Source organism: Nycticebus coucang, chromosome 22, assembly GCF_027406575.1.
Source record: "Nycticebus coucang isolate mNycCou1 chromosome 22, mNycCou1.pri, whole genome shotgun sequence".
Taxonomy (NCBI): Eukaryota; Metazoa; Chordata; class Mammalia; order Primates; family Lorisidae; genus Nycticebus; species Nycticebus coucang.
Window position 1 is genome coordinate 36751595 of NC_069801.1, and position 71337 is coordinate 36822931.

A 71337-nucleotide genomic window follows, 5' to 3' on the forward strand; every position below is an offset into this window, starting at 1 on the left:
ATTACATTATGTGCTTCCTGATGTGATGTAATGGAAAGTACACAGTATCGCAAATGTAGTACTTTTGCCAAAAATTATTAACCTTAATCTAATTGTGGAGAAGAATGAGATAAATCTAGATTGCAGGACATTAAACATCCCTGGACTCCTTACAAATATTAGTGTCATAAAAGACTGTGTGTGTATATACCTGCACACATGCATTTGTGTCTGTGTACTGTTCTAGATGAAGAAGGCCTGACAACCGGGCAAAGTGGCTTATACCTGTAATCCTAACATTCTGGGAGGCTGAGGTGGGTGGCTTGCCTGAGCTCAGGAGTTCAGAGATCAGCCTGAGCAAAGCAAGACCCCATCTCTACTAAAAATAGAAAAACTAGCTGGGTGTTGTAGTAGGCGCCTGTAGTCCTAGCTACTTGGGAGGCTGAGATAGAGGATTGCTTGAGCCCAACAGTTTCAGGTTGGCTGAGTGGATGACTCACACCTGTAATCCTAGCACTCTGGGAGGCTGAGGTGGGTAGATTGTCTGAGCTCGTGGGTTTCAGAACAGCCTGAGCCAGAGCAAGACCCCATCTCTAAAACTAGCCAGGCCTTGTGGCAGGCGCCTGTAATTCCAGCTACTTGAGAGGCTGAGACTAGAAAATCACTTGAGCTCAAGAGTTTGAGGTTGCTGTGAGCTATGACGCTACGGCACTCAACCCTAGGGTGACTGAATGAGAATCTGTCTCAAGAAAAATAATAGGCTCAGTGCCCATAACTCAGTGAGTAGGGCGCCAGCCACATACACTGAAAGTGGCAGGTTCAAGCCCGGCCTGGGCCTGCTAAATGACAATGACTATTGCAAACAAACAAACAAACAAAAAAATGGCTGGGGGTTGTGGCGGGCACCTGTGGTCCTAGCTACTTGGGAGGTTGAGGCAAGAGAATCGCTTAAGCCTAGAGTTCGAGGTTGCTATGAACTGTGACGCCACGGCACTCTACTGAGGGCACCATAGTGAAGCTCTGTCTCAAAAAAAAGGAAAAATAATAAAGGCTGGGCACCTATAGCTCAATGGTTAGGGCACCAGCCACATGCTCCAGGGCTGGTAGGTTTGAACCCAGCCCGGGCCTGCTAAACAACAACAAAAAATAGCTGGGCATTGCGGCAGGTGCCTGTAGTCCTAGCTACTAGGGAGGCTGAGGCAAGAGAATTGCTTGAGCCAAGAGTTTGAGGTTGCTGTGAGCTATGATGCTGCCGTACTCTACCGAGGGTGACAAAAATCAGCCTCTGTCTCATTAAAAATAAATAAATAAAAATAAGAAACTGACTGCAACATGGAATCTTACTTGGATCCTAGATCAAATAATAAAAAAAGTTATAAAGGAAACTTTGGGGACAATTGAGGAAATTTTAATGTGTATTCTATTTAGACATAATTATATTAATGTTAAATTTGTGTGGTGTGAGGATGGTATCATGGATATGTCAGAGAATGTTCTTGTTCTTAAAGAGATGCATGGAGAAGTATTTATGCATAAAATATGATGTCTTCAACTTTCAAATGGTTCATCAAAAAAAGGAAAAATTATGTATTAAAAATGGCAAAATGTTCACAGTTGAATTTAGGTGATAAACTATTATGCTATAATTTCATCTTTTCAGAGTTTTTTTTAAAAATTGGGAAAAACTAAAATATGTATCTTACTTGAATTGGGAAGAGCAAGAGCTGTAAGCAATAGATCATGTGCAGTGCAATCATTTCTGAGACTTTAATCCTGTTTGGTTAATTACCCACTGTATTCTTGAAACCCTCACACCGCAGGTCACAAGCATGAAAACATTTCATAACTTTGGCTTGTTTCTCTCTTCTCTGTTCATAAAATCAGGCTGATCTGTATTGTTTCTCCTGAATTTGCTGACTTAACTGATTTTATTTCTTCTAGTTAAACTTGATGCCTTTCCCTCTTCTTTTATGATAAATTCCCCTTCTCAGAAACTCCCTTTGATCCACGATGGCTTTTCAATGGATGGAATTCACTTGACTAGATCAAAGGAGAAAAACTGTGATCATCTCCCTTGTCACAAGAAAAGCAAGCAATAAAGCTCAGTATCTCTTAAAAAATAAGAACTCCCTTACTATGAAAAAGATGTGTATAGCAAAACCTCTATCAAACCTCATACTTTATTGTGTAAGGTATACGTCTAACCCTTAGAAGCATTTCCTTCAACATTGGTAACTAAACAAGCCAAAAAGATGGGGCACTTCTGTCATCATTAATGCTCAGCACAAGCAGCCTGAGCAAGAGTGAGACCCTGTCTCTACCCCAAAATTGAAAAACTAGCCAGGTGTTGAGGTGGGTGCCTATGATCCTAGCATTCTGGGAGACTGAGGCAAGAGGATCACTGAGCCCAAGAGTTTGAGGTTGCTGTGATCTATGATGACACCACTGCACTCTACCCCAGGTGACAGAGTAAAACTCTATCTCAAAAAACAAACAAACAAAAAACTCAATATAATATTGGAGGTCCTGAATAATACAAACAGATCAGGAAAAAAAAGAGCAAGCACAAGGATTGGAAAAGAAGAGATTTATTCACAGAGTATAGGACAATTTGCATAGAAAATCATAAGAATAGCTAAAATTTATTGAGCACTGAATACATGCAGGCATTGTTTAGTAAACATTATATGTATAATGCCATTTCATTCTACTTTTAAAAAATCTTAGAACATAGGAACCAATTATTATCCCCATCTTACCAGTAGTGACAATAAGACCCAGAGAAGTTAAGAAATTCACTCAAGGCTTGGTGTCCATAGCACAGTGGTTACAGTGCCAGCCACATACACCGAGGGTGGCAGGTTTGAACCTGGGCCAGCTGAACAACTACAACAAAAAAATAGCTGGGCATCGTGGCGGGCGCCTATAGTCCCAGCTACTAGGGAGGCTGAGGCAAGAGAATCGCTTATGCCCCAGAGTTTAAGGTTGCTGTGAGCTGTGACGCCACGACACTCTACCGAAAGCAACATAGTAAGACTCTGTCTTAAAAAAAAAAAAAAAGCACTCAAAATCAAACCTGAGGAATCTAATTCTAGGGCCTAAAATTTTAACCACTATTCTGTATGGTAACTTACAATTTCAACACAATTAAGCCCCAAAGAAAAGTATGAGAAATATTCAAGATCTGATGGAATAAAGATTATTATTTTTATTGTGGGATGGAATAAAAATTATTTTAAAAATAATTTTAGAGCCAGTAGAGAAAGCATAATAACCTTGGCTGCATATTAGAATAATTAGAAGCTTTGAAAAATCCTTATTCCTAGGCTGCACCCAGACTAATTATACCAGAATTCTGGAGACGGGTGGAAAGGGCTTAGTAGTTTTTAAATAACACCTACATTAAGATATCTTAACAGGCTCAAGAATCCACTCAAAATTGTGATGGAAGTTTCTGTTCTTGCACCCTGGGTGAGGTTGCAAACTTCAATCAGATAAATTATAGAAGGGTGTAATTTGAATCTAGGAGGAGGATATGGACTGGAAGTCCTTTGTTGTCATGGTCACTACAGAAAGGGCTCTCTATACCCACATGTGGCTCAGGTAGAATTATCCTGGAAGCTTGCAAGGCTTAAGTCCTGCTCCCGTGTGTCAGATTTCTGACTGATAATAATTTTACTGTATTAATAAGTTGTCTACTCAATAGCCTCAGCTTGTTTAAGATATTAACCTCAGCCTTCCTGCAAAGGTAACTATATCATAGCCATGAATTGTTGAGCCAGTCACCTCAGTGTGGCCAGCCTGAGATGGTAACTCTATCATGGGTGTGAATTGTTGACCCAGTAATATGAACTTGCTGGAGATGCTAGAACTTCTTTCTTAGTGAGCAAATGGCTTTTCAAACCCAGAATGGCTTAGAGTTAAATACAGAGGTGATAAAAATAACAAACCTATCATGTGAATAAGTTTATGTTTAAAATAAGTTCATGAATATGTGCGTGTGTGTGTATTGGTACTTAAAGTGTAATTTTAAAATAATTTGGCATATTGAGGAACTTAGTAGATTAGCCTAATTTGATAAATTAGATCTGTGGAGTGTATGGAAATTTAAGTTTATAAGTAGTATTGGAATATTTGACAACTAGACCTAATAGATTTATATGCTTAATATATATAACAACTAATAATTTTTTGCTGTACTTAGGAAGGTTTTGCGTATCAGGATGGAAATTTGGTCAGGCATAAGAAAGGGTGAAAAATAAAAAAAGAATATATGAAACTTACAAATTTATTTACAATGCTGATAGAATTACATTTTATAAGTGTATAAATAACAGAGTTGGGGTTTTTGAATTTTTTTTTAGACAGAGTCTCAGTATGTCGCCCTGAGTAGAGTCCTGGGGCATCACAGCTCACAGCAAACTCAAACTCTTAAGCTTAAGCGATTCTCTTGCCTCAGCCTCCCAAGTAGTTGGGACTGCAGGTGCCTGCCACAATGCCCGACTATTGTTTGGTTGTAGTTGTCATTGTTGTTTGGAAGGCCCAGGCTGGGTTCAAACTTGCCAGCTCCAGTGTATGTGACTGGTGTCCTAGCCCCTGAGCTACAGGCACTGAGCCTATAACAGAGTTTTTATTTTATTTTTTTGAGACAGAGTCTCATTTTGTCACCCTCGATAGAGTGCTGTGGTATCATAGTTCACAGCAACCTCGAACTCTTGGACTCAAGCTATTCTCTTGCCTCAGCCTCCTGAGTAGCTGGTGCCTGCCACAATACCCAGCTGCTTTTAGAGATGGGGTCTCGCTCTTGCTCAGACTGGTCTCAAACCTGTCAGCTCAGGCAATCTACCCACCTTGGCCTCCCAGAGAGTTAGGATTACAAGTGAAAGACATCTCACCTGGCCTTATAATAGAATTTATATCATTCTACCTGAGTTACTTGAACAATAATAAAAGATCCTCTTAAACCTCATTATTATTTTTATATAACCATAATAGATTTATTAAAAGAATAATATAAATTGAACTTCTATAGCTTAAATAAAACCAAGGTTTATACAGAGTGGCTAGAGCTACGCTTTGGGCCCAAGTACAGCTAAAAATGTGACAGCCTTTCTCCCAGTTGTTCCCCCAAAAGAATCATTTATCTGATTTGGTCATGTGTTCATTCTGAAGCTAATCACTGTGGCCAAGGGAAAGTGATGCTTTAATAGCTGTGTCTGGGCTCAGAGGTTGAGCCCTCAAGTTCAAGGTGGAGCCATACCACAAATGTATGGACTGAGAGTAGGGCAGAAGTGTCCTTATTGAAAAGGATATTGGATGGCAGGCAGCAAAAATAGATGTCTATTACAATGGGCAAGCTTACCTCTCTTACTCCAAAGTTCTTGGGAATACCTTACCATATAATTCAAATTTACTGCTGACATAGACTCTTCCTTTTGACCACAATACTATACAATAACTTAATTGCATGTCCTTTATTTCACCCACGACTGCATTTTATTTATTTATTTTATTACTATTACTATTATTATTATTATTATTATTTTTGAGGAGAAGGAAAGAGAAATTTATTACTTTGCTGACAAAGGAGGGAAATGGTTGACTATCAACGTTACAGAATTTTGAAGGCAGGGATATCTGTCTTGCTTTTCTACCTAAAAGTTTTTTGGGGTATTTTTCTAAAATGAAACCTAGATTATAGGAGCCTGGTTTTGTTATTTCAAGGAAGAAATAATGGGAAAGTATTTTTAGGGTATCGTAGGTGGTAGCTATGTAGTTTAAGGAAGGAAAGTGAAATGTATAAAACACTTAACTGATGCCTTCTTTGTGTTAGGCTGACCCCTTCTGGGGACAGTGTTCCAGTGGTCTTCAGAGAGCAACCCATCTATACCAAGAGACTGAGTGGAGGGTATTGGTGACTATAATTTTGTTTTGGCCCAGATCCAGGTTATTACAGATCACCACAGAACCCTTAGTGATAGATTGAGTCCTGTGGGGGTGGCCATATATGGTGTTGATTTGGTTTAGGGAATTTATTTATTATGAGACACAGCCTCATTCTGTTGCCCGGGATAGAGTGTCATGGCCTCAGACTAGCTCACAGCAACCACAACCTCCTGGGGTCAAGCAGTCTTTCCTGCCTTAGCTTCCTGGGTAGCTAGGACTACAGGCGCCCACCATAACGCCTAACTAATTTTTTCTATTTTTAGTAGAGATGGAATCTCACTTTTGCTCAGGCTGTTCTCAAACTCTTGACTTCAACGGATCCTCCCACCTCAACTTCCCAGAGTGCTAGGATTATAGTTATGAGCTACCATACCCAGCCAAGGTTTTTATTTTTCATCTCTTGAGCATCTCTGTCAAGTTCTGGACACCTAAGGCCTGCAGATCAGAAGACTCCAGAAAAGGCCCAAGTCCTGGCTTAGAGTCACACCCATTACTCTGTGAACAGTGTGAGGAACCTAGCCACAAATAGACATTGAGATAGATGTCTCAATGAGATAGACATTATCAAGCCATAGGCATGGGGGCAAACTAGACAAGGCAGAGATGTATGCTGCCAGGCGCTCAGTGAAAGAGAACATTGTTCCAGAGGTAGCAGGCACCAAACCCAGAAAAGTTACTGCTCAATTCCAGAGGGAGGATTTGTAGGATACCTAGGTTTAAGACTGTTTAATACAGTCTCTCACCCATGCTTTTTCACTTTGGCCATGCAGAGGAAAGGCATCTTTAACAAACTGCACTTACTCTGAGAATCTGACTGTGGTCATTCATAAGCCAAGGCTTGCTTAGGAGGTGTGGGACAACAGGAGCAGAGTTGGAAGAGGAGCCATGCAGACCCCAAGGGAGAATAGTTCACATTCCCTTTTCTGTCTGCCTCCCTGTAGGGAGTGGCTAATGAGAGAAGACAGCCACCATGATACTCCTTTCTCACTGTACGTGGGTCTGAGATAAAGGTGTGGGGCATCTTTTAAGGGCAAAGAGGGAAGAACTGACCCTTCTGGCCAAAACCAAACCTTGATGCTACTATATATGGGCTCAGAACAGCTTCCTATCCTTCATCACTTGTATTATGTTTCTTCAGAGAAACAGAACAAATAGGATATATAGATAGACAGATAGATAAAAGGAGTTTTATTATAGAAATTGGTTCCTGTGATTGTGAAGGCCCAGATATCCAACAATATGTTATTTGCAAGCTGAAGGCCCAGAAGAGCCAGTAATGTAATTCAGGCCTTGTAGCCTTAAGAATCAGAACAGCAAATAGTAAAATTCCAATCCAAGGCTGAATGACTTAGAGCCAGAGGTGGGTATGGGTGGTAGAATGCAGGTATAAGTCCTTGAGTCTGAAGGCCTAAGAATCAGGACCTTTAATGCCCAAAGGAAGAGAAGATGGATGTTCTAACTCAAGAAAGAGAGAGGGGATTGTCTTCTGCCTTTTCCTCTGCATTCTGGTGGCCCTCAACAGACTGGACAAGGTCTTTCACACATATACTACTTCTATGTGATGACAGCATTGCTGTGCATGCCCAACTTAAAGGCTTGATAACACCTAGTTCATGATATGGGCAGTTCAGGTCACATGGTAACTTGGTGGCAAGCATTTGCTTTCTACTAAGGCCCATTAGAAGCCCAAGAGCTGTCTCTCGTTTTGTTTTTGAGGAGTTAATGAGCAGGAGAAAGAGCTGTCTCTCAAGAGGAGAATACACTCATGTGCTGTATAACGTTTGGTCAGTGATGAACTGTGTAAACTGCAGCCCATAAAATTATAATACTATATTTTACTGGACCTTTTCTATGTTTAGGTATGTTTAGATACACAAATACTTACCATTGCATCACAATTGCAATTTTAGTTGGATTTATTTCTCAACATCTGACATGCAAATATCTTACCATCTTACCAATAAGTCTCAAATAGTTGATACTTCTTGCTTGATAGGTCCAATCAGCGTAAGTCATCAATGTAATGGACCATTAAGATATCTTATAGAAGGGAAACATGATCAAGATCCCAGAGAAATGAATTATGGCATAGGGCTAGTGAGCTGATACACCTCTGAGGTAGGACAGTGAAGGTGTATTACTGACCTTGCCAGCTGAAAAAACAAACAAACAAATCAAACTATTTCTGGTAGGCTTTAAGGACAGGAAGGAGAAAAGGCACTTCTTAGACCAGTAAATGCATACAAAGCTGTGCTAATTTTCTTAAGCAGTGAAACCACATCTGGCACAACAGTTACAAATGGAGTCACTACTTGGCTAAGCTTATGATAATCCACATATAATTCTCTAATGCCCATTTGTCTTCTGTACAGGCCAGATAGGAGAGTTGAACTAGGATGTGGTGGAAATAACTTCCCCTGCATCTTTCAAGTTCTTTTTTCTTTTTTTTTTTGAGACAGAGTCTCACTATATCGCCCTTGGTAGAATGCCTTGACATCACAGCTCACAGCATCCTCAAACTCTTGGGCTTAAGTGATTCTCTTGCTTCAGCCTCCCAAGTAGCTGGGACTGCAGGTGCCTGCCACAATGCCCATCTATTTTTGTTGTTGTTGTTGCAGTTGTTATTGTTGTTTAGCAGGCCCAGGCCAGTTTCGAACTATGCAGCGTTGATGTATGTGGCAGGCTCCCTAACCACTGAGCGATGGGCACTGAGCCATCTTTCAAGTTCTTGGTGGTATCACTGATCTCTGCATTGAAAATGCAGTATTGTTTGTTATTTACTATTTTCCTAAATAGAGGCAGTTCTAATGCTTTTATTTGGCCTCCCCCACCAAAATAGTCCTCATTCCACATGCCAGGGAACACATGTGGAGATTCTACTAGCTACTAAGTATGTCTGTTGCAGTTACATATTCTGAAACTGGGGAAATAAGCACAGGATAGGTATTTGGAGATGTGCTGGATCCCCTGAGATACAGACCTAAATTGATTACCTGATTTCCACAAGCCCCTACTCTGACTGGAGAGCCATAGTGATGTTTTGGGTCTCCTGGAATTGATGTCAGTTCAGATAGTGTCAGCCTGTGTCCAATAGTCTCCAAAAGGTCTGATTATTTACTTTTCCTCAATGCACAGTAACCCTGGTAAAAGGCTATTGGTCCCTTTGGAGAAGTCTGGGAGAAAGACTAACAATGTGAATTTTTGGTGGTGTATGTAAGTCCTTCCTCAAGGAGGCCTGGATTTCCCTTCATTCAAGGGGTTCTGAGTCTATAAACTAGATCAATGCTGTGAATACATTGTTCACTTGATCTGGAAATTTTCTACTTATACAGAATAAGTAAGGATTTAGTAGGTTTCTTGTCTGTTTCCTTTCTAAGAACACTATGATTAACTAGCCATTGCCATAGGTCTCCAGATGTTGAACTATTCTGATTGCTGCTTTGACTCTGCTGCCCTTTCTGGTAATGATGCTCACCATGTCTCTGGCAATTCAGTGCTGCAACTTGGCTCCTACCACCATGGGATCTAATTACTCCCATTGGATTTAAGTTTTGCAACTGGGTGGTTGTGGTTCCCACTGCAACTGTAAGTTCTGGCTTACAGAGAAGAGTCATCATGGAGCTCTTCAAGGATGTTGGGGATCCCCTCATAAATTTATTTAAGTATTGGTGAAGTATATGTCTTCTGGATCCTCCAAAATGTGGGTTAGTAGAAATGTCACAATGATAAATTCATTGCAATATCTCAATCTCCCTAAGCCTTTGAATACCTTCCTCTACATTAAATCAGGGAGAGTGGGCATTTCCATCTGGCTCATGATGGGCCATCTTTTGGTCCATGTTTCATCCTCAAACCCAGTGAACGATTAGAGCCTTTACTAACTCCCCAAGATGCAATATTAAATGCAGAATCTCTACTTAATGGGCTCATATCAACAAATTAGGCCTGATTCAACTTTATGTTCCTTACACTATTATTGCATACCATTAGCATTCATTCCCACATGTTCCCCATATTTCTACTTGTATAAATTAGAAAACCCAAATAATCCTTTTGGATTATAGCATGCCTTTTCATTCACACTTTGTACCTCATTTTTAGGAGCCTGCTGAGACTTGAGTCTAGTTATAGGTGTAGGAAGCAGAGAGGACTGGTGGGTGTAGGTCCTGAGGAGTTCAGTATTGTTTTGCATGGCGGCTACCTCAGGGGAGGCCACTTTCATTTCCTCTGTTAATGTAGAGTTAATCCTATCAGACAAATGTGGAAAAACCATTAGCGCTAGGGGTAGGAAGGCCACTTCTGATAGGAGTGGGGAGTCCTCTTCTGATTAGAAGACTAATCGGAATTTAGGTATTCAATATCCTCAGCTTCATCAGTGTCTTCTCCCAAGTCCCTATCCCAACATGCAGGAACCACTTTATTCCCAGTCCATACTTTCATTTCAACTTAAGCATCTTGTGAAGTTGGGAGTTCAATTTGCATTATAATTCAGCCAATCATATAATGAGGGCCTCTGTTTCATTTTCAGTGATTTCAGCCCTGTGGTTATAGGAAATAAGGCTCTCTCTTAGGACATTTAGGCTCTGAGGTCATTTATATAGTACTTGAGCTGGAAATTTGAATCCCTGAACTCATTCTTTTCTTTTACCATTTTTTCCAGTGACAGTAGGAGCAACCACCCAGTAGCACTATATTTCTCAGTTTTCCAAAAATGTTTGAGAGTATTATATAGAGAGTTACTGAGGCCTTTCGTAGTTAATTAGGAGTATCTGATGCGTATCTCTGTAAATAACTCATGTAATGGACTATTGGTATGCTCTTTACTATTGAAATAGAGTCCTCAGCATCTTTAAATATGATCAGATTAGAGAGGCAATTCCAGAAACCCCAAAACCAATTCAAAAAACTCATACTCAAAATTCTCTTCTTTGTCACCACTGTGAGTACCAAAATCTGCATTAGCTTTTTCAGAAAAACAGAACCAATAGTATATTTATATAGATATATAACAAGGGGACTTATTGGGGGAATAGGTACATGTGATTATAGAGGCCAAGAAGTCCCATGATATGCTGCCTTCAAGATGGAGGACCAGGAAGGCTGGTGGTGTAATTCAGTACAAGGTGGAAGCCCTGAGTCCAATGAGTCAAGCTCCAGGAACTCCAATGTCTGAGTCAAGGGGAAGATAAATGTTCCAGCTCAAGAAAAAAGAGAGAGATTTCACCTCCGCCTTTTTATTCTATTCAGGTGAACCCTCAATGGGTTGAATGATGTCTGCCAACACAATTGTAAATAGACCTTTTTTACTCGGTGTACTGATTCAAACACAAGAGTAGAATATGCATCAAACATTCAGGATTTTCAGAGGGTTGCCTAAAGGAGGTATTGGTTTTTGTCTTGCCTGACACTGAGGCCGATGCAGCTGGTGTACTTTGGTTACTTGGCAATTGCTCAGAAATATCAATGACTTGTCATAGCCCCTGAGAACTTAAAAGTACCAGAGAAAAGACAGACACCAGACAGAAGAAGAGACTGTAAGCTTTTGAAAAAGAAACCAGCAAACCTCTTGCATTGAGAAATTACATGTACAAACCCAAAGAAGACATACCTCCAGATTGTTAGCTGGAATAATCTTGATTTTTTTTTTTTTTTTGAGACAGAGCCTCAAGCTGTCACCCTGGGTATAGAGTGCTATGGCATCGCAGCTCACAGCAACCTCAAACTCCTGGGCTCAAGTGATTCTCCTGCCTCCGCCTCCCAAGTAGCTGGGACTATAGGCACCCACCACAAGGCCCAGCTATTTTTTGGTTGCAGCCATTATTATTGTTTGGTGGGCCCGGGCTGGATTCAAACCTGCCAGCTCAGGTGTATGTGGCTGGCACCTTAGCTGCTTGAGCCATAGGTACTGAGCCAACAATCTTGATTGTTAAAAAGATTTTCTGCTCTATGAAGACAGACAATAAAAACTGGGAGATATGGTTACTTTCTCGAATGCAGAAATCCCAGCAAAGACATATGGGGAAAGAGGAAATATAGCCCAATCAAAGGAACACATAAATCTTAGGAAAGAAACCCCAAAGAGAAAGATATCTATGAATTACCTGAGAAAGAATTAAAAATAATCATCTTCAAGAAGCTCAATGTGCTACAAGAAAATCAGATAAACTAATGAAACCAGCAGCAGTGCATAAAAATCAGAATATCAACAAAGAGGCCAGGCACAGTGGCTCATGCCTATAATTCTAGGCAGGTGATTGCTTGAGCTTAGGAGTTCAAGACCAGCCTGAGCAAGAGCGAGACTCCATCTAAAATAGCCAGGTGTTGTGGAGAATACCTGTAGTCCCAGTTACTCAGGAGGCTGAGGCAAGAGGATCACTTGAGCCCAAGAGTTTGAGGTTGTGTCAGCTGTGATGCCACAGCACTCTACCAGGGGCAACAAAGTGAGACTCTGTCTCAAAAAAAAAAAAGAAAGGGTGGTGCCTGTGGCTCAAAGGGGTAGGGGGCTGCCCCCACATGCTGGAGGTGGCAGGTTCAACCCCAGCCCTGGCCAAAAACTGCAAAAAAAAAAAAAAAGAATTATCAACAAAGAGACAGAAACCGTAAAAAAGACCAGACGCACTCTAGGAGGCCAAGGTGGGTGGATAACCTGAGCTCATGGGTTTGAGACCAGCCTGAGCTAGATAGAGCAAGACCCTATCTCTAAAAAATAGCTGAACTTTGTGGCAGACGCCTGTAGCCCCAGCTACTCAAGAGGCTGAAGCAAAAGAATAATTTGAGCCCAAGATTTTGAGGTTGCTGTGAGCTATTATGCTACAGCACTCTACTGGGGGCAACAAAGTGAGACTCTGTCTTGGAAAAAAGAAAAACAAGCAAATAAACAAAACAAATAGAATTTCAAAGAGTTGAAGAAAACAGTAACTATATTGAAAACTTCACTAGAGGGGGGGTCATAGGAAATTTAAATGAACACAAGAAAGAATCAGCAAACCTGGGACAGGTCATTTGAAATTATTGAGTCAGTGGAAAGAAAGAAAAAAGATGGGGCAGCGCCTGTGGCTCAGTCGGTAAGGCGCCGGCCCCATATACCGAGGGTGGCGGCTTCAAACCTGGCCCCGGCCAAATTGCAACCAAAAAATAGCCGGGCGTTGTGGCGGGCGCCTGTAGTCCCAGCTACTTGGGAGGCTGAGGCAAGAGAATCGCTTAAGCCCAGGAGTTGGAGGTTGCTGTGAGCTGTTGCTTTGAGGCCATGGCACTCTACCAAGGGCCATAAAGTGAGACTCTGTCTCTACAAAAAAAAAAAAAGAAAAAAGATGAAGAAAAGTGAAGAAATCCCAAGCGTCTTATGGGGCACCAAGTGGCTCAATATACACATTTTGGGAATTAAAGAAGGAGAAGAGAGAGAAAAGGAGACAGAGCTTATTTAAAGAAATAATGGACCAAAGCTTCCCAAATCTGAGGCAGGAAATGGACAGCTCAAAGGACTCCAATTATGATAAACCCAAAGAGGCTCACACTGAGACACATTACAATCAAAAGTCAACAATCAAAGACAGAGAGACTCTAGGGGCAGCAAGAGAAAAGTGACTCATCAAATATGTACAAGGGAGCTCTTATAAGATTATTAGCAGATTTCTCAGCAGAAACTTTATAGGCCAGAAGGGAATGAGATAGTATATTTAGAACACTGAAAGAAAAAACTACCAACCAATAATTATATTCAGCAAAATTGTCCTTTGAAAATGAAGGAGAGGGATTTAGTTTCTGGTCTAGCATGTAAGGAACATAGAAGACAACACTCTATCCAAGTTAAAAAGCTGAACAATTCTTCTTTTTTATTTTTATTTTTTTATTATTATTATTTTTTTTGTAGAGACAGAGTCTCACTGTACTGCCCTCGGTAGAGTGCCGTGGCCTCACACAGCTCACAGCAACCTCCAGCTCTTGGGCTTAAGCGATTCTCTTGCCTCAGCCCCCCGAGCAGCTGGGACTACAGGCGCCCGCCACAACGCCCGGCTATTTTTTGGTTGCAGTTTTGGCCGAGGCCGGGTTTGAACCCTCTACCCTCGGTATATGGGGCTGGCGCCCTACTCACTGAGCCACAGGCGCCACCCTGAACAATTCTTCTTAAATCTGTCAGAGAAATGATGTCACTGGACAGATTGATGCCCCCCACATCAGATCGGTGAATACAGAGAACCACAAGTTACCAAAATCCTTGAGCAGAACACTCTGTAGGAACTAACACCAGAACAGGAAAATTAAATTGTAATCGACCAATTTCTGGACAGTGTGGACAATTCTGAGAGCTAAAAACTTTGGGGTGACTGAGTAAAATGGGTCTCCCACACTTTTGTGATTTTTTTTTTTTTTTTTTTTTTTTGGTTTTTGGCCGGGGCTGGGTCTGAACCCGCCACCTCTGGCATGTGGGACTGGCGCCCTATCCCTTGAGCCACAGGCGCCGCCCCACTTTTGTGATCTTGATGTCCCAGAGCTCTACCAGGTCCTCATGCTGAATATCAGAGAAAATCCCTCATTCTTCTATGAGCATTGTTTTATTCTTATGAAGACCTACTCTCAAGAGAAACAATTTTGCCAGAGTCTAACCTTTGACGTGGGAAACACTCAATTTTATCTAGCAGGTTATATCCTTCCAGCTGGGGGAAAGAAAATACCAAATCTAGCTCCCTCTAGACTTCTATGTGGGGGAAAGGAAATATTCCCACATGGTCCCTTGACTTGTCTCACTTAAGGGGGAGAAAACAAAGACTGAGAAGCAGTGGTGAAGTTCACAGTCTAGGCGCACAGGCTCATCAAAAGACTGAGATCTAGGCTCAGCGTCTGTAGCTCAGCAGCTAGGGCAATAGCCACACATACTGGGGCTGGTGAGTTCAAACCCAGCCCGGGCCTGCCAAACAAACAACAATGACAACTACAACAAAAAATAGCTGGGCATTTTTTTGGTAGCTACTTGGGAGACTGAGGGAAGAGAATTGCTTAAGCCCAAGTGTTTGAGGTTGCTATGAACTGTGACTTCACCACACTCTACAGAGGGTGACAATGTGAGACTTTGTCTCAAAAAAAAAAAAAGACTGAGATCTAATCATAGAACTGTAGAAAGGTCCCCGCCAACACTTTATTACTATATTATTAAAGGCCTGCTTATCATAGTTTCTCATACATAGAACATCATGTTCACCTTCTAACAACAACAAAAGAAAAATTAGAAGGTATATTAACAGGCAAAAAATACAGTTTGAAGGAATAGTGCAAGCATCAGAACCAGAAACAAATACGATAGGGATGGATGTTGGAACTACCAGACTGGAAATTTAAGACAACTATGATTAATATATTAAGGGCTGTAATGGAAAAATCAGACAACACATAAAAGCAGACAGATAATGTAAGTGGAGAAATGGAAATTCTAAGAAAGAATAAAAAAGAAATCATAGAGATTAGCCGGGCGTTATGGCAGGTGCCTGTAGTTCCAGCTATTCAGGAGGCTGAGGCAAGAGAATCACCTAAACCCAGGACTTGGAGGTTCAATATTCAAAAATTAATTAATGTTGGGTGGTGCCTGTGGCTCAGTGAGTAGGGCGCCCGCCCCATATATCAAGGGTAGTGGGTTTGAACCTGGCCCCGGCCAAACTGCAACAAAAAAATAGCCGGGCGTTGTGGTGGGCGCCTGTAGTCCCAGCTACTGGGGAGGCTGAGGCAAGACAATCGACTAAGCCCAAGAGCTGGAGGTTGCTGTGAGCTATGACGCCATGGCACTCTATGTAGGGTGACAAAGTGAGACTCTGTCTCTAAAAAAAAAAAATGATAATAATAATAATAATAATTAATGTAATCTGTGACATCAATAGGTTAAAAAAGAAAAATCACATAATAATATCAATGAATACAGAAAAAGTATTTCACAAAATCCAAAATTTATTCACAATTAAAAATCCTCTGTAAAGTAGAAATAAAGAGGAACTTCCTCAACTTGATAAAGAACATTTACAAAAAACCTACATCTGGGCAGCGCCTGTGGCTCAGCTGGTAAGGCGCTGGCCCCATATACCGAGGGTGGCGGGTTCAAACCCAGCCCCGGCCGAACTGCAAAAAATAGCTGGGCATTGTGGTGGGCACCTGTAGTCCCAGCTACTTGGGAGGCTGAGGCAAGAGAATCGCTTAAGCCCAGGAGTTGGAGGTTGCTGTGAGCTGTGTGAGGTCACGGCACTCTACCGAGGGCCATAAAGTGAGACTGTCTCTACAAAAAAAAAAAAAACAAAAAAAAAACCTACATCTAGCTAATGTCGTATTTAATGGTGAGAAATGCAAACTTTATTGCTAAGATCAGGAACAATCCAAGGATATTCCCTTAACCACTCCTTTTCGGCATCATATTGGATATCCTAGCTTACGTAATAAGATAGGAAAATGAAATAAAAGGTACACTGGGAATGATGAAGTTAAATTGTCTTTGCTTGCAGATGACATGATTGTCTATGTAGAAAATCTGAAAGATTATGCAAAATAACTCCTAGAACTAATAAGTGATTACAGCAAGGTTATAGGATATAAGGTTAATATATAAAAGTTAATTTCTTTCCTATATGCCAGCAATAAACAAGTAGAAGTTGAAATTAAAACACACTACCATTTACAGTAACACCACCAAAATTGAAATACTTAGGTATAAATCTAACAAAATAGGTACAATATCTTATATTTTGTGGATATGGACATCATATCTCTGTGATATTTTGTTGAATATATTTAGAAGAGTATTGTAACAGCTTTATTTTAAAATGACAACATCACATACCAGAAATTAAATCCCCTGCAAATATTTCAATTTAGGATGAAAAAATTTTAATGTCAAACTAAAAATGTACTAGGAGATACAATTTTTCAAAATTCTTTTAAGAAGTATGTGAGCAAAAAAGTTTGAAAATAACTGCTATAGAGAAAGAGAGAGATGAGGAATCTCTCTGGGCCAGTGGAGGAAGATGTAACAACTGATATCTTAGGTTGGGGCCAGCACTGCTTTCCTCTTGAGCCTTAATTCAAAAACCAATCTCTTTGTTCACAAAGGTTGTGAGGTATTGGGGGCCAATACTTTAGGAGGAGAATGGAACAAAACTAGTGAGTCCAATAAGGAAAGAAATCCACTGACACTTAAATACCCTTAAATCCTTTCCTCGCTCACGCTTAATGCAAAAACATGTGGGTTAACTTTTTTTTTTTTTTTTTTTTGAGACAGAGTCTCAAGCCCTGGGTAGAGTGCAGTGGCGTCACAGCTCACAGGAACCTCTAGCTCTTGGGCTTAAGTGATTTCTTGCCTCAGCCTCCCAAGTAGCTGGGACTACAGGCGCCTGCCTGCTATAGTTATCATTGTTGTTAGGCAGGTCGGGGCTGGATTCAAACCTGCCAGCTCCAGTGTATGTGGCTGTTGAGCTGCAGGCGCTGAGCTACAGGTGCCAAGCCAAGTGTGGGTTAACTTTTGTAAGAGATTGCAAATTTTGCTAATGGGAAAACTGTGATTCCCCTGATTCCTGAAAAAAACTGGATAAACTGTAGCTCAAGAACTTTAATCAGGTTCTTAACCTTCCTAATGCCACAACCCTTTAATGCAGTTCTTCATGTTGTGGTGACCCCCAACCATAAAATTATTTTCGTTGCTACTTTATAACTAATTTTGCTACTGTTATGAATAATGTAAATATCTGATATGCAGGATGTATTTTCATTGTTACAAAGGGATCGTGACCCACAGGTTGAGAACCGCTGACTTAAATGGACAGGTCCTTACCAGCTGTCATTTCAAAATATCAGCCAAGGGCTTTGATAGGCGGGATGCAGGGATGGGAAGAGGTCAAAGGACTTAGATGTCTAAAATTCAAGTTTAGGTTATGTTGCTATGATTTAAATCCCTTATTGCCCTAACTTTCTGTAAAGGTTTAAGTGAACCTTAGAGTACATCATCTTGGCTGGAGCCTGGGATGTTGGAAGAGCTTCTTGGGAGATAAGGTCTGCAAGGGCCAGAATGTCCTTAAGGAATTTGGGCTTTATCAAAAACAGTGGGGGAGAAGCATTAAGCCGCGGAGTAGTGTGGATAGAACACTGCTTTAGGAAGGTAATTCGGGGTGCCAGGGACAGGGTTACCGGATGGATTTGTTGTAGTGATCTCAGACAAGTGTTCCTTCCCAAGCAATCTATTGTCTCCGCATCCCTGACAGGTTGAGGTTAAAACTAGCCCTCGCCTAAATGTTCACACAACGGCCACTAGTTGGCAGCAGGGTGCAAGAGAATGGATGGCTCAAGATCCCCACCCCCACCTCACCCCCCAGCTTCCTGGTCTCTCACTCCTTGGGCTGTGATGGGGAATGATCATCTGGTAGAAAACAGCAGCAAGTGAGAGAGCATTGTGTGGAGGTAACCCCAAAGATTCAGACAGGAAGGAGGTATAGAGATCAGAGGACAGAGGATGTGGTTGGGGTGGGGTGGGGGCAGTGATGAAGAACAGAGATGGATCGTGAATGACCTTGAATTTTCAGGCTAAGAAACACTGACGTCGTCCTGAGGGACATCAAGAAAGGTTTTTAAGTAGGAGAGAGACATGACTAGATTTTGCGTTTTAGAAATAATCACCAAGATTGTAGTGTGGAGAACAAGGTGCAAGAGACAGGAAGCAGAGAGAACAGTGACAAGGCTGTTGCAGTTATTTCGGGAAAGATGCTGAGTGATTAAGGCCAGGGCCAGCAATTGCAATGGACAAAGGGGGCATGTTTTTAGGAAGCTTAAGAAATAAAAATTATAGAATGAATAAGGGGCATTAAAACGTAGTTGGGACAAAGTATGAATATTATTTCCCTATTTTTAAATTTACTTCCCAAATCGTTAGATTTTTTTTTCTGCTGAAACCGCACTGGAAGAACTCAGATTTCGGAACTTCTTTCAGTCTCAATTCTAGGTCATTCATTCCATAATCCTGACCACAGTACGTGGTTAGAGCTGGAGATCAGGGAATGGCTTAGCCCTGTTCCTTCAGCAGTTGCCTTCCTAGTTGGGTGGAAGGACAGTCAATTCCTGAGCAGTCTGGAGAGCCCTTGTTTGGGGGAACTACAAGACGCTGTGGAGGCTAGCGGGGAACCTGATCCGGACGGCTTCCAGGGAGAGGAGATTGTGAGTCTAAGACTTAAGATGAAAGAGCCCACTCACAAAACTGCCAATGAGCAACCTAAGCCCTGGTGGGAAAAGAAGGCGGCCTAAGAGCAGGCCCGACGTTAGGAACCATAGACGTCACCTATAGGGGATAAGGATCCAGGCGAGCTACATTCCCCAGGGTATCTTGCGCTAGGCGAATCGCAGTCCCCGTTTCCCAGAGTAAACTGCATCCCCCAGGGGGATGTCAGGCTAGTGGTCCCCAAAGGCCGGCCAGGGGCTGGAGGGCTGGGGTGGGCGGAGGCATGGGCCCGCCCCCTCACCCCAACACGGCAGCTGATTGGTGCAAAGTCTGCCTAGTACTGCTTCTCTGGCTGGGCTGGAAGCGCCACTGGGAGGGCTGGAGAAGAGGCCCGATCGCCCCTGACAGTAGCGGTCCAACCTTGGCCAAATCTACTTCGGGGGGTACCGCCGCCCCTAGAGAAAAGGCGTCAGGGGATTCCGCGCTGTGCCGCCCAAGCGCCCCGGGCCACTGCGGAGTCTTGCGCCTGCGCGTCACTTCACATTTTGGGAAATGGCGGGGCTCGGGCGTGGCTGCCTTTCCATGGCGGCAGGGAGCTGCAAGCGGGTTCTCGCGCCTTTTCAGACCCGGGTCTAGACAGCTGGGCAGGGGCCGGGCGCGGAGGGGTGGAGCCTTGGGTGCTGCCTGGCTCTGCCCGCTGTTGGGCCCTCGGGCGGGAAGTGAGCTCTGCGCGCTATCTGCTTTGCAGTCCTTATGTTCCGGCCTCCTGCGTGCGGCTCCCACCTATCCCTGTACCCCGCAGGACGTTGGTTTCCTCTCCCATCCAGTGGGGACCGCCGCTAAGTAGCGTCATAGGATTAAGGGCCCAGACCGCAACGTTGGGAGCTTGGGCTCCCCTCGTCTGTGAAGCTTACGGAGTTAACTTTAACTCTTCAACAGCAGCCTTTCGAGAACGCGAGATAAGGCTGCCTCTCACCCTGGCTCCAGCACTTCCTGGTTAGCCGCCTTGCCCCCAGGCTCAGGCTACCTCTTTCCTTATCCGTGATGAAGATGGATGTCTTCATAGGATTATTTGTTCCTGATAATACATTTGTTCCATTTACTAAGTACTCTTTTTCCCTACTCACCCCTTCCTTACAGCCCCTCTTCACGTCAAGGAGATTTTATAGCTTTGCCTGTCCAATTACGAAGGCAGACTTCCCCTAGGTTTACTTTGGTGTTTCATCAAGTATTTGAGTGCCTGCTGTGTACTAGACACTGTATTGAATACTGCTGAGGACGCTAGTGACCCAAATTTGTCTTCTTACCATTAAATTCAGACTAGTAGGAAACATTTGGATTTGTGCTAGACAGTGGAAGGGTACAGTGCCAAAAGAAAGGAACAGATTAAATGTTCTTGAAATTCAAGGAGGAGCAGCTAATGTCTTTAGGGAGGAGGCGGTAACAGTCTCATTTTATCGCCCTCGGTAGAGTGCTGTAGTGTCACAGCTCACATCAACCTCCAACACTTGGGCTTAAGCGATTCTCTTGCCTCAGCCTCTCAGGAAGCTGGGACTACAGGCGCCCGCCAGAACGCCTGGCTACTTTTTTTGTTGTAGTTCAAACCCGCCATCCTCGGTATATGAGGCTGGCGCCCTACCCACTGAGCCACAGGCGCTGCCTTTTTTTTTTTTTTTTTGAGACGGTCTCACTATCTTGCCCTCGGTAGAGTGCTGTGGCGTCATAGCTCACAGCAACTCAAACTCTTGGGCTTAAGCAATTCTCTTGCCTCAGCCTCCTAAGTAGCTGGGACTACAGGCGCCAGCTACAACGCCCGGCTATTTTTTGGTTGTACTTGTCATTGTTTTGCAGGCCCAGGCTGGTTTTGAAACCGCCAGCTCCAATGTATGTGACTGACGCCCTAGCTGCTGAGCTACAGGCACCGAGCCTAATATATATATATATATTTTTTTTTTTTGTAGAGACAGAGTCTCACTTTACTGCCCTCGGTAGAGTGCCGTGGCGTCACACGGCTCACAGCAACCTCCAGCTCTTGGGCTTATGTGATTCTCTTGCCTCAGCCTCCAGAGCAGCTGGGACTACAGGCGCCCGCCACAACGCCCAGCTATTTTTTTGTTGTTGCAGTTTGTCCGAGGCTGGGTTTGAACCCACCACCCTCGGCATATGGGGCCAGCGCCGTACTCACTGAGCCACAGGCGCCGCCATATAATTCTTAATAGCAGGATTTTAGCATATTTGCTGTGAGACTTCAGGGACATAACCTTTGAGCCTGTCAAAGATACAGTACCTACTTCACACTCAGAGTGATGCATATTAAGCCTGGCCATCAAGGTTGGCACAAACTACCATTTTTTGAACACTATCAAGCATTATGTGATAGAAATGCTTTAGATGCCAAAATAAAGAATTGAGATATCCTCTGGACATCAGGGATCAAACATTTTTAAGCAGTTGACGGCACCAATCAGAGGTGCTAGGAAGGGACTAGATCCTGCCCAAGTCTGGAGCCACTGCAGTGGCTGCAACCCTTATTTTTCTCACTCCCATCCAAACCTTCCTACCCTCAATCCATAAGTATTTCAAAGCCATGTTTCTAAAAACCAGCCATTTATATCTGTTTAGGTAAGTTACAGAAGGAGTGAGGTGGTGTATTTACAAGTTGGTTTGCCCAGATATGCTATAACTTAGTGTCTGTATTTAATATTGACAACCAAAATATATATATATATAAATATCTTCCATCTATACACAGCAGGGCAGGAGTGTCCTTGTCTTCTTGAGCAGTGAGTTCTCAGCCTCCTACAGGCCCTCCTCTCATGGTGATAGTCTGGCCCTCAGTGCAAAGGAGACTAGAACCTGGCAGCCCAGTCTGGCCCTTCCCCTCTCCTCCCTGCACTCCAGTGCTCCCAACTGGTCTCAGGCAAGGTAAGATTAGTTTGAGTGGTTGGGTAGGAAGAGATGGGAATGGGCAAATCCTAATGGAGCCTGACCCCTGTGCAGGAGACTCAGGCCTGCAGAAGGGGTGGCCATAGCCACCTCCTGGGGTAGAAGCTTCAAAGTTCTTATTTCAATTAGTGTATTCTTGGGTCATAGGTCCAGCCCCACAGATTAGCTTGTTGAAGAAGGCAAGTGTCTGTCTGGACAGGGCTTGGTCCCCACCCTCAGGTTCTGAACCATTCAGAGGGAAGCCTGGGTGTGGGTACAGGAGACTCAGGCTGATAAAAAAATAGTAACAAAATCAGTAATAAAAAAATTATAAAATCTGTTGCTTGTCTGGATAGATTTCAGCAACAGCCTTGCTTTCATTAAAATCCTGGAGCTGTTAAAGTTCTGACCATTCTTCTAGACATCATGGCTGAGATCTGTCAGTTTGGAAGTCTCATCCAGCTGCCTGTGCTCCCGAGAGCTTCTCGGGGCTGCTGGGAACAGGCTGGGCTGGTGGTATGGGGCACCTCACACTTGGGAATCAGCCCCTAAGGGGTGGAAGAGCTCCTCTGGTGTCTTGTCACATTGGCTGGCTCCCCCCTGCCGGAAGCCAGAAGCAATTTCATCAAAGGTCCGGCCTTTAGTCTCAGGAACTTTGAAGTAGGTGAAGATGAAGAACAGAACCAGGAGAACAGTGAAGATGATGAAGACATAGGGACCACACAGTTGCTGAAAGACACACAGACACATTCAGTTGGAATCATGACCCTAGACCCTGACTGTAGGACTTGGGATAAGTCACTTTATGTCTGGGCCTTTTATCTGAAATAGGGAATACCCACCGGCTACCCAGGAATGCTAAGATCATTAAATGAGACTGTGCTTGCACCTGGCATGCAACAGGCTCCAGAAGCACAATTCAAAGCTAAGAAAAAAGCCCCAGAGTTGAGGTTAGCATTCTCAGCCATGTAACCTGGGTTTCCAAGCCTCAGTTTCCCCCTTGGTATGATTCCTAATGGGAATGCTGGGAGAACACTTTGCACAGCACTATGGAGTCATGCATGCTGGTGAGAAATGGGGAGTATAAAGACAAAGGGGGTTCTCACCTCCACATACTGGAAGCACATGCCCACAATGAAATTTGAGGTCCAGTTGGAGAAGCCAGCGACTGCAATGGCAGCTGGACGGGGACCCTGGCTGAAGAGTTCAGCCACAATGAACCACGGGATGGGGCCAGGGCCCACTTCAAAGAAGGCCACAAAGCCGAAGATGGCCACGATGCTAAGATAGGACATCCAAGGAAGCCGTTCCTGTTAAGGTTGATGGAGGGGGGAAAGTCAGTCTGGGTTGTGATGGATCCTCAGAGGAACCAGTATACAGGCAGCACAGAGCAAGGCTGTGTATGCACTACAGGTTGGAAGGCAGCAGGTCTGGGGCTGACCCTGGACCTGCCATATACTTAGGTACCCTGTGTTAGGTCTCAGTCTCCTCATGTGAACAAAATGATTTAAGTCCTGCAAGGTGGTTACAAGCTTGAGAGAGAGAATGTGTTGTCAGCAGGAGGTGCTAAGAGGCCCTGCGGTCCTCTGGGTCTGGCTGCAGAGCAATTTGCTTGTGGCAGGAGCATGTTAGAACATTCCGTGGTGTAGGGTGGATTCATATTACAAGGCTTGTAAGGTATGGCACAGAGTAGGCACTAGACATAGGGTTCTGGATATAATCCTCCTTGAGGGAATGCATATATCCCAAGTAGTTTTTAATTATGGGATTAGAGAATCGGAGGCAGTAGAATGGAGTTAAAGAAATTTCATAAACCCTTCTAAATTCTATGAACAATACTAGAACTAAGAGAAGGGACAAACACGATTGGATTTATGCTCTTACAAAGGTAATATTCACTAGGTTGATGGATGGATGTATAATGAAGCAACTATCCTAAAATATTATTCATAGAATCTAGCTGGTGGACAGATGAGTAGATGGGTGTTTATTGGATAAGTCTTCCCATTTTATGCATATTTGGAAGTTTTCATAATAAAATATTGGGGCGGGGGAACAAAACTTACCTTCAACACGAAAAAAAAAAAATCCTCCTTGAGGAGGCCACAGTAGAAAAGACAGGGACTTCATTCAGATCTCAGATCTGCAGCCTATCATTTGCCACATGCCTGACCTCTCAGCATTGCTAGACTTTCCAAGCCTAGGTCCACCTATAAAATGATGAGTCGTGCTTTCCTTGCCAACAAAGAAAAAGGTCCTTTTTTAGCTCATAAAGGTGATTCATGAGTCTTCACATGCACGTGTGAGATGTGGCTCCCTCAAACACTGTTACAACATCAACATGTTACCCATCTGACATGGGAAAAAAACAAAGAAAGAAATGAATGTTTGTGTTTATGAGTGCCCGGCATAGAGTTAACACAGTGATGACAGTCATAGGCATGGAGTCAGTAGACCTGAGGTGAATGCCTGGTTTCTTCTTTGTCCTGACATGTCACTAATCTTACTGGGACTTAGCTTTCCTCACCAGTAAAATGAGAATAACTAAGCTACACCTCTGGGTCATGGGAATTGAGGGTGACAAGGCCTGGTTTCTATACCTCTGTGGTGAGGACAATAATAATTTCCAGAGTTGCTACCATGGTGAATTGAGACTGCAGATAGACTTTGAAAGGTTTAATATTGGGCAAGGCAATTTCCTGGAGAGCTGAGAGTTTGGGGTCTAGGGCCAGAGGTTCTGTGTTGAGAAGCCACCAAGCAGGGAGGACCAAGTTCAAGACAGGATGTGAATAGGATGGAAGGAGACAACCTCTGGAGCCAGAAAGTCAGACCCATGTAGAACCAGGACAAATACAGCCCCTACCTGGCCTACTTTGGGATTTGAAGCCCAGGAGAACTGCCCCTGATCCTCCCCACCCCCACCTCGCTCCCTGGAGTGTTGGCAACTCACCAGCAGCGCCAGTGCAATGGTCATGAGCACGGCACAGCCTGCCATACCAGCTAGGCCTATGAGATGCAGGGTCCGCCGGCCAGCTCGCTCCACCACAAACAGCTGTGGGCAGAGAAAGAGTCAGTACCACCATCCCAGCATGGTGCCCCTCTGAACACATCCACCCAGAGGCTTGTCCTAACGACCAGGAAAGCTACTTGGCACTGCAAAGACCAGTGGGGAAGAGGGTACTGCCTTCTCCATGGGGCCCAGCTTGGAGGCTGGATAGGGGGTGAGGGATACAGAGCTGGCCCCAGAGCCCGATGGCAGTACATGGGAGCAAGGGGTGGCTCTAGAGAACCAGAAAGCTGAGCATCCTGGCTGTGACCTTGGGCGAGCCTTTTCCATTTGATTTCTCTGAGCACCCATGCCAGCTGTGTGATATGACATGGAACTCACAGGTTGTTAAGAGTGAAGGGATAGGCGGCGCCTGTGGCTCAAGGAGTAGGGCGCCAGTTCCATATGCCGGAGGTGGCGGGTTCAAACCCAGCCCCGGCCAAAAACCACAAAAAAAAAAAAAGAAAAAAAAAAGAATGAAGGGAGAAGGCACATATGGAGATATGATGTGTGCCTGCCTCCCAGCAAATCTTGCCATTCTGCCCTGGCCCGACCCCTGCCACTGACTGACAGCAGAGAAAGACTCACCGACACAACAGTGAAGGCTGTGTTGACGATGCCAGAGCCGATGGTAGCATACACAGGCTGCTGCACCCCTGCCTTCTCGAAGATGCTGGTGGAGTAATAGAAGACCTACCAGACAGAGAGAATGCTGGGGCTCAGCTGGGCACTGTGGCTCTTCTCTGCCTCTGCACCAGTGTGTGTGGGACCCAAGGTGAGGAAGGAGTGGAGGGCACAAGCACTTCTCTGGCTGAGGGACACTGCACTGCAGTGATCTTTTGGGTTTTGGTTCTAAAGAGAAGCTTCTCCTTTAGCAGTCATATTTGTTGTTTTAAGTTTGGGATTTGTTCAGAGCACACACTTGACCACAGGGGTTGGCTGGGGCCATAGAATGGGGTGGTGCTGGGGCACTCACAGCGTTGATCCCCGACAGCTGCTGGGACAGCTGTAGCACCACGGCAATGAGGATGGGCTGGCGGTAGGCGGGTGAGCGGAACAGCTCCAGGATGGTGACCTTCTTCTCCCGCATCATCTGACGACCCTCCTCCTTCATCTCCTGCAGGTCGTGGGTCACATCAGCTGTTCCACGCAGCTTCTTCAGCACTGGGGAGACCGGAGGGAAGGAGGAGATGGCTCAGAGAGAGAAGCAGGCCGGGGCTCAGCCAGCAGGGAGGAGGGCAGGGCCCTGCCCGTACCACTCTTGGCCCGGTTCTCCTCGTTGCGGTTGATGAGCAAGAAGCGGGGGCTCTCGGGACAGAAGGGCAGCACGATGCACTGGAGCAGGGCTGGGACGAAAATGATGCTCAGTAGCAGGGGCCACAGCTCCTCGTTGCCCATGATGGAGTCCAGACCAAACACCTGGGGGAAGTGGGGGCTATGAGCATCCTTCAGGGGGCTGTCCCTGCTTTGTGTCACCTGCTGCCTCTGGAGGGTCCTCCACTAACCTCTCTGAACTCAATTTCCTCATCTGTCAGGTGGGGAAGCAGGACCTACTTCATGGCATTACTGGGAGGGTAAGAGGCAAGGCTGGGAATGTGTCCAGCACAGAGAGTGGGGTTGCTACAGTGCTCTGGGAGGATTTCAGGGACGGGGACAGGGAAGGCACAGTGTGCATCCAGGCACAACCATATGGGGTACAGGAGAGCTGGCATATGCAGGAAGAGCAAGTTCCCTGTGATTAGATCCCCGGTATGAGAGGAAAGGGGACAAGAAAGGTGGAGAAATCTTGCTCTTCTGTGGTGGTGGCCCAGGAGCTTTGGGGGTGGTAGTATGTTCCTGGACCTGTGTATCTAGGGCTGTCCCTTCACAGGGCTGTGGAAGCTGGGTACTAGTCTAGTCAGAGAAGCTCTGCCCTGCAGGACAGGACTTGGAAGCTGGGGGCGGCTGCAGCTCACCTGCGCGATGAGGATGCCGACAACGATGCCCAGCTGGTGCAGGGTGCCCAAGGCCCCACGAAGGGCTGTGGGGGACACCTCCCCAACATACATGGGTACGAAGCCCGTGGTTAGGCCGCAGTACACGCCAATGATGAAGCGGCCCAGGATCAGCATCTCAAAGGACCTGCTAAGCTTCGAGAAGCCCATGAGCACAGCAGACAGGAAGGCCAGCAGGTTCATCATCAGCATCGAGTTCCGCCTGAGGGAGAGGTGGAGGGTCAGGTGGGTGCCTCACAGGTGAAACCCTGGAGCAGGCAGGGGAGTCTCCCCCACCTCCCACCCACATCTGGGATGCCCTGGGCAATGAGGATGCCAACAACGATGCCAGAGCCCTTCCTGCTCACCGGCCAAAACGGTTAACAAAAAGGCCCACAGAGAAGGAGCCGATCATGCCTCCAACAGAGAAGATGGCCACAGAGAGGGACCAGAGCGTGGTGAGTGTGGTAGGCAGTATCTTCTCCCCGTATCGGTGGATCCATGTCTGGTTGTAGAACTCCTCGATCACCTGCAGGGGAGAAGCAATGTGGGTGGGCAGCCCCCAGGACATCCTCCTTTTCTCCTTCACCCCTCATTCAGAGATAGCCCTTTTGCTGGAGATGGTCTGGGGCTCCTGGCTCTGCCAGAGACTCACTGTATGTTCTTCTTTCTTTTTTTTTTTTTTTAAGTGATGGAGTTTCAGGGCGGTGCCTGTGGCTCAGTGAGTAGGGCGCTGGCCCTGTATACTGAGGGTGGCGGGTTTGAACCCGGCCCCAGACAAACTGCAACAAAAAAAAGCTGGGTGTTGTGGCAGGCACCGTAGTCCCAGCTACTCGGGAGGTTGAGGCAAAAGAATTGCCTAAGCCTAACAGCTGGAGGTTTCAGGCCGGGCGTAGTGGCTCATGCCTATAATCCCAGCATTTGGGAGGCCAAGGTGGATGGACTGCTTGAGCTTTGCAGTTCAAGACCAGCCTGAGCAAGAGCAAGACCCTGTCTCTAAAATATAGCCAGGTGTTGTGTTGGGCACCTGTAGTCCCAGCTACTTGGGAGGCTGAGGCAAGAGAATCACTTAAGCCCGGAGTTTGAGGTTGCTGCGAGCTGTGATGCCACGGCATTCTACTGGGGGTAACAAAGTGAGACTCTGTCTCAACTAAAAAAAAAAAAAAAAAAAAAGATGAAATTTCACTTTGTCACTCAGGCTAGAGTGCAGTGGTGTGAGGGTAGGTGATAGCTCAGTGCAACCTTGAACTCGTGGCTCAAGTGATCCTTCAGCCTTAGGCTTACAAGTAGCTGGGACTACAGGCACAAGCAATCTCAAACCAGCTAATTTTTTTTCTATTTTTTGTAGTGATGGGATCTCGCTGTGTTGTCTAGGCTGGTCTTGAACTTCTGGCATTAAGCAATTTTCCTGCCTGGGCTTCCCAGAGTAGCACTATGCCTGATAATGTTCTTCAGCCATGACCCATCCCTTTTATCAGGTCTGTTTCCCCAGGTAAGAAAAAAAGGGTTGGGCTTCCCGCTGAGAGCTGCACTGGCTCTTCTACTTCCCATGGTTTCACAGGCTATACACGACTTGCTGGGGATACTGATAGGTAACCAACAGTGGAAGTTCAGGCACAGAGCAGAGACAGGTACAGAGAGAAAAGACTTCTTTCCACCTGCCCATTTTCTCTTCTTACTTTGCCCCAAGGCGCCAGGTGGGCCCCAGCTCTGCCAAGTCCAAGCCACTCTCCCCCCACAACCCTGCTGGGGAGGAAGCAGGGCTGGATGAACAGGTTCTGTCCTCCAGGAAGTGCAGACTCCCTGACTTTGCACTCAAGGTGCAAACTCAATGCACACACCACGCTTCAGAAGTGTTCTCAAGACATAAGACTCCTGCTGTTGCTTTCTGTCCCCAGGCTCTAGCCTGGGAGCACCACTTTGAAGGACCCTGGCTCTTCCCCTCTCCTAAGGCCCAGATGGGAGATAAGGGGAAAGGCTCTGGACAAGAAAGCAGTTCCAGGAACTGGAGACACCTGTCCCAGTACGGCCTGCCCGCTAGTCCTGCCCCCCACCCCAAGAAAAGGCCTGGCCTGTTCCCAAGGATGTGGCAGGTGGGTAGCACCGGTTCTGCCTAAGGACACTCAGCACACTCTCAGGCAACACAGACACACACCCAATGCCACGGAACTGGCTAGACCCACCCAGCCACATGTGTAGCTAGGCACAAGCCCAACTACCCAGAAATAGCTTCCTGTATACACATACCATAACATACAGACCCATGCTCAGATAACCTGAATACTCCTGGCTTCAGCCACTCACAGAACTGCATGCCCCTCCACCCTCACCACTTGTAGTTCAAATTCCATTCCATGTGACCCCAACCCAGAGACTCTCCCAGGTGTACACCGCAAATTCGCACACACACAGCAGTGGGCAGTCTCTTCAGCCTTTGCCATCACTGCTCTTAGTCCTCCCTACCCTTCCCCAAACCAGAGTTCTAGCGCAAGAGGAGAGTGTGGATGGCCACATTTGCCAAACGGGAAAGCCCACAGTCCCAGAAATATCTACAGAGTCCAATGGACCTGTCCCTTGGTGCTTTACTTCCAGTTGTTGTGGCCCCTTGGCCTTTAACCATCTTTTTTCTTGCCATGCCATAACCTCTCCCAAGTCTGGAGTCACCTGACAGAAACCAGGCTCCAGGGGGTTAGGACAGGTTGACAAGGGAGAGGCAGTTCTGAGGATCTACCTGTCTGTCCTGGGAAGGCCAGCGGTGCACTGATTAGTAACCTGTGCTCTGAATCTGGACACAACCAGATTCAGATCCCAGCTCTACTCCTTATTTCTAGTGTGACCAAGGGCAAGTTATTAATATTCCATTTCTGAGATGCTGTTACTCCTGCCTGGAAGGCACACCTTGACTCACTGCTGAGACCTTTGGAGATCCAGCTAGAAGGTTTCCCTGACTCGTAGGAATTTGTCTTCGCTGAGGGCAGGGACCTAAGTTGATTCACACCAGGGCCTGTCCCAGTGCCAGAGATACCTGGAAGAATCATTGAATAAAGAGTCTTGGGCTCTCCTTCTAGAACCCCTTTATTCTGCTGGGGGCAGAGAGAAGGCAAATTTTAACAAAACAAAACAAAGTACTTGTGCTCTTCAAGGGACAAAACCAACCCCAGAGGAGGAGTGGCTGGGAACAGTAATGCCCCATTTATCAGGCTTCACAGAGAACAAGCTGTTCTGGATAAGGGAAATGCCCAGATAAATGACACTTGTCCCTTTGAGGGTCCAACCTTTCCTGACCAATCATCATGATAGAAATCTGGAAAGATTTTACTTTGCTGCCCTGAGCAACTAGACTTATAAGCAGGGCTCTGGGGCAATAGTGTCTTGGGGGCTCTCTAAAGGGGCACTCTAAAGAGTGATTGTCCCTGTACTGATTGATTCATGATGGCTTATAATTTCTGCATTTCATAATTCCCAGGATCTTCCCCCAGTCCTCTGTGGTTCACCAGACAGTCTCCTATAACTCTCCATACCCCTCTTCAAATTTGCTAAGAAGCCAGCTAATGGAACTTGTTTGAATTGTGTACAAAGAAAGAGTACATAGTTGCTGAGTAAGAGCTTAAACTACTTAAATGAACTCAAGGATATGACATGAAGGTTTCTGCTTTGGCAGCTCATATCTTTAACTCTCTTCTTAGAAGGCTAAGGCAGCTGATAAAAGGACCTTGTGTAAATGAGGTTATCAGAGCCCTGCCCTTAGTTGGTGACATAGTCAAGGCCCCAGCCCTGTCCAGGCCTGGCTCCTCTGTGGCTCCTGGGCCCACTTTACAGGACAGGGGAGGGTGAGCAGCCAGCCTCCTCTGCTTTAACCTTGGCCCCAAGCCTGTCCTCTCAACCCCCCAGCAGCACTTCTTGGCCAAGTCAAGGCTGGGTAATGGGCTTCTGCTTCTTAATCTGTGCTTGACAGTTCTGGGAAGAAGCTATGCCTAGTTTTCCATTCCTGTTGCTGATTTGAGAGCTCTGTGTCCTCTCCTCCCAGGGGAGTGGGGTCCACATGGGGCTACAAGCTGGCCCTTTGCCCAGAAAAGGAGATCGGTATCCCTGGAGAATCAGATGACCTCTACATGGGGAAAAGTTCTGAGGTCAATCTCCACCCAGTCACTGCCCCCAGCATCCACACTAGCAGCATCTGTCTGGGTGCCCTTCCAGGAAGAAAAGCCTACTTGTCGCTCCCCAACAGGATCCACAGGTACTAGCAGCCTCCTCAGCCCTGGCTCCTGTTTTTAGGTGCGGCCTTGGGACATGCCTGTGCTGAATGTTCCCACCTCACTGCCCACCCCAGGGCTGAGAGTTATACTTGATTCTGCCATCACCCCCCCCACACACACACACACACACACCACCACCACCAAATCTGTTCTAATTCTCTACCCAAATAGCACCTGCCCTGGGTGTCACCTGGATCCTACTCCTGACTCTTCCCGTCATCTACCAAAGCCAAACCAATTTCCCACAATAAACGACCCCTCAGAATGACGGTTAATTGCATTAACTCAGCTGCCTGCCTGCCCTCTCTGCTCCACCCACCTCCTCCCATTCACAGCCTCTTCGCCCAGCTGCTGCTGGGTCTGGGCGAGTGCATGCAAGCTGGGGAAGAAGGGAGGCCCTGGTCATTTCCACGGGGGACTGCCATGGCATCAGCCTGGTAGAGCCAAGGGGCTATTAGAGATCTCTGTCTAGGCTGCTCACTGATGGGGGGCACCCCCAGAGGGAGGCCAGCCTGGAGAGGCAGGGAGACACTGGGCAGCCAAGACCTCTTAGATTGGATGGCTCCCCTTCCAAAGCTATTCCTCACCAACTAGCTCTCCTGGGGTGAGGTGGCAGGCTGCACATGTGTCAGGACACTTTGGGAATCCCCAGCAGCTCCCTGCCAGGCCCAGGCAACTGTATGGGAGGACTCTGTGTCTGCCTCCTCTCTGTACAGGGCCATGAGGCAGAGCATGCCGCCTGGCACATGGAAAAGCTGTTACTATCACCACTGTTGTTCTCTCAAGGAGAGAAGCCACCACCTTCAGAGGAGCATTAGGGGCAGGGTTTGCCATTTTCAATTTGCCAGAAGACAAAGCTGATTACCTGATGGAATATGAAGAGTAGAAGGTAGAGACATGTCTCAGGGTAAAGCTCTGTCTTCAGGACCTGCCTGGCTATCCCCTGCAGAAGGACCCAGCAGGTTTGTAGGCCAGAGAGAGAGGGCCAGACTTCAGCTAAGGGGAAGGAAGTGCTTTCTAGACTTGGGAGGTTGAGTTTGCCCACTGCACACGTGGTGAGTTCCCCATTCATGGGGAGCATGTAAGTCAAAGTAACTGGTACATGTTTTACATAAAAGGCTAGATAGAACATAGTAGGTAGATTCTCTGGGCCATATATGGCCTCTGTTATTTAATTTTATTCTATTTCCCTAACCATTTAAAAATTCAAAAGCAGGGCAGCACCTGTGCCTCAGTGAGTAGCGTGCTAGCCCCATATACCGAGGGTGGTGGGTTCAAACCCATTCCCGGCCAAACTGCAACAAAAAAATAGCTGGACATTGTGGCGGATGCCTGTAGTCCTAGCTACTCGGGAGCTGAAGCAAGAGAATCACCTAAGCCCAAGAGCTGGAGGTTGCTGTGAGCTGTGACTCTACAGCACTCTGCCAAGGGTGTGCTACAGAGTAAGACTCTGTCTCTAAAAAATAAATAAATAAAAATAAAAATGTAAAAGCCTCATGGTGTATGGCACACCTCTTGGGGGTGGGATACAATTTTAAGAGGGACTTTAACAAATGCAATCAGTGTAAACTAATTCTTGGTATCCTCAATGAATCCCAAACAATAATAATAATAATAATGAAATGTAAAAGCCATTCTTAGTTCATGGGCCATAGAAAAACAGGCTATTGCCAAGTGGCCCCTCTGGGAAACAGGGTATCTATTTGGAACCTCTGGCTTGTCTCATCTTTCTTCCCTGTGCCAGGAGGCTTGGGTCTTCCAGAACACCCCTGGGTCAGACCAGAGATTTAAAGCTCCCTCTCAACCCTTCCTCTCCTCTCCTCTATGCTACATGGGGATAAAGGGGTTATACAGCCAGCCAGGTTTCTAGCTCCAGTTAGGAGGAAAGGGCAGCTGTCCAGCTTAGTGCCTCAGCCTGGCCTTGACCCCTGTGCTGCCCCCCAGCTCTCAGTGCCTGAGCTCGTTTCTCCACTGCAACTCTCAGCCACACCCCAGAGTCAACTGGGAGATCAGAGCCAGATGCTCCAGGTGGTGCTGAACAGACGGCCCTGACCACGGGGTCCCCTGAGGCCTCTCTCTGGGGCCTGGGGGAAGAAGCACAGGTTGGAACTAGAAGCTGCGCCCCAGCACCATGGTAGAAGATCAGACCACCCAGGCTGCCTCTCCGGAAGAGTTCTGACATGGCTGGCCTCCAAACCAAGGCCAGGACAGGCCTCTTCACTGGTGCCCTCCCGTGAGGGTCTCCCTGCAGACAGAGGGATCTTCATCTCACAGTGGCAGCAACGTCCAAAGCCTTCTTGGCCCTTGGGATGAAGTGACTTCTCCACCCACACTGTGACTCATGTGCCCTTCCTCTGGCAGACACAGCGACTCCCCCACAGGGCCTGGACACCCCACAGCTTTGCTCCTCTGGAAAGCCTTCCTCCTGATAACCACCCACCTCTCTATTGCAGTGGTTCTCAAACAGAGGCAATTTAGGCCCCCCAGGGGGCATCTGCCAATATCCAAAGATATTTTGGGCTTCCACACTGGCCACTGGCATCTAGTGGGTAGAAGCCAAGGATGCTGGTAAACATCCTCCGATGCACAGGACAACAAAGAATTATCTGGTAAAAGTGTCAGCTGTGCCGAGGTGGACAAACCCTGCTCTGTGGGCCAAGTACCTTCTCCCTCCTCTTCCTCTGCTCCCACTGTGCCTGCCCACATTTCCATCACTGCTCTTCAGCAGACATGAGGCACTGTACGCTCCCTCTCCACTGAACTTCAGCTGGAGACTTTCTGACTCATCTGTGTTCCTGGTGCCCAGCACAGGGCTGGAGGCAGAGCTGACAATCATTGACTAACAATCTATGAATCCATCCAAGGGGTTTAGGGATGATGTGACTGTGACAGGGTGTGATGGTGCAAGAGATTGTGCAACTGCATGTGGGAAACTGTTGAGATGTCTGTACGTGACTGAGCTTGACTCAGCTCTGAAGATGGGCCATAGAAAAACAGGGTATTGCCAAGTGGCCCCTCTGGGAAACAGGGTGGCAAGGGGCTGGCTAGGTGGCAGCTGTAGGTGTGTGAAAAGGTGTCTCGGCACTCATCTCTGACTGTGCTCATCTTCCACAGTGGTTGAAGGTACAGACTGAAGCCACACTCCCTGGATTCAAATCCTAGTTTTGGCATTTACTCACGGTGTGTCCTTGGCTTAACTGCTTAAAATCTGTGTCCCAGCTTCTTATAAAACAGGGATATGGTGTCTGCCTAATGGGGTTCTTATGAGGAATAACTGAATTACTATTTCTAGAGCAAGCGTAACAATGCCTGCCTGGCACGCAGAGAGTAAGATGTGAAGTTTTGTGGTAGTGGTGATGAACAAAACGGAGAGGGGACCCAGAACTCTTTGGATGTAAGAGAGATAAGGAAAGGCTGCCTGGATCCTGGAGCCCAGTTCAGCCAAGGGGAAAGAGGGCTTGGGTTGGCAGGTGGGTCGTGCCTCCAGCCCCTTTCAGTTCTTTTGCTCACTCAGCTGGGTTGTCTTGGGCAGACGTCGTCACCTTCTCTGCAGACAAGATTCCTCCTTTGGCAAACAAGGAGGAGTTGAGCCAATGGGCCATCGAGCCCCTTCAAGCCCAAATTCTCTGGGTCCTGAGCATTCCTTATTCTCAGACATGCCTGACACTGTCCCTTGACCAGGACTTCATGGTTTCTCAATGGCCATTAGTCATCTCTGTTGGCAGCTTAGCCATCTGAGGATGGGAGAGGTAGTGCTCAGCGAGCCCAGTATGGCGGTCAGGATGCCCTTGTTTATTCATTTCCTCCCTCTGTGGCTGGCCTCTTCTCCTCTGCTGGGGAGAGGGAGGTCATCACGGCTCACAGTGTGGGGCAGGGTTGGCACATAAGGTGAGGGAGGCGCAAGGCCTGGAGCCCAACTCTAGCTCAGCCTTGCTTTCCAAATGACCTCACCTAGCTTCAGTTTTCTCATTTATGAGAGGGGGAAGGTAATCTCAGCTCCACCTGCCTTAGTAGGGCTGCCTTGCGGAGATAATTTATGGGGAGGTGCTCTGTAAACCATTTAAGATAATATTAAGATTAACCACTTCCAGGAGGAAGCCCTTTGGGGCCTGTTTTATGGAAGAAAATTTACATCTGGTAATTAACAGCGGAACTGGCATCCCTATTGTTCATGGAACAAAGTCTCTAGGCAACCTAGTGCTCTGTTCTAAGAGAAGTTCTCCCCAAAAGGCGGGGAAGTTGATGTATCCAGGGAAGGCAGTTGGCAACTGCATTAGAAGAACACTGCAGGCCATCGCATCTTGGGGCAAGCTGTTCCCAATGCCTGGACATCTCCCTCCCCATGAGGCCACCTCACTCCTCAAGGTCTAGCTCAGCTGCCACATCCTTGTCCAAACTCTTACAATCTCTCCCATCACCCCCACCCTACCATTAGTGGTTCCCTATTTGCTCGCACAGAACCTTGAAGCCCCATTAATTATACCGAGGCATTCCCAGAGTGATCCCAGGGTCTCTCCCACCCCTCTGGAGGGTGAGTCCTTGACAGCAGGGACAGAGCCCAGCTTAGACCAAGTCAGAGGCACCTTCCTGAGGACCAGGAGGACCTCTCCTCCTTTCCTTATACTGACTAGGTCCGTGTGTGGCACAGGCTGGGTGCCCTGGGTGAACATGTTGGCTGAATGCCCAGTGCCATCCTAGGAAATGCCTTCAGCACCTACCCTGCACCCTGTGGTTGCTTTGTTCTGTTATTACACGCTGGCTCTGAGCTGCACTTGCATTTTTATTCTCGAGCCCTTCTTTCCTCTCTTTACATGTTAAATTTATCATTTCTAATCTGCTCCTGGTTGGAAAAGCTATAGCCAGGCTTGTGAGAAGTGTTTGTAAGTGCAAAAGTAAACAGACTGAGTGCCTGAGTGCTTGCCCCGGAAACACTGCTAGATTGCAGCATGTGCTATCCATTCTGGCCACTCACCTCTCTAGCTTTGGTCTGCAGAGGCTGGTTTCTGAAAAGACCTTTGGACAGGTGCCCACAAATGCTCCTATAAATGCAGTTTACAGCCTTTGCCGGGCCCTTCGTGCTGCCCAGTGGCCCTGGTGTGATGCCCTGGTCAGTGGTTCTGCCACAATTCTAACCTCTTGCCTATTTCTGATTAGATAAGAGGCCTCAAATCTTCAGGAGTCTCTTAGTCCCTCCAGGCCAAAGGCAGCCCCTCCCTCCTGCTCCAACACCACCTGCCTGGAAGACCTACCCCTAATTCCTTATCTACACCTTTTGCTCCTGGGCTAATTCCTCCCAACATGTTTAAAAATAAAGTCTTTCATTTAGGCTGGGTGCCTGTGGCTCAAGCAGCTAAGGCACCAGCCACATACACCTGAGCTGGTGGGTTCGAATCCAGCCTGGGCTCGCCAAACAACAATGACGGCTGCAACTAAAAAATAGCCAGGCGTTGTGGTGGGCACCTGTAGTCCCAGATACTTGGGAGGCAGAGGCAAGAGAATCGCTTGAGCCCAGGAGTTGGAGGTTGCTGTGAGCTGTGATGCCACAGCACTCTGCTAAGGGCAACAGCTTGAGGCTCTGTCTCAAAAAAAAAAAAGTCTTCATTTAAAAAAACTACTAGCCACACAACCCTCCTAGATCCCCTGACTTCTTCTCCGTTCTCCACCAAGGTCCTTGGAAGGAGTGTCTCCTTGCTTCCCCAGCTGCCTCTCACTACAACTCAGCAGTAAAGCTTCTGCCTGCACCACACCAGTCTTAGTGGCTGCAAGGCCGCCATCCACTCTGTGTGGAGGGCATTCATTCAGTGCAGCCCCTGGGACACCTGACAACATTCCTGCACTTTGTTCATCAACTAACCACTGGCTTAGTGCCAGTTACTATAAAACAGACACCGTTCTAGGCACTAGGAATACAGCAGTACAGGAATCAAATACCCTGGCTCTTCCAGAGCTTCCATTCTCCTTCCATCTTGTGAGGTTTTTATCTCCTGGCTTTAGAGATACCAGCTCTTCTTTTTCTACCTAGATTCCTCTTATATCAGTGGGAATGTTTTCTGGGGGCTTGATCTTTAATTTTCTTCTGAGATTTCCCTCTACTCCTGTTTGGATGCCAGTGAGTGACCTACTCTTGAATTTTCTCCAGCCTGGGTCTAAGAAACACACCCATATGTACACTGCTAGCTGTGTCACCCAACCTCAATTCCTGCACATCTTACAGCTACCTATCTGCTCAATGCCATCCATCACCCATGCTAGAAACCTAGGTTTAAACCCCTCTTTTTTGTTCTCATACTGAACTGACTGATGACAAAATCCTGTCCGTTTTTCTGTCTAAGCATTTTGTTTGTTTGTTTGTTTGAGAATCTTGTTCTGTCACCCAGGGTATAGTGCAATGGAATCATTATGGCTTGCTGCAAGTTCAACTCCTGGGCTCCAGTGATCCTCCTGCCTCAGCCTTCCAAAGTGCTGAGACTACAGGTGTATACCACCATGCCTGACTAATTTATTTTTTCCTTCTCTTTTTGGAGACAGGGTCATGCTCTGTCACCCAGGCTAGTTCACTGCAACCTCAAATCTTGGGCTCAAGCGATCCTCCTGTCTCAGCCTCCGGAATAGCTGGTACTACAGGCATCTGTCACAAACTCCCAGCTAATTTTTCTACTTTTAGTAGAGATGGGGTCTCGCTCTTGCTCAGGCTGGTCTCAAACTCTTGAGCTCAAGCAATGCTCCTAGCCTCCCAGAGTGCTAGGATTATAGGTGTAAGCCACCACTCCCAGCTGAGGGGTTTTTTTTTTTTTTTTTGGCCGGGGCTGGGTTTGAACCCGCCACCTCCGGCATATGGGGCAGGAGCCTTACCCCTTTGAGCCACAGGCACCGAGGGTTTGTTTTTATATCACTAGTGTAACAGCAGTTTTCTCACTGGTTCCCTGTCTCTAGTCTCACATTCTCAGATCCAACCCACAGTACCAGATGCATGAATCATTTTTCTAAAATGCAAGTCTCAATATGCCTTTCCTCTTCTGTGGGGCCCTAGAGTGCTCATGTTGAAGTCCACACTCCCTAGCTCCGCCTGCATGCTGGTGCCCACATGCCCCTTCTGATTGCGCCACATCACGCCCTCAAGGCCCTTTGTGGTCCGGTGCTAACTTACCTTGCTGGGCTCCCCAGCTTTCCCTCCACTCCCATTTACCTAGTGACACACCAAACTATTCACCCTGTGGCACCTTCCAGGCTTTCTGTCCTCTGAGCATTTCCCTCCCACCTTTGCAGGCCCCCTGCTGATCCGAAGCCTGTTCTGTTTCTGTTTCTGGAAAACTTCTCCTTTATCCTGACCTTAGGGTCCTAGTTTTGTCATGAACTCACTAGCGATTATAGTTGAGATGTCACTAACTCCAGTAGCTCTCAGCGTTGGCTGCACATTAGACTTAGTTGGGAAGCTTTTAAATTCAATGTCCAGGTTAGTGCCTATGGCTCAAGGAGTAGGGCGCTGGCCCCATATGCTGGAGGTGGCGGGTTCAAACTTGGCCCTGGCCAAAAAAAATAAAAAAAAAACAACTACAACAACCCCCCAAAAAAAGAAAGAAAGAAAGAAAAAGAAAAAAAAAAATAAATTCACTGTCCAAACAGCATCCCAGACCAATTAAATCAGAATCTGAGGGGTCCAGGGCATCCCAATATGCAACCAAGGTGGAGCGCTCACCCTCCCTGGTTCCTCCCAGTCCATCTTGCAGACTTTCCACCTGTAAGGATTCCTAAAGGAAACCAGCTCCAAAGTACACTCTTTGTTTGGCAAAGGCTGTCCAGGGTGCTTAGCAAAGCAGGGCTTGGGGTTGTTCCAAGCATGGGCCCGCGGTTGCCATGTCAGGCGAGCTTGGAAAAGTCTGGTCACCTCCGCTGCAGCTGAGCATGACTCAGCAGGCCAAGCCTTCCTGGTGACCTGCTCGTCAGTGTTGGGTGTGGCCCCCACAACCATTCTCTGTGGGTTTGGAAGAAGCCAAGCTCTGATTCCAGACACTACCCAGCTCCTTCCTGATCCCTGGAAGCCAGCCACACTCACTTTCAAGCCTCACCTGTCTGGACAATGAATGTGGTCCTGACAAGAGGGCTGCCCATGCTTAGTCTATTCTCCCTGGAAAGGTACAGATTTTTAAACAGATTAGCTAATAGGTAAGGAAGACAGCCTGAGGTTGTGGAAACAACACCGCTAGGCTTTCCACTGTTCAGTAGCTATATGACCGTGGACCTATTGGTCATTTTATGTGGTTGGGTCTCAGTTTCCAGGTGCATATTATAGAAATTGCTGCCCAACCTCATAAACACATGCAAAATGCCTAGTATAGAGGAAGGGCTCTGCCAGTTTCCTCTTCTGTTGCTGTCCCCATCCCCTTTTCTTCTTCTTTCCTCACAAAACCAAGTAGGTGGGGCTGGAGGGCATGGCTTGGGCCCCTTCTAGTCCAAATAAATGAGGACAGATCTGGGATGCACGGTGGGGAGAAGGAAGTTAGCTCAGACCTCTACCCCCTGTGGTTCCTTGGGGCAAGACACCATTTTCACTTTGACTAGCACAGGGCCTCCAGGGGGAGAGAGTTGGATATAGGTGCCTTATCCGGATGTGTACTACTTGAGGGGTGGGGTCACAGGTTTGAGAACCCCTGGGGGCAGGTGGTTGGTAGATTATGCAGGCTGGGGGTGGTGACTGTCAACTGCCTGCCTGATAGTGCTGCAGCCACAGAGTGCCATAGAAATGCAGCCTCATTATACTAGGCATTGCTCTGATTATTATGAATGTCTGTGTTGAGTGGGAAGTTGGTCAAGAGGCCCTATAAAGACCCCAGGATTCTGTGGGCCCTGAAATTCTAGAATTCTGCAGCCCTGAGATTCCAAGGCCAAAGCCCAGAGTCTCTGATATGGTCTGGCCATGTAATCAGCTGGGGAGGTAGACAGTGAGTTAACGTAAGTGACTCTGACACCCAGGTGGCAGTGTGAGCCTGTGGGCGTGTGCAGTGTGCAGCAGAGCAAGTTGGTGTCCGTAAGCCAAGGATGGCGCCGTACTTACCTTCTGGGGGGCATTGATGACTCCAGTGTTGTAGCCAAACTGCAGGGAGCCAAGCACTGCCCCTCCCACAGCCAGCATGAGGCGACCGGTCAGCTTCTGCAAAGAAACACACCACACTGTCATAGGCGTGTCTGGGCCCAGGTTACTACAGGGCAGGGCTAGGCTGGCAAGTTCCTATGTTCAGATATCTTGCCTGGCTTCTGGCACTACACCAGGAAATTGGGCTACTTCCTGACCTTAGGTGCCCAAACCAGCCCAGCTAACTTCTAGACACTGGGCTGGCCAGAACTTTTCCTGGGAATAGAGGGGAATTAGGGTCTTCTCTCTCTGTAGCCAGGCTTGGGGTGGGGGGGAGAGACCTTGAATTCTCTGGGGTCTCATTACCCTGCTGGAGCCATCCCTGGGCTCCAGAAGGCCCAGGACCCAACCCTTCTAGGCAAAAGGGGTCAAATGATGTGGCAAGAGCAGCATAGTGGGGGGAAATGCCCTGGTTTTGGAGCAGAAGGTGCAGGATTCTGATTCTAACATATCTGCCTGTTGCTATGTGAATTCCAGCAGGCTCTGTCACTCTTGCATCACTCTTCCCCCATCCTCTATTTGCTAGTCTGCAAAATGGGAATAGTCGTACTTGTCAGCATTGGACATGTGGTCCTACCTTGCCCTCCCCTTCCCGCTGTTCACAGGGCAGGGACTGAGCCCTGAAAGGGAGAGCCAGTTTCTGGTTCACTCAGGGATCTGCAGTAGAGCCATGGCTGGAACTCAGGGCTCTGGACTCCTGACCCAGTGCTCCTCATGGCAATGATCCTCAGGCCATGATTTTCCCAAGGTTATTTGGACACAGATGACATACCAGGCAGGAATGTGGTTTGGAAAAGTACCGGACACAAGGTGAGTAAGAGTGTTGGGCCAAGATGTGTCCAACGGGTAAAGGGGCTGGGGTGAAAAAGGTTGCTTTGCTTCTATCCTTCCAAGGCCAAAGGCATGAAGCAGCAGAGGGAAGTGGCCAGTAGCTGAGGGCCCTGCTTACCCACAGATGAGTGAGAGGCCAGCCAGGTGTCCTCCTTGCTGGACTCTTTGCAGCTTTTAAAATGAAGAAGATAAGAAATAAGACACCAGGGCGGCGCCTGTGGCTCAGCGGGTAGGGCGCCGGTCCCATATGCCGGAGGTGGCGGGTTCAAACCCAGCCCCGGCCAAATTAAAAAAAAAAAAAAAAAAAAAGAAATAAGACACCAGACAGGCCCTGAAATGGCCGTGGCAGAATGGAGCCAGGGCACACCAAGAGACAGCTAGCATTCACTGCATGCACCACACCAGGCTGGGCACTAAAACCAGGGGGGAGAGAAGTCTCAGCTTGCCCTCGTCCTTGCCGTGGGTCCCTTTCTCTACCCAGAAAGTGGAAGCCAGAACCAGCCCTGACTTCAAAATCACCATGGATAGCATTGTGCATTGCTGTTAACCAAATTCCTGGTATGGTCTTTTCATTCTCTAGAAGCCACACGTCACAACGCTGGGTCCCTCCTTTCTGCGGGTCTGTTTACTGCTCCTTGGCCAGCCTCTGGACATTCATTCTATATGCTGGGGCTTTCCTTGTGCCAAGAGGGTTTGCATTACTTCTAAATCCTATCCTTTATCGCCCAATTTAAAAGACCTTCCCCCCAGCATGCCCAGAAAGTTTCCCTTCTTTCAACTTTCTGGGGAGCTTCAGCCCCAGGTCTGTTGGTTCTGAGTGGGCATGGAGCACCTGACAATCTGCCCCACCCCTCCATGGGCCCACACCATACACTGGGCCAAGCCTAACTCATAGGGTGGACGTTGGGATTAAAAAAGAGGCTGTGGTAAGGCACTAAGCATTTTTACCCAAGAAAGCATAGTGTCAAGGGACAGTGACTGTTGGACTCCAATATGTGCTGGGCTGTCTGGTGCGTTATACGCGTTAGCCCAGGGTTGTCCAGAGTGTGATACTTACGATATGCAAAATATATACTGTATTTTTCTAGTATATATTAGAATAGATATGGGTGGCACCTGTGGCTCAAGGAGTAGGGCGCTGGTCCCATATGCCGGAGGTGGTGGGTTCAAACCCAGCCCCGGCCCAAAAAAAAAAAAAAGAATAGATAAAAAATGAGGAATGCAAACCCATGATTTTGATGGAATAAATCAAAATAAAACTCCTTTTTATATTCATTTGGGATATTCTCCAAATTAGAGCATTAAATAAAAGGCAAACTTCAGAGCAGTGTGTGTTGTATACTACCTTGTGTATACAAAATAATACAAAAAATAATCAAAAAATAATTGGGGGATGGGGAGAACATATACATCTATTTAAAAGAATGCACAGGAAAGGTAACATTGTACCCTGGGGGACCACTACTTGGGGGCAGGGTGAAAGACTTCATTATATGTCCTTTTACATTCTTTTTGAACTCTGAACCATGTGACTAGATCACCTATTCAAAATATACTTTTTATAAACCCTGTGGTTTCATATTACTTAGAACAAAGCAATTTAAATAAAATGTTAAGTGAAAAATAATGCAGATGCTTCGTGGATATGGCAAAAATTACTCTGTTAGAATGAATGACACCGAGGCAGTGGCTGTGTGATGCAGGTACTGTTATTACAGGCTTGTTTTTTTTTTTTTTTTGGCCGGGGCTGGGTTTGAACCCGCCACCTCTGGCATATGGGACCGGCGCCCTACTCCTTGAGCCACAGGCGCCACCCATTACAGGCTTGTTTTATTTAAGTCCAGCTCTGATGGTCCAGGGGTCTTGGGTTTCTGAGGTCATTCTGGGGACGCTGCTGAGCAGTGGGGGCTGCTGAGTTGAGCAAAGGACAAACTGCACTTTAGAGAACCTGCCCACCCATGTCCCGTGTTACATCCACCCACCCAGCCAGGCTGCTGATTTAGGACTCAGCGACACACTCAGCGACCCATGCTCCAGCTGCTGCCCTGGCTGAAACAGGCCCCAGTTCTGACATAAAGGAAGGGGCTTGCAGTCCAGTGGGATGGTTAGTGCAGTCTGGGCTTCACCAGAAAGGTAGAATGATAAGGGGGCAGAATGAGGCAGGCATGGTGGGCACCCTGGAGGGAGAGACTTCTGACTTTGCCTGGGGGTGATCAAAGATGGGTTCTCAAGAAGTGACATTGGAGTTGGACCGTGAAGGACATGCAGGGAGCCTGCCAAGTGGGAAGGCAGTGGCGAGGTTATGTTCCAGGTAGACAGAACAGTATGTGCAGGGGGAAGAAACGGGCCGATCGGCCAGATTAAGAAACAGGATGCTAGGTGCAAGGGGAGCGGCATGGCCCCAGCTCCTCTGCAGGCACATGGCAAAAAGGCCAGTCACATAGCCACGCCCCCATCTCCCACCGTCCCTCCTTGCACCCACCACAGCCAGCTTGATCGTTGCTGAACCGGATTGGGAATTAGCAGACCCAGGTTTAAACACAGGGAGCTGCTTCCTTTCACCTTGGGGTTGGGATACGTGGTAACTTCTGGGCCTTGGTTTCCTCACCTAGAAAATGGAGGTGCAAGTTCCTTCCTGAAAGGGCTGCTGTCTAGGTGTCTGTGTTAGTGCCCACCATGGAGCCTGACAGAGTTCCCACGGCAAATGTACACTGCCCCCAGTTCCTGTGGCTGGAACTGACCCACGGGAATGAAGTCCATTTGTTCGATATGAATTCTTTTTGGTGTCACAGTGATAGACTCATTGGTGACAATTTAGAGAAAGGGTATAAACCCCACAGCTTGTGGCTTTCTTGTGGAAGCCTTTTTTAGAGGTGGTGAGCAATGTAGAGCTCAGAATTTAGAAACCCCTCCCATTGCAGCCATCACCACCTGGAGGATGGAGCTGTCTTCCAGAACATTCCATGCTTGTCCAGGCCTTTGCCTTGCTACATCTTCTGCAATTTCTAGCTTAGTGCCTATCTGCCACTCAGACTGGGAATTCTTTAAGAATAGGACCTGAGTCTTATCATCTCTGCAGCCAGAGTGACCAGGGAAGGGGCAGCACAGATTAATTGCAAAAACAAACAAACAAAAGAACACCTGAAAACCCATTATTTCTCTTTTTTTTTTTTTTAATTTTTTTATTGTTGCAGTTTGGCCAGGGTTGGGTTTAAACTCACCACCCTCAGTATATGGGACCAGCACCCCACTCACTGAGCCACAGGCACCACCCGACAGTGAATTTTTTTTTTTTTTTTTTGTAGAGACAGAGTCTCACTTTATGGCCCACGGTAGAGTGCCATGGCATCACACAGCTCACAGCAACCTCCAACTCCTGGGCTTAAGCGATTCTCTTGCCTCAGCCTCCCAAGTAGCTGGGACTACAGGTGCCCGCCACAACGCCCAGCTATTTTTTGGTTGCAGTTCAGCCGGGGCCAGGTTTGAACCCGCCACCCTACGTATATGGGGCCGGCGCCTTACCACCTGAGCCACAGGCGCCGCCCCCATTATTTCTCAATTGGACTTTTGGGCAAAACTGGTCCTATGTTTATCAGTTTTGCCAGACCAGTGTTCAACTGAACTCAGCCATTTATCCAAGCCATGATGAGTGCTGGAACATCAGAGCTCTGGGAAAAGAGGCTAAAAGCAACCCCCAAAACCCTCACCCCAAGCCTACAGGGCTGTCTGTAGAGGACAGACCTCTGATGTCAGATAGACGCAGATCAAATCCTGACTCTCCTAGGAGTGATATGGTCCCCTCAGTTCAGTAAATGCCTGGACTATCTATCTCATCTCCCAACTCCTTGCCCACCTTATCCCAATTTTGGGTGTCCCAAGGCCCACTGAGCTCTTCCTCTTCCAGGAAGCCATCACCCAGATGTTAGCTTCAGGCACCCCTCCTCCCACAGACTGGGATGCCAGATGGCTCTGGCCCCATCACATGGCCTTCTGACCTATACATACGTCTTTCCTAGAGGACTGTGTCCTCTAGTCAATATTGGCAGAGGGAGGGCACATGGCCACCGCCACTCAGGGTATTCTCAGTGAGAGTAGGGGCCCAGAGCTGGCAGAATTGAGATGTCACTCCATGTTGTCCTCCTCCCACTGCTGCCCAGTTTCCTGAGGTACACTGGAGCATGGCGGGACATGGGCTTAGTATATACCAGGGGTGGGCTTTACCTGTTCCATGCCACCTCCTTTTTTATTTTGTTGTATGTGTCTTTTCTAAGGTTTCATTTGAACAAAGAAAGAAGCTCCAGAAATTGCAGATTGTTCAAACATTCTCATTTGATAGATGGGTAGCCTGAGGTCAGAGGGCAGCAAACAGAAGCCAGGGCTAAGATTCAAGTCTTTGGTTTCCTAGCCTGGTGTTTTTACCATCTGACCCCTTCCATCCTGCCAAGTCTTTTCAGAAAGTAGAGTGATGGGCTAACAGTTGGAAGCCTGACCTTCAGGTGACCTCAGGCACTGGCTACTCTTAAAGCCATATCCTTCAAGCCTTCCAATGATCTCAAGATTCTTACAAGACCAAGCCTCCTGCTACCCTACTTCAGCCTTGAGTTGTTTATCAGCAGCACCAGCCAGGTGATAGGCACTCTGCCAGGGGCTGCTCACAAGTCTTGATTTAATCACCATGAACACACTCTGGGAGAGAGATTGCTCTCACTTCATGGATAATAACATGGGAGGCTCAGTGAGGAAAAAGTGCATAACTCTGCTTCAGGAAGTTTCCAGTTTAGGGCCTCTGAAGCCAAATTATATGCCTTTCCGGCTCAGGTCCTCCCCCTTTCTTCTGGGTGTTGGTTCCTGAAGGAAAGAAAGTTTCTACCTGGTACTTTCTATGTAGGTCACATTCCATTCCAGCAACTCTCTGAGCCTTGCCCGCTCTGAGCCAAGACCACCCAGGCTCAAGCTCAGACACCTTTGGGACACTTTACTGCATTTTGCTCCAAGCCAAACTATGGTTCATGGGCCAAACCCAACTTGCCAGCTAAGAATGGGCTTTCCATTTTTAAGTGGCTTGGGAAAAAAAGAAAAGACATCATCTAGTATTTGGGGGTACGTAAAAATTATATTAAATTCAAATTTGTGTGACTAACAATTACGTTTGAATGGAATGTAGCCACATTTGTTTATTGTTTACAGCTGCTTTTGTGTTACAGTCACAAAGCTGAGTGCCTAGTGCAGAGACCAGATGGCCCCAAAAGGTGACAATATTTACTATCTGGCCCTTTGATAGAAAAAGTTGGTCGAAAGGTTGGGCAGACGGAGGGTGATTGGTGGAATTACACCTGCAGTGCATCTTACAAGGGTACATGTGAAACTTAGTGAATGCAGAATATGATTGTCTTAACACAATAACTAAGAAAATGCCAGGAAGGCTATGTTAACCAGTGTGATGAAAATGTGTCGAACTGTTTATAAAACCAGTGCATGGTGTCCTATGATCGCATTAATGTACACAGCCTGTGATCTAATACTAATAAAAAAAAAAAAGAAAGAAAGAAAAAGTTGGTCAATCTCTGCTTTAAGCCTCAGGTGCCCTGAGCAAACCCAATGCATGAGCTGCACTGGATTTCCAAAGACTTCCAGGCAAAAAAAAATATCCTCCTTAAGTAACTTGAGAAGAAAGATGTGGATCCTACAATAAGAAAATGAATTTGAGTGAGGGCCTCAAATCAGGATCTGGACACTAGAGAAAGTGATACCCCTGAGAAAGTACACAATCAGTGTGAGACAGACACTACTTAAACAAAGATAAAATTAATTTGCTAAGACTGTGTACATGCAACAGTCACTGTCACTCTCAGCAGACACATTCAAGTCCTAGCTTCTCTACTTGTGTGACCTTAAAAAGAAGTCCCTTCTCCTAAAGCTTCAGTTCTTCATAAGAGAAGATTCTAAGGATAAATCACATTACTAAGCAAACAGTATACCTGAATGCATGTCCCTGATACTGTCCTGGTCCATGGGGATACAGTGATAAACTAAACCAAATCCCTACCTATGGAACTTGATGTTTTAATCGGGGGCTGGGGCAGAAAATAAAGACATTTGGTACATCAGGTAGTGAGTGGTATAAAGAAAAAAGGTGAGGATGCTAGCTTTTTTCTTTTCTTTTTTTTTTTGAGACAGAGCCTCAAGCTGTCGCCCTGGGTAGAGTGCCATGGCCTCACAGCTCACAGCAACCTCCAACTCTTAGGCTTAAGTGATTCTCCTGCCTCCACCTCCCAAGTAGCTGGGACTACAGGCGCCCGGCTATTTTTTGATTGCAGCTGCCATTGTTGTTTGGTGGGCCCAGGCTGGATTGGAACCCGCCAGCTCAGGGGTATGTGGCTGGCGCCTTAGTCGCTTGAGCCACAGGTGCAGAGCCTCTTTTTTTTTTTGAGACATAGTCTCACTTTGTCATCCTGGCTAGAGTGCTATGGCGTCATAGCTCACAGCAACCTCAAACTCTTGGGGTCAAGTGATCCTCTTGCCTCAGTCTCCCCAGTAGCTGCAACTACAGGTGCCTGCCACAATGCCTGGCTAGTTTTTCTATTTTTAGTAGAAATAGGGTCTTACTCTTGCCCAGACTGGTCTTGAACTCTTGAATTCAAGCAATCCATCGACCTCGGCCTCCCAGAGGGCTAGGATTATAGGTGTGAGTCACTGCACTGGCCTCTTCTTTTTCTTTTTTGAGACAGGGTCTTACTCTGTGACTCAAGTTAGAGTGCAATGGTGTCATCATAGTTTACTGCAACCTTGAACTCCTGGCCTCAAGCAATCCTCCCATCTCAGGCTCCCTAGTAAGTAGGACTATAGGTGCAAACCATCACATCCAGCTAATTTTTCTATTTTTTTGTAGAGATAGTCTCATTCTTAGGCTGGTCTCGAACTCCTGATATCAAGTAATCTTCCTGCCTTGGCCTCCCAGGGTGTTAGGATTACAGGCATGAGCCATTGTCCCCAGCTGGAATGCTATTTCTTAATCATAGTCAGATATGCCTATAATGGAATATTATGCAGCTGTTGGAAAAAAATGCAACACATCAGTATGTACTTGTTATGAAAAGATCCCCAGGGTAGATTGTTGAGGGATAAAAAGCAAAGTACGATGTATATAGGATGTACATTTGTAAGGAAGGAGGGGTTGATGAACTAGTGTAATGATACTTGCTTGTATGTGCAGAGAAACACTGCAAGCGTTTACCTCTAAGGGTGAGGCCACACAAAACTATGTAGAAAGTGTGATCCAATTACACACCCAGGACATTTATAGGCATGTATCCACACATGCACAAAAGAGATCTGTGAGGGTAAATACCAAACCTTCACAACTGGAAGACACTTATTCTTTCATTTTTTTAATCCTTCTTTATAGTTGGCTCTATAACTTCTGTACTTCAAAAAAAAAAAAAAAAAAAACCCAAGAATATTTTTCCAGTCATGTCTGAGAACTTTACTGGACACAGCTTGGGCACCAGGGCCTGGTAGGCCCAGGGCCAGAGGGAGGGTGGTTCCATCCAAGGAAGTCTTAGAGCAAATGGTAACCCCACAATGCAATACTCTAGTTAAATATTTTATATAGCTGGGAGAAGGAGGAGTACCCCATGGATGAATGAATAGGCCAGATCTTTTACAAAGAAACATTTAGTGAAGAGGAAAATGACACTCTAGATGGGTGTGGGCAGGATTGGTGATGAGTGGGCCCAGACGTCCACAGCACAGGGCAGGCAGAGGCAGGCAGAGGCAAGGACGGGGCACAGGACACTGTGCACTCCTAAGACTAACTACTGAGGGGGCTGCTGCCCCAGCATGTGCATCCATCAGCTGCTCATTCAGGAATGAGGAAGGGGAGTGATCTCAATGTCATATGTTGTGGCCAGTGAGCTGGAAGAGGGGCTACTTCAAGCTCGCTGTGGAAAGAATGCAGGTGACAATGAGACCATGAAGCAAAGATGAGGATCAGAAACATCCCCACAAATAGCCAGGCTTCTGGGTAGTGCCCTGCACGCTGGAGTCCCCCACGATGCTCGTGGCAAAGCCAGCTGCTGGCTACTCAATCTCACACTCAGGCCAACATGCAGCTGGAAGGAACTCCTGAAGACACTAATGCCATTTGTTGTTCAGGGAGCTGGCAATGAAGACTTCCACCATCACGCTGTAGATGGTGGTGATGCTAGCCAGGACTGCTGATCTTCACGATCAGCTTTGACCACTTGAATGGTGTGGCTGTGATAAAGTGGAGCTCTTGGCTGTGCCCATAGGTAGCGCCCAGAACTGTGTGATGGAGGCAAGGTGAGTCCAGAGCAGCACACCAGGTATCTAGGGCCAGGATCCTGTAGGGGTAACTTTAGATAGCTGTGAGGGCCACCCCAACTTATCACACACAACAGGGAGCCCAAGAAGGCACCTACCCAGGGGCAGGAGGTCCTTAGGAAGAATGGCCATAGCTCGGCACTCAAGGAGTCTAGAGTGGCTATTTCTTTCTTTCCTCTAGCAAGGAACTATTCCATCCTGAGACAGTTGACTGCTTCCTCCAGCAGAGGCCCTTGTGGCATGCATCCACACATGCACAAAAGAGATCTGTGAGGGTAAATACCAAACCTTCACAACTGGAAGACACTTATTCTTTCATTTTTTTAATCCTTCTTTATAGTTGGCTCTATAACTTCTGTACTTCAAAAGGCCTGTCTGTAAAACCTAAGCCTGCTGCACAAACCCCATGCTCCCTGCGAGCCTCAGTGCAGCTGACCCAGAGAGGTAGGTGTTATTCCCAGTGACACAAGAGGAGCGGTTGGCCTAGGGTCAAATGGTAGAGCTGTTTCTGATGGAGCCTTATCCTTCCTGCTTCCAAATGCCATGCAAGGGGAGATGAGCTCTGGGCTAGGCGATTTGGATAGATGTTCTGTCCAGCAGAGGCACTGGTAGCCAAAGGCTCCATCAGCTGGGGTCTGGCAAGAACTCTCTCCCCTTCCAGGCTGCAGAGGCCCTGAAGAGGCAAAAGCCAGTGAGGCTGTGAAAAGGGTGGACGCTGCCTTCTTTCTGCCTCGGTTCGAGGCCTGGGAGCCCTGCCAGTCACTGCAAAACCCCACTGTTTCTACATTAGCTACTGCCAGGCCTCATGGTGACAGAGCCTCAGGCTCCACTCCACCCCTCCCTTGGAGGGAAGTAACAAATGGAGGCTTGTTCTTGTGGCCAGGGCTGAGCCTGCTGGTCTGGACATAACCTCTCTGAGCCCATGAGTCTGGTCTTTGTCACATCTATGCCCAGGAGTAAGGTGGGGGAAGGAATAAGGTTATAGGCCCCAAGCCAATGCTGTACACTTTCCTTTTTGTTCCAGTCCTCCCCAGCTCTGCCAGTCTGGGGGACAGTGGGGAGCTAGATGCCTGTTCCCCTGGTGCTGGAGTAGATCTGGGCCCTGATACCCCGTGACCAGGAGGCACTGGGCAAAGCTGAGCTCCTTGAAGCTACAAGCTGATTAGTGGGGATTTGGGACTGACCCAGCTCCGGGACAAATGGGGTTGAATGCTTGGATGGCTCAGCACAGGACAAGGATCATCTTGGGTCTGTTTATATGGTTTATATACCCAAACTGGCCACACAAAGGGCCTTTCCACTTAAAATAGCCACCACCCTGATTTAGGGCACTGGGCCAGTCTCACCACACAGGGTAGCAAAACCTCCATTTTATAGAGAAGGAAACTCTGGAAAACCACTTATTCAAGGTCACAGTTTCATGGGAACATCTACTGTTTTGTTTTCATTCACAGAAGTTTCAGTTGTCAAGTTATGCCCAATCCAGCTTTTACACTCCCACTGAATCCAAAAAGAAATTGGGAAGTCCCTAAGTCTGGAGGATCCTGCTCATTTGGGGTGGGTAGAGAACAACAGAAGACAAGGATATGGAGAAGAAACATCTTTTTTTTTTTTCTTTAAACACTATAGAACACCTCATATCTTTTGTGATAGTTTTATCTTAGATAAGTCTCTTCCCTTCTCTGGCCTCAGTTTTCCCACTGTCAAATGGAGGGCTGGCCACGGGCTGGGTGGTCTCTTCCTGGTCTGTCTTTCCTTTATCCCCTTATGTCATCCTAAGAAGACTGGCAGTATATTTTGGGGTGGGAGGCTAAATATGTGACGTTGGCAAAGTCATTTTTCATTGGACTATGAAGTCATCATGACTTGTGTAGTCCCCACTGGGCAGCTGTGGGGATCCCTGGAGACACTGGACATGTAAGTCCTAGGCAGGTAAGTGGAGAGCCTAAGGCAAAAAAGCAAAGCAAAGAAGCCTGAGGCAGGGCAGGGCAGCCACATTAGCTGACCCTCTCTGGGCCAGGTACTCTCTTACCTCTACTGGCTTCCTAACAAGCCCTTGCTGGGGAAGAACAGGTCAGCAAAAGCTTTAATGATTTTCCTAAGTAATACTCACAGGCTGGGATCTTGGCTCCCCCAAAGCTTACATCACCAGAATGCCAGACTTTTGGATGGAGGGCAAGGCCCAGGCACAGGTCACCTGGGCCCAGGTAAATGCAATGCATCACAGGAGTCCAAGGAAGCAAGAACATTTATGGAGCATCTATGGGGACAGATACCTATATATTTTTTTCTAACTTTCTACAGACATCCTAATGATGAAAAGAAATGGTATCATTTTGCGGATGAGGCAGCTGAGCTACATTAGGATTCTAAATCGCATCCATAAGACTTTAAAAGCCTATGCTCTTTGCACCATCAAGGGGCTGAAAAACCTTGCAGATTTCTAATGTTTCCTTCTCTGGAGGGCACAGCCACGACTAGCCACAAGTTCTTAACAAAGTGTGGGGTGAGATATTTGGGGCAGGGCTCACCCTCACCTTCAGCCCAGGAGCAACTGTGGGCAAACCCCTCGCCAGGAGGCAAGGCGAATCCATCTGCTACTTCCCATTCAGTTAAGCTCTACAAACTACAGAGAACACAGGGAAGTCAGCTAAGTCAATGCCCAGTTTCTAGGAAATGAAGAGAAAGAAACAGCAGAACCAAGACTTCAGAGCCAGGAACACCTGGCAAAGGCCCAGTGCCATGGCTCACACCTATATTCCCAGCACTCTGAGAGGCCAAGGTAGGTGGGCAAGAGCGAGACCCCATCTCGAAAAATAGCTGGGTACTCTATTAGTCCCAGATACTCAGGAAGCTGAGGCAAGAAGATCACTTGTGCCCAGGAGTTTGAGGTTGCTTGAGGTATGATGCCACAGCATTCTATCAAAGGTGACAAAGTAAGACTCTGTCAAAAAAAAAAAAAAAAAACCTGAGGCAAGTGAAACAACCTCTCCAAGCTTCAGTTTAACATCCTGAGCAGGCTCGGCGCCTATACCGTTTCCCCGAAAATAAGACAGTGTCTTATTTTAAGGTGTGCTCTTATTTTAAGATGCGCTAGGTCTTATTTTCAGGGTATGTCTTATCTTTCCTGTAAGTAGGTCTTACTTTCAGAGGATGTCTTATTTTTAGGAAAACAGGGTAGCTCAAGTGGCTAAGGTGCCAGCCACATACACCAGAGCTGGAGGGTTCAAATCCAGCCCAGGCCTGCCAAACAACAATGACAACTACAACCAAAAAATAGCTGGACAGGGCGGCGCCTGTAGTCCCAGCTACGTGGGAGGCTAAGGCAAGAGAATCGCTTAAGGCCAGGAGTTGGAGGTTGCTGTGAGCTGTATTGCTGGCACTCTGAGATGCCAAGGAGACAGCTTGAGGCTCTGTCTCAAAAAAAAAAAAAAAAAAAAATCCTGCACAAAAGGCTGTACCGACTGATTAAATCAGCATACTCCAAAGGAGAAGGTTTTATTCCATAGGAGATTTAGAAAGTAACTATTTGTCATAATTTTTTCTGGTACATATTTGTTGTTTGAAATTTCTATCATATAGGCATGTAATCTCCTAGTATCACAATACATCCACATAAATTTATAAATATAAACCACTGGGAAGAAAGTTGCCTCCAATTTATTTATTGACAAGGTGGAGAGGGAAAATTTGGAAAACATTGCATGAAAAACACCTGCCCACTACAGCATTTAGAACAAGCTGTTGCAAGGGCCACCCTTGAAGACAGGCAAACTCTTTTCCCTCAGCCCAAAATTCAAGAAACATGTTGTGAAAAAGAGACGGTAGAGACATAAATGAAAGTCCTGAGTGGCCTGAGTTCAAATCCAGCTTAGCCACTCACTATGGTGTGGGCTTTGGGTAAGTTATTTCTTCCCCTGAGCTCCAGGCTGACGAGGAATCAGCAGGACTATATAGTTGATGATGCTGAAACATACTGTAGCCAGAGCCTGCTGATTTTCTCTTCCAATTTTCTGTCTCCATTCAGAGTATCCCCTTACTGCTCAACAAATAAATACTCATATTTGGCATCACATGCCAAGTAGACAGTTCTTTCCCCTGAGGAAGTGAAAAAAAGTGATCTCTATCTTTCAGACAGAGAAACTGAGGCCCAGAGACGTTAAGTGGCCTGCCGGAGCCCTGAGACAACAGTTTGGACTCGCAGGATCTCAGCCCTGGCCACTAATTAAAATCGCTTCTCACTGTATTGTTATATACTTATTTTTGAGAGAGTCTCACTCTGTCACCCTGGCTAGAGTGCCATGCCATCATCATAGCTCATAGCAACCTCAAATTCTTGGACTTGAGCAATCCTCTTGCCTCAGCCTCCTGAGAATCTGGGGCTACAGGTGCCTATCATGATAATGCCTGGCTAGTTTTTCTACTTTTAGTAGAAATGGGGCCTCACTCTTTTCAGGCTGGTCTCAAACTCCTGAGCTCAAGCAATCTACCTGCCTCAGCCTCCCAGAGTGCTAGGATCACAAGGCATGAACAATTGCACCCATCCCTCACTGCATTTTCATCTAGTTATGTCGCACCATTATGGCTCAGCTTTGTCTGTCAAGGAGTCTCACCCGAGGGTCTCATCTCAAGTTAGGGCCAAGGCAGGGTGAACCAAATCATCTGGATTCAACAGGTGTGAAGGAGCCTTTTTACACTGAGAGTACAGCCCAGGGTCACCCTGCTCAGTCCTGCTGGACGCCTCCACAGTCCATAAAAAGACCGTTCAGAATTCAGTCCTATGCCCAAGTCCCAGGTTAAAAAAAAAAAAAAAAAAAGGGTTATCTTTGTGTCTTCTCAGCTGAGATGGGAAAATCTAAGTAGATAAGAGGGAGTGTGGTCAGATGTAGTAGCTCATTCCTGTATTCCTAGCAATCTAGGAAGCTGATACTGGAGGATCGTTTGAGGTCAGGAGTTCCAGACCAGCCTGACCAAAAGCGAGACCCCTTCTCTACAGAAAAACAAAGAAAATTAGCCGGGCACCATGGTGCTGCCTGTAGTCTCAACTACTCTGGAGGTTGAGGTAGGAGGATAACTTGAGCCTAGGAGAGTGCGGTAGCAGTGAGCCCTGACCAGGCATGCCACTGCACTCTATCGCCGGCAACAAAGCAAGACTCTGTTTCAAAAAACAAAACAAACAAACAAACAAAAAGGAGCGTTTCAAAAGAAAAAAGTAGCTTGAAAATACAGGTTGGAGGAAGGAAGGGAGGAAAAAAATAATACCCTAAACACAGGAGGAGCTCAATACCTACTTGTTGAAAGGGAACTGCTTTGGGGGAAAAGTCACAAAGATCCACAGCAGAAGAAGCCCGTTTACAGATTAAAAAAAAAAAGAGAGAGAGAGAGAGATGACATCTAGGCAGTTGTTCGCCCTCAGAGAAAGAGTCCTCATCTCCTTGGACCCGAGTCCTTTGCACCCAGTCCCCTGGTGTGCGCTCTTCCCGCTCAACTCCTGCCTGGGGCCCCTTCCTAGCTCCCGGCTCCCCGGGCACTGGGGCGGCGGCCCTCCAGGGTGTTCTCCCCGCCCGGCCATGCCCAGTCCCACCCGAGGAGGGAAACGCTCCTCCTCGGAACACTTCTCCCTGGGGCTTAGAAAAGCTTTGGGGCCAGCACTACTTGGAAAAGACCTCCTCAGAGACAGGCTGTTAGTATCAACCCTCGAGCTCGAGCCCCGGCACCTCGGGATGCTGGTACCGTGGCCAGTAGGAATCCCCACGCCAGGCCGCGCACCTAGTAGGCTGCCGGGGCTAGCGGAGCCTGGGTCCCAGCAGGCCGGGAGCGGGGGCGGGTCTCGCCTCCCAAGCTCGCTGGGGCCAGGGCCCGCTGTGGGCTCGGCCTGCTCAGCCAATGGGCGCCGCGCTCGGGCCCCCTCCCCCGCATCGGGAGGAGCCCGCGCAGGGCTGCTGCGGGCGAGGTCGTGTGCGACGTGCAGCGCCCTGGGCCTCTGTCCCCAGCCCCCGCTGGGCCGCGTGGAAGGCGCGGCGCCCCAGGAAGGAAGCCGGGTACTCAGTGCGGGCGCCAACTACGCACGTGGGGCCCTCTTGCCTGCTAGATCCTGAACCCATCTCCATCGAGCCCTCCGGCCCCACGGGGCGCAGAACCCTGGATCAGCGCCAAGCCAGGCTCTGAAAGTCCTCCCCGGATTCACAGCGCTGCCGGAGGGCAGGAAAGACCCAGGCCGGCTGAGGGGTCCGCAGGGGCCTGCGCCTTTGTCCCGGGCGGGGAGGGCCCGCGAGCGCGCGACTCACCTTGCTGCTGGGCTCCATGGCCGCGCTGCGCTTGGTGGCTCTGGCAGCGCCGGGTGAGCGGATGGCTGCTAGCAGGAGGGCGGCGTTCTTCGGATCCTGCTCCCGTCCCGAGACTCCGACTGTGACTCTGACTTCTGTCGCTCGGTCGCTTGGTCTCCCACTCTCTGGCACACTCACTCTGGGACGCGCGGCCAGTGATCAGCAAGCTTGTCAGTGCTACCTCTTGCCTCTCGTCCGAGAGCGCCTGGGCGGTGGCGTTTATAGGACCCCAGCTATTGGCTGGCGCCGCCGGTGTGCTTGGAGGTGTGTGGGCAGAGCCTCGGGGCGGGGCCTGGGTCAGAACGTCCGGGGCGGGGTTCGGCGGGGAGGGGGCGAGGGACCGAGAAGGGGGCGGGAGGGCTTGGATCCGAGGCCTTGCTGGGGCTGCCAGTCTCCGTGCTTTCGGTACGCTGGGACCCGGTAGGGTGTATGCACACTTGCTGTGTGACCTGAACAAGTGTGCATACCTCTCTGAGCCTCTGCGACCTCCTCTGGTAAAATGGTGGAGCTTATGCCCGGCAGTAAGGGGAGCTGAGAGTGACACTGAGAATTGCTTAAGAGCTAGAACTTTGAAGTACTCATTCTGACACTGGATAATTTCGGTAAACTAGGGATAATAATACACGTACTGTCATCTCATGGGGTTGTTACGAAGGTTAAGTGAGTTAATATTTGTAAAGTGTTGAGAACAGTGTCTGGTAAGTGGAAAATGGTATTTAAGTATTTGTTAGCCTACGGGAGGTCTTGCTCCGAGACTGAGTTCTCCCCTCAAATTCCTGCTTGCAAGTTGAGCTTCCCGGGTTCCACACTGGCTGGGCCCCTACCTGGAAATCTGTACCCACCCCTTCTCTGGGCTTTAAAATCGCCTATTCTGTGATGCCTTCCTCCACTTCTGACAGTTCAGGTCAATCTATGGTGACACATAAGTGTGGCAAACTTGGAAGGCAGGTTAACTGAGTGGTTAAGGACACAAGTGACCTTGAGTTGGAACCAGCACAACAGTATGATCCTGGGTAAGTTGCTCCTAGCTCTAGTGTGATTCTGGGCCAATGAGCTAGTTCTCTTATGGGTAAAATGGAATTCATAACACCAGTCTCACATGCTATCATGAGAGTTACAGTTTCTAGATAAGCTTATGAAGTGCTTAGCACCTAAATCCTCATTAGCTGGTAGTGGCATTGTTAAAATCTGATTTCACCTTATTTCCTCTTTTAGACCAGTGCCTTACTTGAGATGCAGTGGAGGGAAAGGCTCTGGTGAAAGTCCTGAAGTTAGGCTGAGGGTCCCTTTACTGGGGAAGATGTCATTATGGGCTTACTGTCTGTTGGAAACAGGGAGGTTGAACTGACCAGGTGATCCTTGGAGTTCTCCAGGCGACGTGTCCAGTGCTGGTAGAGGAGGCATCCTGGTTGGGCATCCCTAGAAAGGAAAGCAGGCCCATTCTGGGCACACTTTGCCCATGGTTCCAATTTCTATGGTCTTTGATGGGAAAGCCTGGAACCACCTCCCTCCTTTATCCTTACCCAGGGACCAGAGGATGCCAATAACTGCTGACTGCACCTTCTCTACCACCTCATCTTCCTTCCCTCCTCTGCTATCTTCAGGGCCTCCTCTTGAAATCCTGGACCCTGTCTGACATTGTCATGGAGGGAGCAAAGCTCAAGCTTTGCCATCAAGGCCCTTCTTCAGGGCATCGCTTTACAAGCTGAGCCTTACCTCTCACACCAGCACTTCAGATCCATATCTTAGTTCAGGTGGTTTCCCCTGCCTGGGGAGTCCTCCCTCTATCTCTTCATGCCAGAAGAGCCTGATTCTGATTCCCCCACTTGGAAATCTTTCTCTCCTTTATCATTTGGTGTTTCTTGGTTTTCTGCTTATCCTCTGTCTTCCCCCCAGCCTGTGAGCATCTTGAGGACAGCTTCTGCAGCTGAAGCGCATGAGTGAATAAGTGAAGGAAGGAATCAATGAGTGAGCAGCTAGTCTACCTGTCTCTAGTCTTCCTTCCATACCAGTCCATCCTGCAACACTTCCAGTCTTTCCGTAGCACCTTTTGCCACATCCCTTCTCACATCTCTGCAAAGCTCCCTGGTTCCCAGTACATCCAGCCATTCCAAGCACTTCCAGCCTCAGCCAGTTAGGAGGAAAAGTCTACTTACTGTGTATGCTTCTTCCCAGGTGTGAATAAGCCTCACTCCGCCCATGGGGTGAGGCTTACTCATTCACCAAGCAGGCACCTTTTCCTTTCCTAGGCTGACCCTATGCTGGCCACTTTCCCAGGGACAGAGACATGCAAGCCCAGTGTTAGCCTCACGGAGGGGAAGCAAGAAGAGAGATAAGAGGCCCAATGTAGTTACTCAAGATAATCCTAGCACTCTGGGAGGCTGACGCAGGTGGATTGCCTGAGCTTAGGAGTTTGAGACCAGCCTGAGCAAGAGTGAGACCCTGTCTCTACTAAAAATAGAAAAATTAGCCAGCTGTGGTAGGCGCCTGTAGTCCCAGCTACTTGGGAGCCTGAGGCAAGCATATCACTAAAGTCCAGGAGTTTGAGGTTGCTATGAGTTATGATGATGCCACAGCCTCACCAGGGTGACAGAGTGAGACTTTGTCTCAAACGGGGGGAGGGACAGAGGGAGATAAGCAGCAAGGGTACCAAGTCAAGTGTACTGGGATAGTATGTACAGGAACTTGTACCACAGGGGAATGAGAGGGAGAGAGTTTCTGGGAAGGAGGAGGGTGTGTGTGCTGACGAGGGTTTGGAAGGCTGAATATGAGTTCACTAAGTGGATCAGAGGGAAGGCCTTTCTTAGTAGAGGAAAGACCATGTGCAAAGGCAGCAGACAGATGGTGATTGCTGAAGGGACAAAAGAATCTCTGGGCCACTCTCAGAGACTGATGGTAGAGCCCCAGATTCAGACTCCTCAGTGGCAGCTCTGCTGTTTACTTGCCAAACATTGCTGAGCAAATCTCTTCTCTAAGCCTCAAGACCCACACTGGTAAAATGGGTATAACAATCTTTCTGGGTAGGCCTGAGGAAAAACGGATGTTTATAAACATTTATCCACATAAACTGTACTAATTCTTGACGTCAGTAAGAAGTTCAGTCAAATCCCCCTTCTATTGTTGGGGGTGCTTGAAAACAAAGCAGAGTGGCCAGCTTTATCTTTACTGCATCCACTACACCTGCCCAAACATAGGCCCCCATAGGCTTGAAATTCCACTTCTGAGTTCTCTCTTTGTAAACATTTTATGACTCCTGGAGGCCACTGGTCAGAGGCATATTCATTAGAAGCTATTGACAGGATCTGAGATTAAATTCTCAGATGGACGGGTTTATTATTTGGGTGGTTCAATCCTTGGAAACAGAATTTAACTCCAACTAGGAAGGGAGCACCAGAGAAGGCCTGAGGAAGTATCATCTGGGCCAGGAAAGTGTTGGTGCAGGAGGAGAGAGAACAGAAGCAAATGCAAGGCAGGAGGCAAAAGGGGCAGCTAAGCAGCCCCACTGCCCCCCCCCCACGTGGCTGGAGTCAGTGAAGAGGCTGAGGAGGTGGGGATCACAAAGCCCCCCTCAAATGCCAGGTATGAGGCCTTTATTCAGTGGGCTGTCAAAGAGCCATGGAGAAGTTTTAAGCAGGGGCAGGACCTGAGGAAACCTCAGCCTCCCCACAGCCTAACCTACTTGGGGCTCTAAAGGAGAAGTGAGGACTCCATGGAGCCCCACCATGTGGCTTGCAGGGACCTACAGTTCTCCTTCCCAGTCTGTGTCCACACTGGCAACTTTGTTCCCTGGAGGCTGCCTTTAGCCCTGGACAGAACTTGGGCTTTTCTCGGTCCGATTCCAAGCACTTCCAGCTTCAGCCAGTCGGGAGGAAAAGAGCGCCCTGGACTGGCGGGGAGGTGCCAGGTGGACAGGATGCTGGCGCCTGCGGCGTGCCTGGGAGCACGCACTTGGGCGGGGGTAGGGGAGAGGGTGGGGCCGGTGTTGGCAGTGCAGTGGGAGGCGGGTCCCAGCCGCTCCAGAGTTAAGAGTGGGTAAGGGGGGCTGGGAAGAGGCTCTTTGGTTTTTATCTTTAAAGGCAGGCGTCCCTGGCAGCCTGGAGATAAGGCTTTGCTGAATCAGCTGCAGCTGATGATCACCTGATACAAGGGGGGCTTGGCAGGGGCTGGGACTGGAGACCTCATCCAGCAGGATGTTTTGCAATTCAAATCTTCCTGAACTGCAGGTAAACACAGTATTGTACTCCAGGAAGGCTTGATGGTTCAGATTGGACAGTTTTGTGTGTTTAATGTTTTCATTCTGATTTACACACCTGCTCTAATCACCTGCTCCCTGAAAGCTTTTCAGCGTCCCTTCTTTATATCCTTCTCTGCGCCCCTTCTTAACCCTCTGCAAACGCTGTCATCGGTGCCACCTGTGGAAAACGGATGGTTGTAGAAATTTATCCACATAAACTGTATAATCGTAATTCTTGATGTCAGAAGTTCAGTCAAATTCTCGTCCAATGGTTTAGGGAAGGGAATATCCCTCCTCTGTTCTCTACAAGGCTTGTCAGTCCAGCTGCCTCCATTAACTGCCCTTTGGATATCTCACGGGTACTTCACCGCTTGCCATGCTGAACTAGAAACTCACTATCTTCCCCATCCTTCTTGGTTCCTACCCCAGAGATGGCTCCCTTAACCTCCAAATTGCCCTAGCCAGAGATCTGGCCTCTTCTTTGACTCCTTCTTCTCTCCTTCCTTCCCCATATCCAGTCAATCCCGTGGACTCTGCCCATCTTCTCCATCCACAGCCCCTCTTCCAGGGCAGGCTAGACCACTATTTATTCATCCTCCTTCCTACACAGCCCACAATGGCCACATCACTCCCCACTGTAAACATCTTCTCAACAACAAGGCTAAATCTCACACATCACATGTTGAATGAAAGCAGCCATCTGCAAAAGATTGTGATTTCAGTATGTACACAAAGCTCATCTACAGGATTAGAAGTGGAGAATAATTACCCTTGGAAGGGAGGGTTGTGACTATGAGGGGAGGCTGGTAATCAGGGTGAGGCAGGTGGAGATCAGCAATAATGATTTTTTTCCTTTCACTCCAAGGTTTAATATGACTCAATGTTACTAATCCTGCCTTTAATTAAAAATTTTGGTATTTTGTCATCATAGATTTTTTTGTATTAAATCTGATTTGGGGAACATATTGCATTAAAAATATTATTTATTTTCTTGATGACTGAGGTTTTGGCACCCTCCCCCCTTAAATTTTACAGAGGAGGTAAGAGAGTCTTTTTTTCCACACCCTATTTCTGATCCTACTGGTAATGTTTGTTTCTTAATCAGGGTGATGGTTACATGGGCGTGTTCAGTTTGTGAAAATTTATCAAGCTGTGTACATTACCAAGTCTTGCACTTTTCTGTATGCATGTTTTACTTTGATTAAAAACATTTTTTTTCGGGGTGGCACCTCTGGCTCAGGGGGTAGGGCACTGGCCCCATATTCCAAGGGTGGCGGGTTCGAACCCCCCAGCCCCAGCCAAACTGCAACAAAAAAATAGCCGGGCGTTGTGGTGGACGCTTGTAGTCCCAGCTACTCTGGAGGCTGAGGCAAGAGAATCGCCTAAGCCCAAGAGTTGGAGGTTGCTGTGAGTTGTGACATCACAGCTCTCTACTGAGAGCGATAAAGTGAGACTCTGTCTCTAAAAAAAAAACCAAAACAAAACTTTTTTTTCTTTACTTAAAATTTTTCTGTGATTCCAAGGGAATGTCTTCAGTCTGCTTCCTCCAGTGTCCCAGCCCCCAAAACAGCACACACTAGGTCTCAGTACATAGCTGGTTGAATGAATGGATATATTTCAGTTAATTTAACCTTCACTGGAACTCTATGAGATGAATATTTTTCTCTCCATTTTCTTCTTTTTTTTTTTAGACAGAATCTTACTATGTCACCCTCAGTAGAGTGCCATGGCGTAACAGCTCACAGCAACCTCAAACTCTAGGACTTAAGCGAGTCTCTTGCCTCAACCTCCCTAGGACCACAGGCACCCACCACAACACCTGGCTATTTTTTTGTTGCAGTTGTCATTGTTGTTTAGCTGGCTCAGGCTGGGTTTGAACCTGCCAGCCTGGGTGTATGTGGTCGGCACCCTACCCAGTGAGCTACGGGTGCTGCCCTTCTCTCCATTTTCTAAAGTAGAAAATTGAGATGCCAGGCTCAGTGCCTCCCACTGTAATCTTAGCACTCTGGAAGGCTGAGGCAGGTGGACTGCCTGAGTTCATGGGTTTGAGAACAGCCTGAGCAAGAGCAAGACCCCATCCTTAAAAATAGACTGGGCGCGGGTGACTCACGCCTGTAATCATAGTTCTTTGGGTGGCCAAGATGGGTGAATTGCCTGAGCTTATGGGTTTGAGACTAGCCTGAGCAAGAATGAGACCCCGTCTCTGAAAATAGCTGGGCGTTATGGTGGGCGCCTGTAGTCCCAGCTACTTGGAAGGCTGAGGCAAGAGAATCGCTTGAGCCCAAGAGCTATGATGCCATGGCACTCTACCGAGGGTGACAAAGTGAGACTCTGTCTCAAAAAAAACAAAAAATTGAGGCTCAGGGAAGTAATTTGCCCAAAATTACACTAAAGGTAAGTTCCTTGATTAAAAAAATAAACATAACTGGGCTAGGGGGCACCTGTCTGTAGTCTCAGCTTCTTGGGAAGCTGAGGCAAGAGGACTGTTTGAGCTCCAGAGTTCAAGGCCAGCCTGTGCAACATAGTAAGACCGTATCTCAATATGTAAGTAAATTAATTAATTAATTAAATAAGATGACTGCAGGGAAACATGTCAAGTCAAATGCTGACAGATCATCTGACTTTAAAGAAAAACAAACAAACATAAACTCCAACTAGCATTGCTTATTTTGACCCAGTGCAAGCACAGGTAATTACTTTGCCTGGCTCTTATTCCTTAGATTACAATTATTTGAGCCCTTTAAATAACAACCTCCTCTAGGACCGGTGTTCAAGCCTTCCTGTCTTCCCTCTGCCCAGCAAGTCCTTGGCGTAAGAAAGAAGCTAAAATGTTCAATAAATAAATGAATCAAAGCATGAATGAAGAAGGATGCTAATAACAGTGACATGTAGTAGGTGGACAGAGGTCTTGGAGACAGGCTTGCTAACTATTGTGTCTTGGGCCATCTTACCTAACCTGAGTCTCAGTTTCCCCAACTGTAAGATGGAAATACCATTAATAAGTAACTCCAAGATTTATCATGCATACGAAATTAGAAAACGACTGTCAGGGGACTGGCATGTGGTAAATACTTGAAAGGTTGGTCTCAGTGTCTCATGTCCATAATCCTAGCACTTTGAGAGGCCTAGGCAGGAGGGTCACTTTTAGGCCAAGAGTTTAAGACCAGCCTGAGAAACATATCAAAACACCATCTCTACAAAAAATTTAAAAATTAGCCAGGCCTGGTGGTATAGGCCTGTAGTGCCAACTATTTGGGAGGCTGAGATTGGAGGATCACTTAAGGTCAGGACTTTGAGGTTACAGTGAGCTATGATGATCCCACTGTACTCTAACCTGGGCAACAGATTGAGAACCTATCTCTAAATACAAAAACAAAAGTAAATAGCCGGGCTTTGTGGCACGCGCCTGTAGTCCCAGCTGCTCGGGAGGCTGAGGCAAGAGAATGGCTTAAGCCCAAGAGTTAGAGGTTGCTGTGAGCCATGTGACACCATGGCACTCTACCCGAGGGTGGTACAGTAAGACTCTGCCTCTACAAAAAAAAACAAAAGTAAATACTTGACGATGCTAATCGTTGTTTCTAGTTTTTATCAAAAACTAGAAAAAAGTCAACACCCAATTTACTTCAGTGTTGCAGGCATCTGCTTCTCTCAGTGTCCTTGTATTGTTTTCTGGAAGTCTGTGGGGTTGGCAGGAGGACTCCACAATAGTGCATCCCCGAGGAGCTCTCTTCTCTAAGCCCACAGGTAGGGCAGAATGCTAGAACAGTCCAAAAGTCTGGTTTTACGGCCTAGCTCCACCTTGCTAGTGGTGCCTTCTTTTATAAATTGCTTATTCTCTGTTTTCTCTCTGTCAAATGGGGCCCAGGTTAATCTTGACCTTGGGGAACTCTCCAGAGGATTCAATGGCTTAGCCCTGGCCTACTGCACAGTAGGCCATTCATAAAGTTTGAGTCTGAAGAATTAACCTGGCACCCTCTGGGTAGGGTTCCAGCATCAAGACTAGAGACCCTGAAACCATGAGAAAGCCAAGGACTGTCAGAAGAAACAGGCTGGTGTGGTTCTGTTTTGTTCTTAGAACCATATTTCTTCAGAGAAGTGGAATGACAATAACTTTTGTGCTGATGGTCCTTCCCTCCCTCTTCCTCTCTCTCTTCCTTCCTTCCTTTCTTTTTTTCTCTTCCCTCCCTTCCTAGCTCTCTGAAACCTCAGACTTCTGGGCTCAATTAACCTCATACCTCAGCCTCCCAAGCAGCTGGGACTACAGGTGCTTTTCACAATGCCTGGCTAATTTTTCTTGTTTTTTTTTTTTTTTTTTTTTTTGAGACACAGTCTCACTATGTCGCCCTGGGTAGAGTGCAGTAACGTCACAGCTCACAGCAACTTCAAACTCTTAGGCTTAAGCCAGTGGTTCTCAACCTGTGGGTCGCGACCCACAGGAACTGTGTTAAAGGGTCACAGCATTAGGAAGGTTGAGAACCACTGACTTAAGCTGTTCTCTTGCCTCAGCCTCCCAAGTAGCTGGGACTACATGTGCCCGCCACAATGCCTGGCTACTTTTTTGGTTGTAGTTGTCATTGTTTTTTTGAAAGAGCCTCAGGCTGTTGCCCTGGGTAGAGTGCTATGGCATCACAGCTCACAGCAACCTCCAACTCCTGGGCTCAAGCAATTCTCCTGCCTCCGCCTCCCAGGTAGCTGGGACTACATGTGCCCGCCACAATGCCTGGCTACTTTTTTGGTTGTAGTTGTCATTGTTTTTTTGAAAGAGCCTCAGGCTGTTGCCCTGGGTAGAGTGCTATGGCATCACAGCTCACAGCAACCTCCAACTCCTGGGCTCAAGCAATTCTCCTGCCTCCGCCTCCCAGGTAGCTGGGACTACAGGTGCCCGCCACAATGCCCAGCTATTTTTTGGTTGCAGCCATCGTTGTTTGGCGGGCCCGGGCTGGATTCGAAGGCGCCAGCTCAGGTGTATGTGGCTGGTGCCTTAGCCACTTGAGCCACAGGCACCGAGCCTGTAGTTGTCATTGTTGTTTGGTAGGCCTGGGCTGGGTTTGAACCTGCTATCCCCTGTGTATGTGGTTGGCGCCCTAACCACTGAGCTATGGGCACCAAGCCTAATTTTCCTATTTTTAGTAGAGACAGGGTCTTGTTCTTGCTCAGGCTGGCCTCCAGCTTCTGAGCAGGGATCCTCCTGGGTTGGCCTCCCAGAGTGCTAGGATTACAGGCATAAGCCACCTTGCCCAGCCTCTCCTTCCTCTCCTCTCCTCTCCCCTCCCCCCCCTTCCTTCCTTCATTCCCTCTGTCCCTCTTTCTTTCTTTTTTCTCTTCCTCCCCCACTCCCTGACCTCACTATCTCACCCTGGTTGCCTCGACCTCCTGGGCTCAAGGGATCTGCCTCAGCTTCCTAAATAGCTGAGACTACAAGTGTGCACCATTGCACCTGGCTTTTTAATTGTGCATAACTTCTTCCCACAAGTTATTCCTTGGATTCTTTTCACAACTTATGCTGAAGGCAAGACCAGAATTATTCATCTATCCACAGCTGAGTATAGCGAGGCACAGAGAAGTTAAGCCACTTGCTCGCGATCACAGTAAAGGAGGAATTTGTTAGCAAATTAAAGGTATGAAACCTGGACCTCTTGACTTCTAGATACCACCTTGAAGCAATTTGGAGCTGAAAGAAAGCACGCAGCTTACCCCCTGGCCTGTGTCTGGCTCTGCCCACTTCCCCCACCCAGCCCCCACCTGGATGCCACCTGGCAGTCACATGCACATTCATCATGGAGGAGCTGGCTGACTCACAACACAGGAGCTGACTCATGCTGTATAAGAGGGAGAGTGAAAACCAGGAGGGAGTCCCAGGAGCGCTTCCTTTCCACCTTGAGACTTGTAATTAAGGCCCCTAATCCCTGGCAGTTAAGAAAGGGAAACACTTTGGGCTGGCTGGAGCTGGGATCTCCGTACTCAGAAAAAGGAGGTTTGGTTCAACCTTAGGTTCTGTTGCATCTGTTCAGTTGGCTGAGTGATTTGAGGCAAGTCATTGTCTCTCAGTCTCTTTAGCTTTGTAATGAAAGGGTTGCACCAGGTAACCTCAGAGACTCTGCCAGCATCTCCACAGTTGCTACTCTAGCTCTGGGTTGAAAAACCTCATCATAATAATGTCATATATATTGATAGTTTATGATGTGTTTAGTATGGGGCTAAGCGATTGGTATGGAGTTACCTCTTTTAATTCTCATAACAAATTCTACAGGTACAATTGTTACCCCATTTCACAGAAGAGGCACAGTTTCAGTGTAATCTGTCCAAGGTCTGTCCCCAGACTTTTATAAACTCTGATCTGCACCTTTATCTCCATAGACTTCATTTTTAAAATATTGTGATAAGGGCGGCGCCTGTGGCTCAAGGAGTAGGGCGCCGGTCCCATATGCCAGAGGTGGCAGGTTCAAACCCAGCCCCGACCAAAAAAACACACGCACACAAAAAAAAAATTGTGATAAAAATCTACATAACATAAAATTTACCATTTTAATCATTTAAATATACAGTTTAGTGGCAGTAAGTATATTCACATTGTTGTACAACCATCGCCATCATCTGTCTATAGAACTTTTCCCATTTTCCTAAAATGAAACTCTTTTACTATTAAACTTTCATTCCCCATTCTACCCTCCCACTAGTCTCTGACAAACACCATTCTACTTTCTGTCCCTATGAACTTGACTATTCTCGGTATCTCATGTAGTTTCCTCATCTTTAAGACTATGATAATAAAGGTCAAGTGTCATTTGATTCTTCTCCCAGTGGTGAGGTTGGCTAAGACTTGGATTTAAGTGTTAGCTCTTCTGTTCACTGGATGTATATCTTTCGGGAGGCTGCTTAACCTCTCTGCCCCTCTCATTTCCACATCCCTAAAACTGTGCTAATCAATCCTGCCTGGCAGGGCTGCAGGGAGGATCACAGGAGGCAATGCAGATAAAGATGCCTGAGAAGCCCAGTGCCACTACTAGAACTTGTTAGACCTTCTTCCTAGTAGGGTAGGACCCTGGCTTAGGTGTATAGATGTGAGAGCTGGAAAGGTTTTAGGATTGCACATTTCAACCCATTTACAGATTGAGGCCTGGAGAGGTAGAAGTGATGTGTCCAAAGTCCCATGTGGAACTTTATGCATCCTTGTACATCTCTTCCTTGGATGTGATGCCTGCACATGGCAGGTGCCCATCACACATTTGCAGCTGAAGCTGAGAGGTAGAGACCATGTCAAGGAGGGAGGGGCCCTGACTGTTTAGCTATGGAGCTGTCCCCTCAAGAAGCTGCCATTCCACCTGTCCATCTGGTAAGCAGCTCTACTTACAGTCTCTACTTACTGAAGCTGCTCAGACAATACCCATCTACCCTAGAAATTCTTCTTCCTGATTCCCAGAGGCCTGGCCTTGTGACTGAAAGTCCCATCTTCTCTATTTTTTTTTTTTGGAGACAGGGTTTCTCTGTGTCACCCTCGGTAGAGTGCTGTGGCGCCACAGTTCACAGCAACCTCAAACTCTTGGGCTCAAGATTCTCCTGCCTCAGCCTCCCAAATAGCCAGGACCACAGGCACCCGCCACAACGCCCAGCTATTTTTTGTTGTAGTTGTCATTGTTGTTTAGCAAGCCCAGGCCAGGTTCGAACCTGTCAGCCCCGGTGTGTGAGGCCAGCGCCCTAGCTGCTGAGCTACAGGTGCCGAGCCTTCCCTATTTTCTTAAAGTAATGATTGTTAGGAATTTTTTGTTGTTGTTGCAAGTATCAACACATTTAAACCAACTTCAGAAAGAGAGAAGGTATTAAAGGATGCAGAGGCATCTCATAAACCAGGGTCAGGGATGTAGTCAGATGCCAACAAAGATCTGGCCTCAGGGAGTAGACTGCCACCAGGATGGCACATGTCTCATCTCTGTTTTCTTCTTCTTTTTCTCCACAGACAGGCCTGTTCTGCTCCACATGAAAGAAAATGACCACCACACAATACCACAGTATACATGGGATCATTTTCATAACCCTCAGAAGCTGACTCAACTGTCTGCTGATTTTGATTCTAAGTTTTCTAGATGAGAGAAGCTGATAGATACAGTTTGGGTGAGACCTATGTCCCGTGTCCAGCTTGCTATAGTCAAGTGATAGGATCATAGATGGAGAACAAGCCGAGCATGGTGGCTCACACCTGGGAGGCTGAGGTGAGAGGATTGCCTGAGCTCACAGGTTCAAGACCAGCCTGAGTCAGAGCAAGACCTCATCTTTAAAAATAGCCAGGCATCCTGGCGGGTGCCTGTCGTCCCAGCTACTTGGGAGGCTGAGGCAAGAGAATCACTTGAGTCCAAGAGTTTGAGGTTGCTGTGAGTTGTGATGCCACATCACTCTACCAAGGATGACAAAGTGAGACTCTGTCTCAAAAAACAAAACAAAACAAAAACCCATAGATCAAGAATAAGGGGGTGGCACCTGTGGCTCAAAGGGGTAGGGCACTAGCCCCATACACCAGAGGTGGCAGGTTCAAACCCAGCCCCTGCCAAAAACTGCAAAAAAAAAGAATAAGGACGGCAGAGTCCCCTGTGTGGGGGGGATGGGGTAGAGGAAGAATGTGTGCCTCCCACAGTGGTCACTTGGGCAAACATGCATCCATTAAAAAGCCTTGTTGAATAGAGATATTCATTCATTGACAGGGAGAGTCAAAAAGTATTTTTGATTGAAAAAAATAGGTTACAAAACAGCATGTTTATCACATTTTTAAAAAGTAAATATGCATATATACTTGGATTTGCCTAGATACATGCTAAATATTAACTGAAATTATCTGTGGGTAGTAGAAGTAGGGGTGATTATTATTTTCTTATTTCGTAATATCTACATTTCTTTGATTTTTCTGTAACAAGTGAGTTTCAATTAAGTAATGGTAAAACAATAACTCCTACCTCACAGGGCCACAGCGTGTGTTAACTGAGACATTTATTCACTTGTTCATTAAGCATCAGGTATGTGATGGTATTTGGGAAAGCTGCATAGTGACTGGCCAGTGGTGGAGGTTCAGTGAGTTGGGATTACTCAAGGCTGTTTTGGGGAGCACACAGTGAGGCTGGATATACTATACAGGTGCTTTGGCTCTTATGGCTTCTCTGCATTCTGAGAAGCTAGGAGTGAACTCTATGTTGTCTCAACTATCTACTGCTGTAGAATAACCACTCCCAAACTTAGTGCCTTTAAACAATAGTAATTTATTATTTCTTTTTTTTTTTTTTGTAGAGACAGAGTCTCACTTTATCACCCTCGGTAGAGTGCCGTGGCATCACACAGCTCACAGCAACCTGTAACTCTTGGGCTTAGGCGATTCTCTTGCCTCAGCCTCCCGAGCAGCTGGGACTACAGGCGCCCGCCACAACGCCCGGCTATTTTTTTGTTGCAGTTTGGCTGGGGCTGGGCTTGAACCCACCACCCTCGGCATATGGGGCCGGTGCCTTACTCACTGAGCCACAGGCGCCACCCGTAATTTATTATTTCTAATGGTTTTGTGGATTGACTAAGCAGTTCTGGTACACATGATATTGGCTGGGGTCACTCCTGCAGCTGCATTTCATGGGGCCATTCTCTCCAGATGACGTTACATCATCTTCAGTCTCCTACAGGATAAAGCCTTGTTGTACTTCCTTATAGAATGGTGGCTGGGGTCTGAGAGACGATAAGTGCCAGTGTGGCAAAGCTTATCAAGCCTGGTTGTATCAATGCAAATAATTTTGGATATAAATCACTTTGTCTTTTAATCTATAATGAACATTGCTCTGTGAGTAAATCCTAACTGATAGCCCATCATTGATTGGACCAATCCCCTATAGGTGGTTTTCACTTGGGGGCAGTCATAAACAACTCTGTGGAGGACAACTTTCTGCTGAGAATTTGGTACAAATCTTCATAGGAGAGGGATTATAGGGACAAAGAACAGATGCATTTTATTTTATTTCTTGAGACAGAGTCTTGCTCTTTGGTCCAGGCTAGAGTGCAGTGGTGTCATCGTAGCTCACAGCAACCTCAAACTCCTGGGCTCAGGAGATCCTCTTGTTTCAGTCTCCCGAGTAGCTGGATTATAGGGTCAAAGAACAGGTGTATTTTTTTTAATTTTATTTATTTTTTGAGACAGAGTCTTGCTTTATTGTCCAGGCTAGAGCGCAGTGGTGTCATCATAGCTCCTAGCAACCTCAAACTCCTGGGCTCAAGAGATCCTCTTACCTCAGCCTCCCATCTACAGGTGCCCACCACAATTCCCAGCTATTTTGAGAGATGGCATCTCAATCTTGCTCAGGCCAGTCTCAAACTCCTGAGCTCAAGTGATCTTCCTGCTTTGGCTTCCAAGAGAGCTAGGAGTATAGGTGTGAGCCACCACTCCTGGCAAACCAGTCAAATTTAAAGTAATTGCCAAATTACTCTTCAAAAAAAAAAAAAGTACATTTTGCACTTCTACCAGCTATTAAGAGACTTGCCCTTTTTAAAATCCTCTGGTCGGGCGGCGCCTGTGGCTCAAGGAGTAGGGCACCGGTCCCGTATGCCGGAGGTGGCGGGTTCAAACCTAGCCCCCGCCAAAAAAAAAAAAAAATAAACCAAATAAAATAAAATAAAATAAAATCCTCTGGTCAATAATGAATGTGGTTTGTCTTTTCAGTCTTTCGTCAGTTGGATCAGTGGAAAATGGTTCATTGTCTTCAAAAGAGAGAAGTTTAAAAATAAGGTGCCCTGGCTCACACGTGTAATTCTAGCACTCTGGGAGGTTGAGGCAGGTGGATTGCTTGAGGTCTCGGAGTTCCAGATCAGCCTGAGCAAGAGTCAGTCCCCGTTTTTATTAAAAATAGAAAAAACTAGCTGGGCATTGTGACAGGCCCCTGTAGTCCTAGCTACTTATAAGACTGAGGCACAAGGATTACTCAAGCCCAAGAATTTGAGGTTGCTGTGAGCATGACACTATGGCACTCTACCCAGAGATTCTGTCTCAAAAAAATAAATAAGTTGCCCAGTGTCAGATGCTTAAAAGAGTTCTGTCTTTCACTTGGAGACAGCCCTAATAAATCAGCAGGCCTGAGGGCCGTGCCATGTAAAGTGTCTCTCTGCCTGCTGATTACTCTGTAGGCTGACTCAGGCTGCAAAATCAGAGTATGGTGCTG

At 47.1% G+C, this 71337-nt stretch overlaps 1 protein-coding gene and 1 non-coding gene across 2 annotated transcripts; one reads left to right on the forward strand and one right to left on the reverse strand.

The window, feature by feature from the left end:
* Nucleotides 1–21689: 21689 nt before the first annotated feature.
* On the reverse strand, nucleotides 21690–56185 carry SLC2A1 (solute carrier family 2 member 1). Its single transcript, XM_053577343.1, has 10 exons — nucleotides 55891–56185; nucleotides 40352–40447; nucleotides 27412–27572; nucleotides 27026–27266; nucleotides 26327–26489; nucleotides 26047–26234; nucleotides 25659–25763; nucleotides 24975–25076; nucleotides 23131–23334; nucleotides 21690–22753 (listed from the first exon to the last, which is right to left on the reverse strand). The coding sequence occupies exons 1-10, from the start codon at nucleotides 55906–55908 to the stop codon at nucleotides 22553–22555; spliced, it is 1479 nt and encodes a 492-aa protein (XP_053433318.1). The 5' UTR covers nucleotides 55909–56185; the 3' UTR covers nucleotides 21690–22552.
* On the forward strand, nucleotides 24279–24382 carry LOC128575736 (small nucleolar RNA U13). The gene has a single exon (XR_008377141.1). It is a non-coding gene; the product is annotated as a small nucleolar RNA U13 (small nucleolar RNA).
* Nucleotides 56186–71337: the final 15152 nt, after the last annotated feature.

Coding starts and splice junctions, on each gene's coding strand:
- SLC2A1 (XM_053577343.1), bottom strand. Junction 26,235..26,326: donor GGAGAACCGGGCCAAGAGTG/GTACGGGCAGGG, acceptor CGGTCTCCCCAG/TGCTGAAGAAGCTGCGTGGA. Junction 25,764..26,046: donor AGCTGTCGGGGATCAACGCT/GTGAGTGCCCCA, acceptor TCTGTCTGGTAG/GTCTTCTATTACTCCACCAG.